This window comes from Oncorhynchus nerka, linkage group LG18, assembly GCF_034236695.1.
Source record: "Oncorhynchus nerka isolate Pitt River linkage group LG18, Oner_Uvic_2.0, whole genome shotgun sequence".
In the NCBI taxonomy this organism is placed as follows: Eukaryota; Metazoa; Chordata; class Actinopteri; order Salmoniformes; family Salmonidae; genus Oncorhynchus; species Oncorhynchus nerka.
Window position 1 is genome coordinate 31,987,904 of NC_088413.1, and position 51,909 is coordinate 32,039,812.

The 51,909-nt window shown below is 44.2% G+C and overlaps 2 protein-coding genes across 5 annotated transcripts; both read right to left on the bottom strand.

Moving 5' to 3' along the window:
- Window positions 1-2,193: 2,193 nt before the first annotated feature.
- LOC115145667 (uncharacterized) lies at window positions 2,194-10,070 on the bottom strand. The gene is made up of 7 exons (XM_029687193.2): window positions 9,487-10,070; window positions 9,297-9,412; window positions 8,958-9,116; window positions 6,809-6,976; window positions 6,578-6,689; window positions 6,175-6,296; window positions 2,194-4,790 (listed from the first exon to the last, which is right to left on the bottom strand). The coding sequence occupies exons 1-7, from the start codon at window positions 9,749-9,751 to the stop codon at window positions 3,855-3,857; spliced, it is 1,878 nt and encodes a 625-aa protein (XP_029543053.2). The 5' UTR covers window positions 9,752-10,070; the 3' UTR covers window positions 2,194-3,854.
- Window positions 10,071-20,701: 10,631 nt separating this feature from the next.
- Window positions 20,702-44,496, bottom strand: LOC135561867 (zinc finger protein 329-like). Of its 4 annotated transcripts, none has more exons than XM_065004004.1 (8): window positions 41,455-43,616; window positions 38,394-38,524; window positions 38,036-38,209; window positions 34,627-34,785; window positions 34,121-34,232; window positions 33,485-33,606; window positions 28,380-28,530; window positions 20,702-22,087 (listed from the first exon to the last, which is right to left on the bottom strand). In XM_065004004.1, the coding sequence occupies exons 1-8, from the start codon at window positions 41,747-41,749 to the stop codon at window positions 22,077-22,079; spliced, it is 1,155 nt and encodes a 384-aa protein (XP_064860076.1). In that variant the 5' UTR covers window positions 41,750-43,616; the 3' UTR covers window positions 20,702-22,076. The 4 variants fall into 4 exon arrangements, with proteins under 4 accessions (XP_064860076.1, XP_064860075.1, XP_064860077.1 ...); XM_065004003.1 differs by having other exon boundaries at window positions 28,375-28,530; window positions 41,455-42,074; XM_065004005.1 differs by lacking the exon at window positions 20,702-22,087 and having other exon boundaries at window positions 28,419-28,523; window positions 41,455-43,618.
- Between the last annotated feature and the right edge of the window lie 7,413 nt (window positions 44,497-51,909).

Genomic DNA, 51,909 nt, shown 5'->3' on the forward strand with positions numbered 1-51,909 from the left:
CTAGTCATTCAACTGAGACTGCTCTTCTCTGTATCACGGAGGCGCTCCGCACTGCTAAAGCTAACTCTCTCTCCTCTGCTCTCATCCTTCTAGACCTATCGGCTGCCTTCGATACTGTGAACCATCAGATCCTCCTCTCCGAGTTGGGCATCTCCGGCGCGGCCCACGCTTGGATTGCGTCCTACCTGACAGGTCGCTCCTACCAGGTGGCGTGGCGAGAATCTGTCTCCTCACCACGCGCTCTCACCACTGGCGTCCCCCAGGGCTCTGTTCTAGGCCCTCTCCTATTCTCGCTATACACCAAGTCACTTGGCTCTGTCATAACCTCACATGGTCTCTCCTATCATTGCTATGCAGACGACACACAATTAATCTTCTCCTTTCCCCCTTCTGATGACCAGGTGGCGAATCGCATCTCTGCATGTCTGGCAGACATATCAGTGTGGATGACGGATCACCACCTCAAGCTGAACCTCGGCAAGACGGAGCTGCTCTTCCTCCCGGGGAAGGACTGCCCGTTCCATGATCTCGCCATCACGGTTGACAACTCCATTGTGTCCTCCTCCCAGAGCGCTAAGAACCTTGGCGTGATCCTGGACAACACCCTGTCGTTCTCAACTAACATCAAGGCGGTGGCCCGTTCCTGTAGGTTCATGCTCTACAACATCCGCAGAGTACGACCCTGCCTCACACAGGAAGCGGCGCAGGTCCTAATCCAGGCACTTGTCATCTCCCGTCTGGATTACTGCAACTCGCTGTTGGCTGGGCTCCCTGCCTGTGCCATTAAACCCCTACAACTCATCCAGAACGCCGCAGCCCGTCTGGTGTTCAACCTTCCCAAGTTCTCTCACGTCACCCCGCTCCTCCGCTCCCTCCACTGGCTTCCAGTTGAAGCTCGCATCCGCTACAAGACCATGGTGCTTGCCTACGGAGCTGTGAGGGGAACGGCACCTCAGTACCTCCAGGCTCTGATCAGGCCCTACACCCAAACAAGGGCACTGCGTTCATCCACCTCTGGCCTGCTCGCCTCCCTACCACTGAGGAAGTACAGTTCCCGCTCAGCCCAGTCAAAACTGTTCGCTGCTCTGGCCCCCCAATGGTGGAACAAACTCCCTCACGACGCCAGGACAGCGGAGTCAATCACCACCTTCCGGAGACACCTGAAACCCCACCTCTTTAAGGAATACCTAGGATAGGATAAAGTAATCCTTCTCACCTCCCCCTTAAAAGATTTAGATGCACTATTGTAAAGTGGCTGTTCCACTGGGTGTCATAAGGTGAACGCACCAATTTGTAAGTCGCTCTGGATAAGAGCGTCTGCTAAATGACTTAAATGTAAATGTATGTAAATGACCGAACCACTGCAGCAGAGACTGGAGGGGGCCCCCAGGGAGAAGCAGGGAGACGTCTTTAGACAGCAGCAGGCTAGACATCGAAGGTGGGACTTAGCAGATCCCACCAGACAGGGACCGGAGAGATCTGAGTGGCACGGCCGGACTTGTTGCCTACATTAGCTGCAGGCAGGGCTCCCACAATCTGGACCAACTGACATTCTGAGGTGTCGGCTGGAGTAGTAGGGGTTCTCCCTCAGGGTGGGAGTTCTGGCAGCTCCTCCATCCCTGGAGAAGGCACTGGAACCACTATGAGGGATGCCACAGAGGGAGTCAGTTGGAGCACAGTGGTATGGTGCTCCCCTAGGGTGAGCTCAGGCAGCTCCTCTGGCCCTGGGGAAGGCTGAGGTTCCATGGTAGGAGCGGCTGTAGTAGGCCCCACTACTACCTTGAGCTCCAAGGTAGGAGCAGGCTGGATCTTAACAGCTGAGGGATCGAGACCCGGGCTGATGGCGACTCCGACGCTGATGGTGAGGGCGTCGTCGATGGCTCATGCTAATGGTGACGCTGAGGAGCAGTTTTATACATGGTGAGAGTGGAGTTGGGCTGCAGGGCGTAAATCTGCAGCATCCCCTTGACGGTGAGCCACAGCAGCTGGCAGTGAATGAGCTGCACTGCGGCAGAGGACCTCGGACCTGTCCCTTATAGCATGCAACCGATCCTTCTGCAACAAGTTGGGGGGAAGTGTCTTGCTGTGTCTTCAAATCCAATGAAATGTATTTATATAGCCCTTCTTACATCAGCTGATATCTCAAAGTGCTGTGCAGAAACCCAGCCTAAAAGTGAGTCCAAAATGACAATACATTATTCACAGTTTATTTCTATTGGGCACAAAATCATCTGACACAACCAAAACAAACAGAAAATGCATCCAACAAATTTGTAGTCACAAGCTTGGTGTAATCATTGCTTGCAAGGAATGTGGGACCAAATGCAAAACTTTTGACCACTTTAATACACATAAGTGAATTTGTCCCAATAATTTTCGGCCCCTAAAATGGGGGGACGATGTACAAAAAGTGCTAAACTGTTCACTCAATATGGATGAAAATACCCTCAAATTAGAGCTGACAGTCTGCTCTTTAACCTCATAGTCATTGTATAATTTCAAATCCCAAAATGCTAGAGTACAGAGCCAAAACAACAATAAAATCTGTCACTGTCCCAAAAATGAGAGGGCACTGTATTTCTAAGCAGTCTCACGAGCAAAACCCTTTATTGATAGGCTTGGCTACTTGGCAAACCCAATGGGCAGGACAAAAAAACAGCCTTGTTTATTAATACAAGGGTTACCAGCACAAAAAGCACATATCTTCTCTTGCTCCATTAGTAGAAGGGCAATTTGCGTCACAGCTGGATAGGTTGCACTTCCGCTCACAAAATCCATGCCAGTTACAACTATGACCTGCTTTTCCTTGGTTTTAAATGTCTCCATATGCGCTGCATGAAATTGTGACTTTTGCACTTGTTTTCAACGACACACCTTAAATATTACCACCCCTCCCACCTCAGAGCTAGTGAGCTGAGATTAGACAAAAATTGCTGAACCTGGCGCATGGGGTGGAAAACGCCAGTGTCAGTTTTTAACATAGTAAAATTTGAACTAACGTGAGCTTGCCCTGCCATATCGCCAGGCGAAAATAGAGCCCCAAAAACTCCTATGATCAGTATCTTTCAAGCTGAGAGCAGACTTGTTTAGAAAGAACAGTGTTAGCAAGAATAAAATAAAAAAAATAATGACTTTATTCCATCTACATCACCTCAGCAAGGTAAGTATTCAACTGTCCTTGTTCTAGCCTTGGTTTACTGTCTCTATAAAAACAGGTATTTACACAATCCTGTTTCAAATGACAAGTTAACAAAGGGCTAATGAGTGGTTAATTGTCTTCTTACCCAGTGGTGAAGTGGTGCAAAAAAAAAAATCCCGAATGCGAAGGCGCCCTGTGTAATTGTTTTAATGTGAAACAGTGACATACACTCTGAATGACCTAAAATGATAGAATCCATATTGGTCTTTCACAGTCAGGCCAAAACTTAGAGATGGAATCATTGTATCCGTGCCATTATGGCGTCTGTGGCAGCATCACTGAGTCGATCTCCATTTTGAAGTAGCCAAGTTTTTTTTCGCCACAAATTGCATTTTGGATCATTTGCCCGTAGGCCTACCACCGTGTGCACATTGCGAAGATGTGAATAAATAATAAATGATCAACATTGTAAGATAAACATTCTAGATCTGCTCCATCAGCTTTATTGACACAGTCTCTACCTCCACTGCACTACTTTGATAGGCATTGTGGGGATTAAGAAGCGACTATACTCATTGCCCACTGAAAAATAAGTGGGTATACGGCCACCTGCGTACACCCTCCAGAACACCACTGCTCTTACTCCAGGACACTTCACATGATAACTATAATATGTCAGCTAAAGAATCCCCTGCGTACATCTGAAGACACACTGCTATGATTTCTCCCCATTGTGGACACTCCTATGTCTGATAAGGCTACTCCGGAAGGAGAAGCTCTTATAACATAGTTTGCACTTGAAGGGCCTCTCCTTGGTGTGAACGGTCTGGTGCTCCTTCACATAGCTCGCCTCAGCGAAGCGCTTCCCACACGTGGAGCAGGAGAACAGCTTGTCGGCGTCCGTCCTATTGCTTGGCCTCTTACGTTGTGACCCAATGACACCAGAGGAGGTAGAAGCAGGAGCCACCGCCCTCAGGTGGTTAGTCTTTGAGCTCCCTCCTTGACCTTTAGCCATTGTTTGGGTGTTGTTGGGATTGTGTGCTGTGTTATAGGCTAGGTACCTCTTATGGTGAACACCCATCCTGACCCTGTCTGTATTGGTGGGGTAACCCTGAGGTAACTGAGGAAGGCTAGACCCAGGTCCAGTCCCAGGCCTTCTATGAACCCAGTCACAAGGCATTAGACGAGAACCTGAAGGAGAAGACAGACTTCCTGTTAGACTACCACCAGGGGGGTCTCCCATCACTCTCTGTGAAGGCTGAAGCCCAGGGTGACCTGCTCTGTTCATCATGGATACTGTGGTGTTTGTATCATAGGAACAGGAGGGTCTATCTCTATCAGCCTCAGGTCCTGCTTCATCCCTGCACTGAGACTGTGAAGAGAAGGGTCTGGATCCCTGACTGGAGCCTCTGTCTCTCTGACGACCACCAGGACTGAGGTTGTTCAGTCCCTCTGTCCACTGGTTGTGTTCTGTGTGTTGGTGGAGTCTCTGCCCCTCTAGGTTGGGTCCTGGCTCCGACTCGGGAAGGAAGAGCGATGGCTCCGGATCCAGGGTTCTGATCCGGGGCCAGGGTTTGTGACCAGCCACCTCAGAGGTCCAGTATTTCCAGCCAGCAACACCGGATATCAGCAGGTCCTCATGGACTGCAGACTTTAAACACAAATTGAATAGAAAAGTATAAAGTTTTATATAAGAAACTTTCCTGTACACACGGAAACATGACATTATATTATAAAATGTTAACCACAGTTAAGCCCATCTCTAACAATGGATTCAAAGTACCTAACAATATGGAGCCATTGGAGTTTATTATAAAAAGTATCCATATGTGTTGATAAAAAAATTATATATAATGTTTTGGTTCCACTGAGATAAGGGAAACTCAAGTCGCAGCAATTAAAAATAAAAAAAAGTTGTCAGTCAATTTTGTAATTCAGTTCAACTAAATGGTCACACATTCATAACGTGAAGTTAGCTTCACTGATAGAATGCATTTTTAAATACTTTGAAGGATAAATGTAACAAGACACAATCATTATTTCACTATAAACCACAGTGTCAAACAGGACAAGGTTGTCACTCTTCATCAGTGAAGCATTTTTACAGACACCATCACACCAACCATCACCATAATCTACTCTGCCTCATCATACTCATTCTTTCCTCAGTTCACCTCATCCAGTTCCCTACGACATCCTAAACCAACAGAATTAACTACAAACATACTAATTAGTACTACATTACAGTATACATGGGGTGTGTGCATTTTCTGCTGGTGTACCCTGAGGTAGCTCCTCTCTGAGAACCTCTTCCCAGTGTGTACAGGCGAACAGCCTCTCTTCTGTGTGGACCTTCAGATGGTGCTGGTGGGAGAACCTCTTCTCACACCGGGGGCAGCTGTAGGATTTCTCCCCTGTCTGGACTCTCTGGTGCCTCTTCAGGTTGGATGTGTCTGAGAAACTGGCCCAGGACAGGTGGCACCCCAACAATGTCTCTCCCGTGTGCATCTTCTGGTGGATCTCCACCTGTTTGGGGAAACCGAAGGTTCTCCCACAGAACGAACGCAGGAAACGCTTCTCCTTGCCAATACATCTGCTGATAGCATCACTACTACTGTAATTTGTCAATGGGCTTGTGTAGCTTGTTTGAGGTCTGGTTTAACATTAGGAGAGTGTGAGGAGGATGAAGGCCAGGGAGTGTCTGTGCTGTTGCAGGGTCCATGTTCCAGTTGATAGATCCTATAGAAGGCAGGCTGAAGGCAGCACCTGTTAGGTTAACCTGAGGCGCCATCAGTCTCTCTGAATCACAACTATAGAAGCAGGAAAGAGCATCGCTAGCCGAGTCCGTCTGTTCTCTCCCGCCGCATATGCACACCTCCCTGTCCCTGCAGACCAAATCTATGTCTCGCCCTGGTCTCATCCAGTCTGTTGTTATGGAGTTCAGTTGTTGTTTTGTGTTTGACTGTCTGTTTCTGGTTGTGGTTAACAGTATTGTTCCTCAGCCCAGAGTTGAAAACACTGTCCCATTCACTGACCTCAACTATGTTGCCTTTGGTCCTGGCCTGCTCTGTGATGTCGTCCCCTGGGCCCTTGGCTGCACCCGTCTGGTAATCCAAGATGGCCGCCCAGTCTCCACTATCAGTCTCCAGCCAACCACCTGCAGGAAGAGGTTAGAAAATATACTTTAAAACATGGCAGAGAACTCTACATATGGAGTTTTTTTTGTGTAAATTACCTGGTCAAGTTAATACATTATAATGTCTGTTTTTGTATGTAAACATAAGTTGTACTGATTTCAGTTTAGGAATAAGGAAAATTAGGAAAAAAACAATAGCCAGGCGCATTACTATTCCCATATTACTGTATGAAGGCTTTATGTATTACTATTCCCATTGAAGATCTATTACTGTATGTAGGATATATGTATTTCTCCCTTACCTTGCTCCCCCATCTTTAGTCCACTCAGCAGGTCAATGCTCTCTGGTTCGCCTTCTATTGTCTCCTCTTTGACCAGCAGCAGATCAGGCTTCCCATCCTCCATGTCTACTGGCTGTAAGAGATACAGAGTGAGAGGATGTTGGATCAAGACATCTGATATCAGCATCCTGCTATGGAGCATCTTCTGATTGGACAATGAGTGATTAATCGAGACCTGGCCTTTATCCGTACCTCAGTGAGACTGTGTGTGGTCCTGTGCTGCTCAGCTGGTTCCTCTGTGCGTTCAAGAGGAGGTGTAGTCGTCGGGTTGACCTCCATGATCATGGTCCCCTCAGGGTTCCCCAGACCCTCCTCACACCCCTCCTCCTTCACCAGCAGCACCTCTGGACCCTCCCCCTCCTGGAAGAGACAGGTGATACAGATTACACAGACATAAACACTTTCAACATGGAGTGTTTACCCACTACATGAGTCCTGTACTGTAGTTACAGAAGGACTTCATTATTGTTAAACTCATCATGGTGGACATGAATATGACGTGGGTAAATATGAGTCAGCTATAGAGTCAGAGAAACCTGACTAAACTATTTTGATGTGTACTGTAAGTGTTTGTTATTGTGTGTAGGTATATTTAGCAAGTGTATATTGGTTATAAAGTGCTGTCGTTTTATGCAGAATACGGTGAGATCAGATGTGATGTGTACTAAAGAGAGTCTAAATAAAAGTCTTAGGATGAAAAGTCCCATTTTGTGTTTATTAAACAAGTTTTAAATACATCATATGAAAACCACACATACGTCTTAACTAAAATGATGCATTCATTTTCTCATTAAAAGTGTCTTGGGAAAAAAATAGTAGTTGAATGGAAGTAATGAAACAGGCATTTCCTAACATCATATAGCCTACACAGTACCAACACAATATGTAATATACTTTTTAGGCTTATTATCACACAATGTCTGCAAGCAATATTTTACTCAGGAATATTCAACACTGACATCTGTTACTCTCGTTATTCCAAATGCATCTGTGGATCTTTTCTGCTGACAACAATGAAAATGAACCTTCATCTTTAAAGGAAGACTCAGCGCTATGAGGTTTCCAGGAACAGCACCGCAGATATTGCGATGAGTGCGATGCAAGACTTTCGTCTCACCTAGTCACAAAGAGTACCCCCGCATGCACACAGCTGTGGGACCAAAACCGCAGAGAAGTTTAGCCTCTCGCGTCAACGTTCTTAGTTCTTGAGGAAATTGACCCATTACTGCTGTTTTTACTTTGTGCGTTTCATCATCTCGCTGAGTCTACCTTTAATGCCGGGTTAAATCTAAACATCAGAAGCCATCGAGTGGAATGGTTACTTTCTATGTTATAGAGTGGAATGGTTTTTCTGCTGGTGTATCCTTAGGCATCTTCTCTCTGAGAACCTCTTCCCGCAGTGCATACAGGCAAATGGCCTTTCTCCCGTGTGGACCTTCAGGTGCGTCTTCAGCTGGTGCTGGCGAGAGAACCTCTTCTCACACTGGGGGCAGCTGTAGGGTTTCTCCCCTGTGTGGACCCTCTCATGCCTCTTCAGGCTGCAGGCCTGGGCGAAGCACATGTGACACTGGGGGCAGCTGAATGGTTTCTCCCCTGTGTGGACCCTCTGGTGGATCTCCACCTTCTGAGGGCAGCTGAAGCCTTTGTTACAGAACATGCAGAGGAACCGTTTCTCTTTACTATTGCCTGATGTGTCCCCCCCTCCCTGAGTCTGGGCTCTATCCCTGTCGTTTGAGTTTAATACCTGATCGAAAAGGACAAGGCCATGTGAATCGGAATGCCCCATCGATGTGGACTCTGTATCACAATCCCTGAACGTGTGTAAAAGGGAGTGGGTGGCGACATTTGGATTTGTCTCTAAGCTTTCCCTGTAATCTAAGAATTCTCTGCCCTGTGAGTGTCTGTCTCCTAGGTGACGATCTGCATTCCATGTGGGAGAAACGTCACCCTTCACTTTCTCCTCATCTACCACTATAACCTCCCCTTTCTTATCTAGGCACCCTTCAGAGTACACACTACTACTGTATCGGTTCCAGTCCCCTCTAGGCAGATCAGTCTGTGTCTCTAAACCCAAGGATATGTTGCCTGGTTCCATCTCTGTAGTGTAAGAACAAGACGGATCATCCCCGCCAGTGTCAAACGCATCACCATCCCCATCCCCACAGGAATAAACCGTCCTCTGGTGAAATACCGGTAAATACTTTGAGCTGGGAGCAGGACGACAGCCCAGTCTCCCCAGCCCAAGTCTCTCTGGGTCTGATCTGTGGTCAGATCCTGTATGTACAGTTAAGATCTTGGTGTCTGTCTCTGACTTGAGGACGGCGTTCGGCGTTCCACTGACCTCCGTGATGCTGGATCGGGTCCTGGGCTGCGCTGGGGTGGTGGTGGGGTTCTCTGTGGCTATAGGGGGCGCTCCAGTCTGGATGTTTCTGCTGTGCCGTGGCTCCTCCTCTCCTTCAGACCTCTCCTGCTTGATCTCTAGAACTGAAGCCTCTGCAGACTGACACAAGAAGAGAGATAATTACCAGTACTTTGCAGAGAAGTCTCACAAGCTCCCCTATGGCAGGTAAATGTGGATGTACTGTACATGTAAGCACGTGAATAGCTGAGGGGAGCCTTACTGAAATAAACAGGGACATTTGATTTACAAAGTAACTGTCATTCTTTATGCAACACTAACCTCTATCACAATCACATGCTGGGTTGAGGTTCCACTCCCCTCATCAACAGTGATTGGTTGGTCATCTCTCCATGTATTGTGTCCCGCTGGCTTCACAAAACTCCTGTGGCCTTCACCTGAGAGTGGGGAAAAAGTGGTGGTTAGATACTGTAAATGCTCAAGTCTCGGCCTTCTGCTAAATGTAAAGTACCTCTTGCCAGTGCTCTGTATCTGACACTACTGGGACGACTGGCGAGGACGCGCTCTCGCATTGTCCTCTCTGCGCGCTCCCGTGCCACCTTCAGTTCTAGTAGTTTCCTCCGCAATGCCCTGTTTTCTTTCTGGCTTTGAGTTATTTCCAAACGAAACACTGCATAGTCGTCGTCTACGAGTTTACAAATCTCTGCCACGGCTGCATTCGCTAGCACCTCCATAATGGAGGCTATTTGAGTGTGAAAAACCATACAGTTAGCCATTGTTAGCTAACGTTAGCAGCTAGCGTTACCTATATACCATGTATCAACCAAGTCCTGTCTCCAACGCGAATTAAACACTACGTGGGGTAAATATGTGACGCTGTGCAGTTAAATTAGTCATATTTTGAGTTCAATAGTGTTAATAAAGGTTTAAATAACAACAATAAAAACGCTAACTTGGAAATTGTTCTTGGTCACGTCTTTGTGTGATTTTCCGGCAGACTAGACGCTGTGATTCGTTTTGCTGCCTGTCACAGGTCGGAGTGTGAATAGCACATTTTGTCACAAAAAAATTGTTCAAGCAAAGTAAAAAAGTAAATCGCACCACCATCTAACCCTACATATACATATACCCCAAAAACCAACCACCCCTATCCCACGACCTACCAGATCCTACTCCAGGAGAACAGCCTAGGAGGATGGAACCTATACTCCAGAACCCCCCTGTAGATCTTCTGCACTAAAATCTTACACCCGTAAATGTCTCTGCTGCTGCCACTACCACATCTATTTTCTGGGTTTTATGCTCCATCAGTGCAGTACAATTAATAACCATAGCAATAAACGCAATAAATCCTACCTTAATAAAGCTAATACTCTGGATCTTTCTCTTCAGGCCTACTCACTGGGGGGCTCCCAGTCAAATCACTCACCCTTGGGCTATCCTCTATTTGCTTTACTGCGTCAGCGTAGGAAACTTTCTCCCCCACTCGAACTGTGGTAATCTCAACCTGTCTTTCTCTCACATGGCTCTTCTGATCCCCAGCTGCACAGTTGACACACAGTGCTTTCTCTATCCCAACTTGACACTTCCTCTGACTATGCCCTCCTGAACATTTCTCACATCGTGGGATCTCCTTTCTACACACTGCTGCAACATGTCCGTATCCTTGGCACCTAAAGCTCCGTAGCGGGTTTGGAAAATAGGACCTAACAGAATTGCATATCCAGTTGAAGTCGGAAGTTTACATACACCTTAGCAAAATACATTTAAACTCAGTTATTCATATTCCTGACATTTAATCCTAGTAAAAAATGATCTGTTTTAGGTCAGTTAGGATCACCACTTTATTTTAAGAATGTGAAATGTCAGAATAATAGTAGAGAGAATGATTTATTTCAGTTTTTATTTCTTTCACATTTGGAAATTGCTCCCAAGGATGAACTAGACATGAACTAGAGGTCTTCGCTGATTTCTTCAGATTTTCCAATGATGTCAATCAAAGAGGCCCTGAGTTTGAAGGTAGACCTTGAAATACATCCACAGGTACACCTCCAATTGACTCAAATGATGTCAGAAGCTTCTAAAGCCATTTTCTTCTGACGCATCTAAAGAATTTTCCAAGCTGTTTAAAGGCACGGTCAACTTGGTGTATGTAAACTTCTGACCCACTGGAATTGTGATACAGCAAATTATAAGTGAAATAATCTGCCTGTAAAGAATTGTTGGAAAATTACTATAGCTTGTTAACAAGAAATGTGTGGAGTGGTTGAAAAACAAGTTTTAATGACTCCAACCTAAGTGTATGTAAATTTCCGACTTCAACTGTACTCTTAATGTAACTTCATAACTACTGTTCCCTGAAGGAGGGAAACGAGGTATAACATACTATGGTTGAAGGATCTAAAATCCAATGAAGGCCAAAGAAATCCACGCCTTGCTGGAAGCCCTGCCTTCCACAGGTGAAAAGCGTGAAGCTCGATCCATTCCTTCAATTTAATACTGGTCTTCAACGAGCCCAGTAACGGGCGGTGCCTGGTGGAGTTGGGGCGTGCAGCGCTACAGTAGCTAACCCTTGCTGCGCTATGCCAGGGAGATCCAGTGGGAGAGAATCTGCTTAGAGAGCAAGTTAGGCACCTCTTGTGGTGAACACCCATCCTGACCCTGTCTGTATTGGTGGGGTAACCATGAGGTAACTGAGGAAGTCTAGACACAGACTTTTATAAACCCATTCACTAGGCATTAAACAAGATCCTGAAGGAGAAGACAGACTTGCTCATAGACTACCACCAGGGGGATCTCCCACCACTCTCTGTGAAGGCTGAAGCCCAGGGTGACCTACTCTGTTCATCATGGATCCTGTGACGTTTGTATCATAGGAACAGGAGGGTCTATCTCTATCAGCTCCAGGCCCTGCTTCATCCCTGCACTGAGACTGAAGAGAAGGGTCTGGGCTGCAGACTGGATCCCTGACTGGAGCCTCTGTCTCTCTGATGACCACCAGGACTGAGGTTGTTCAGTCCACCTGTCCACCGGTTGTGTTCTGTGTGGTGGTGGAGTCTCTTTCCTTCATGGTTGGGTCCTGGTTCCGACTTGGGAAGGAAGCGCGACGGCTCCTGATCCAGGGTTCTTACCCGGGGCCAGGGTTTGTGACCAGCCACCTCAGAGGTCAAGTCTCTCCCGTCAGCAACACCGGATATCGGTAGGTCCTCATGGACCGCAGACTATAAACACAAATTGAACAGAAAAGCATAGCGTTTTAAATAAGAAACTCTTTGCTGTACACACAGAAACATGACATTTTATTATAAAATATTAACCTCAGTCAAGCCCATCTCTAACACTGTGAACAATATGGAGCCATTGGAGGTTATTAAAAAAGCGTTCCATATGTATTGATTCAAGAATGAAGTATGTTTTGGTTCGACTGAGATAAGGGAAACTCAGTCCCTGCAGTGATACAAAAATAACCAAGTCAAACAACATAGAGTCAATTTTGTATTTCATTTTAACAAAATTGTCTACTTTTATTGCGATAAATGTGACAGGTCCAATAACTTTTCTCACTATGGTAACACTTGACCTTTTCTGTAAATCTGGTTCCCTCGCTTTGATAACATTTATTTTAGAATACTCTGGAAAAGGTTCAACATTACACACATCTTCATGTCAAGAAAACATAAATTAAGGCACTATCCTTACCTCACTATAAAACACCAGTATCAACCTAAAGGGACAAAGTTTGTCACTCTTCACTAGTGAAGCATTTTTACAGTGTGTTTGTCTATAAGACTTAAATCAAATCAAATCAAATTTATTTATATAGCCCTTCGTACATCAGCTGATATCTCAAAGTGCTGTACAGAAACCCAGCCTAAACCCCCAAACAGCAAGCAATGCAGGTGTAGAAGCACGGTGGCTAGGAAAAACTCCCTAGAAAGGCCAAAACCTAGGAAGAAACCTAGAGAGGAACCAGGCTATGTGGGGTGGCCAGTCCTCTTCTGGCTGTGCCGGGTGGAGATTATAACAGAACATGGCCAAGATGTTCAAATGTTCATAAATGACCAGCATGGTCGAATAATAATAAGGCAGAACAGTTGAAACTGGAGCAGCAGCACTGTCAGGTGGACTGGGGACAGCAAGGAGTCATCGTGTCAGGTAGTCCTGGGGCACGGTCCTAGGGCTCAGGTCCTCCGAGAGAGAGAAAGAAAGAGAGAATTAGAGAGAGCATATGTGGGGTGGCCAGTCCTCTTCTGGCTGTGCCGGGTGGAGATTATAACAGAACATGGCCAAGATGTTCAAATGTTCATAAATGACCAGCATGGTCGAATAATAGTAAGGCAGAACAGTTGAAACTGGAGCAGCAGCATGGCCAGGTGGACTGGGGACAGCAAGGAGTCATCATGTCAGGTAGTCCTGGGGCATGGTCCTAGGGCTCAGGTCAGTTGAAACTGGAACAGCAGCATGGCCAGGTGGACTGGGGACAGCAAGGAGTCATCATGTCAGGTAGTCCTGGGGCATGGTCCTAGGGCTCAGGTCCTCCGAGAGAGAGAAAGAAAGAGAGAAGGAGAGAATTAGAGAACGCACACTTAGATTCACACACGACACCGAATAGGACAGGAGTACTCCAGATATAACAAACTGACCCCAGCCCCCCGACACATAAACTACTGCAGCATAAATACTGGAGGCTGAAGCAAGGGCTGATTTCAAGGTTTTACTGCTAACCTACAAAGCATTACATGGGCTTGCTCCTACCTATCTCTCTGATTTGTTCCTGCCGTACATACCTACACGTACGCTACGGTCACAAGACGCAGGCCTCCTTATTGTCCCTAGAATTTCTAAGCAAACAGCTGGAGGCAGGGCTTTCTCCTATAGAGCTCCATTTTTATGGAATGGTCTGCCTATCCATGTGAGAGACGCAAACTCGGTCTCAACCTTTAAGTCTTTACTGAAGACTCATCTCTCCAGTGGGTCATATGATTGAGTGTAGTCTGGCCCAGGAGTGTGAAGGTGAACGGAAAGGCTCTGGAGCGACGAACCGCCCTTGCTGTCTAGGCCTGACCGGTTCCCCTCTTTCCACTGGGATTCTCTGCCTCTAACCCTATTACAGGGGCTGAGTCACTGGCTTACTGGTGCTCTTTCATGCCGCCCCGAGGAGGGGTGCGTCACTTGAGTGGGTTGAGTCACGGATGTGATCTTCCTGTCTGGGTTGGCGCCCACCCTTGGGTTGTGCCGTGGCGGAGATCTTTGTGGGCTCTCCTCGGCCTTGTCTCAGGATGGTAAGTTGGTGGTTGAAGATATCCCTCTAGTGGTGTGGGGGCTGTGCTTTGGCAAAGTGGGTGGGGTTATATCCTTCCTGTTTGGCCCTGTCCGGCGGTATCGTCAGATGGGGCCACAGTGCCTCCCGACCCCTCCTGTCTCAGCCGCCAGTATTTATGCTGCAGTAGTTTATGTGTCGGGGGGGCTAGGGTCAGTCTGTTATATCTTGTGTCTTTCTCCTGTCTTTTCCGGTGTCCTGTGTGAATTTAAGTATACTCTCTCTAATTCTCTTTCTCTCATTCTTTCTTTCTTTCTCTCGGAGGACCTGAGCCCTAGGACCATGCCTCAGGACTACCTGGCGTGATGACTCCTTGCTGTCCCCAGTCCACCTGGCCGTGCTGCTGCTCCAGTTTCAACTGTTCTGCCTGCGGCTATGGAACCCTGACCTGTTCACCGGACATGCTACCTGTCCCAGACCTGCTCTTTTCAACTCTCTAGAGACAGCAGGAGCGGTAGAGATACTATGAATGATCGGCTATGAAAAGCCAACTGACATTTACTCCTGAGGTGCTGACCTGTTTCACCCTCGACAACCACTGTGATTATTATTATTTGACCCTGCTGGTCATCTATGAACATTTGAACATCTTGGCCATGTTCTGTTATAATCTACACCTGTTTGGGATTTTAGGCTGGGTTTCTGTACAGCACTTTGAGATATCAGCTGATGTAAGAAAAGCTTTATAAATAGATTTGATTTGATTTGTTCTCTCTGCTACTTTGATTTGACAGATACTTTTGCAAAACTAGATGATTACTTCGAGGTTTACTTTTAAATTCAGAAAGGAGGCTGGCGAAAACAAATCTTTGACACTCCTCTGTTCTCAAAGACATTTGAATCAGCATTTAAAAAATGCGTAAGTTTAAGCATGTTCCACCTGAGCGAGTCTGACCAGAAGTCAGAGACCACTATGATGACACACCAAATGTGTGTCATCATTTGGTGAAGAACAAGAAGCCCAAGAAGTCCAAGCTATGTCTTCCAATGGTACGACTGCTGTTGTCATCCAAAGATTATCCAACTTGAATAAATACTTGGAGGTAAGGATGACAGCAGTGGTGTAGTCTACGGCAATACGGATATCACTTGTTATTGATATCTACACAGCGCATTGATGTGAATCACACTGCTGCACTCTCTTTTAGCTATTTGCGCCTTACGGATTGTGGTTCGCAAATCTAAATGTGTATTTGAACCCAATAATGGTTGAATTCAAGAAGTTTACACTGCCTATCAATCATTGTGTTTGAAACCAGTGGACAGCCAGTGAAAAATGTGCTCTTGCAACAGCAGCACAGTGCGGATTCCAGCCTATGGAATAAAAGAGGGGCTTTTAATTCATGCTGATACATTTTTTTAAATCCATAGGCCTAATGGACACATGTTCAAACTTGCACACTTTTCATAGACTTATAAGGGACAATCTGTAATTGCTACGTCCATTTTGGGACTTATATATCCATTGGTTCTTGAAGAATATAAGTTATAAAATGTCTCAAACTTAGTTCAACTGTCACACTTTATTAGAACCCAAAATATAAGCTTGTTTTTCTCCAATGTTTGTAAACAAACACTGTATAGCCTCATAACATGGTTAAAACAATCATTTTGATATCATGGATGGTCGGTCCTTGCATCCATAGCTCTGTCTATTAATTTGACAGTGGTTACATTTCTCCAGCCCCATCCCTCAGCTTTTTACCAAAACAGAGGCGGGGTGTCCATTTTGTTATTATTTCATCTGTGGATTTGCCCTTTAAACATCTGCATATTATAAAGATATCAAAGTGTCACCAACAAAAAGGTAAACAATAGGCCTATAGCAAATGCAGCATATGGCGTTAATTTTTCACATGTAAATAGCACTTTTCAGTAGTGCTCAAAGCATGCCATTCCATGAGCGCAGCTTTTCATTTTTCAACTAGAATCAATGAGCCCAATCAGTCCTCCATGACAACAAAATCATAAACAACAGAGTAGGCTGGCTAATAAGCCCTTAGTTTTGGGGTTATGCTAAGGTGAAACAATTTGGCTTAATCTATACTTCCATATTTCCAAGTCCTATTCCTGGACATCAAGGGGTATAACATCTATTGTAGTGACTGGAATTTTAATATATCTTTACATTAAAAACCAAAGTCTCATTTAATTGTATTATTATATGTAGTAGAAAGTGATGGGTTAGAAGAAGCCTACATAACCAACCCATGAAGTAAAATTTAACATCAATATATGGCCAGCTATGTAAACTTTAACATTGATTTATCCTGCAATAGATGTGCTTCAATTGGTAACATACATTTTTGTCGTATTCTAAAGCCTCTTAATTGGAAAGTAGTATAAAAGTAACTGAATGTAATCAGATTACGATACTGAGTTTAGGTAATCCAAAAGTTACGTTACAGATAACTAGTAACTGTAATTGATTACACTTAGAAAGTAAACTGCTTACTGGGTACATAATTTAAAAGCATGTCTGACATGTATTGGGGTGCACAATCATGGATTGATTTAAAAACCAAGAGAAGAATCTTAAAATTAATTATAAAACTCACAGGCAGCCAGTGCAGAGACCTTAAAACCAGTGTAATGTGTGCTCTCCGTCTGGTCTTGGCCAGTACTCGTGCTGCAGCATTCTGTATGTTTTGCAGTTGACCAATGGCTTTCTTGGGTAGACCAGACAGGAGAGCATTACAGTTGTCAAGCCTGTTTATAATAAAAGTGTAAATGAGTCTCTCTGTATCAGCCTGAGAGAGAAACAGCCCCACCATGGCAATGTTCCTCAGGTGGTAAAAAGTTATTTTGGTCACATTCCTAATGTGTGATTCAAAATTGAGTTCAGAATCTAAAATAACACCTATGTTTTTTACCTGGTGTTTTATCTTTATTGAATTAAAAAGTGTGACCAGGTTCTCTCTGTGCTTTAGCTCCAACAATAAGTACCTCGTCTTGTCTTGATTTAGCTGGAGGAAGTTGTGAGTCATCCAAGTATTTAAATCACTAACACAGTATAATCATTTATCCGTGGAGCTAAAATCCTCTGGTGTCACAAAAAAAAAAAAGTTGTTTATTGTTGTTGTGTTTCATGTGCTTTCTGATAACATACAGTATATAAACTGAACAGTACCCGACCCAAAATCGAACCTTGTGGTATGTCACTAAATTATGTTCACTAAGGGTGACAAAAAAAATGTTGACTGATTAAATAGGTCCTAAACCAATATAGAACTGGACCGGAGAGGCTAACCCACCTCTCCAGTCTGTTCAGAAAGACATCATTGTCAACAGTGTCGAATGTACCACTTGGGTTTAGCTGATTTGGCTATTTCAGCTAAACCCATTTCTGACAGATGTATAAAATTGAGCATACAGCCATGGAATCATGGACAAGAAAACATTCACTGTAGATTGGCCTTACTGAAGAGATCAGTGACTTTCAACGGGGCACCGTCATAAGATGCCACCTTTCCAACAAGTCAGTTTGTCAAATTTCTGCCCTGCTAGAGCTTCCCCGGTCAACTGTAAGTGCTGTTACTGTGAAGTGGAAACGTTTAGGAGCAACAACAACTCAGCCGCGAAGCGGTAGGCCACACAAGCTCACAGAACGGGACGCCGATGATCTGTCCTTGGTTGCAACACTCACTACTGAGTTCCAAACTGCTTCTGGAAGCAACGTCAGCACAATAACTGTTCGTCGAGAGCTTCATGAAATGGGTTTCCATCGCCAAACAGCTGCACACAAGCCTAAGATCACCATGCGCAATGCCAAGTGTCGGCTGGAGAGGTGCAAAGCTTGCCACCTGCCCCAATGCATAGTGCCAACTGTAAAATTTGGTGGAGGAGGAATAATGGTCTGCGGCCCCCTAGTTCCAGTGAAGTGAAATCTTAACGCTACAGCATACAATGACATTCTAGACGATTCTGTGCTTCCAAGTTTGTGGCAACAGTTTGAGGAAGGCCCTTTCCTGTTTCAGCATGACAACGCCCCTGTGCACAAAGCAAAGTCCATACAGAAATTGTTTGTCGAGATCAGTGTGGAAGAACTTGACTGGCCTGCACAGAGCTCTGACCTCAACCACCTTTGGGATGAATTGAAATGGTACAGTACTCAGTAATATATTGTATTTCCCCAAACATATGATTTTGTATTCAGGACAAAAAGTAAATTGCTTTGCAAAATGTTTTGCAGTATTACTTCAGCGCCGTGTTAAAATCAAATCAAATTTATTTGTCACATACACATGTTAGCAGATGTTAATGCGAGTGTAACGAAATGCTTGTGCTTCTAGTTCCGACCATGCAGTAATATCTAACAAGTATTCTAACCGAACAATTTCACAACAACCACCAACCATGATACATGTATTACCTCAATTTGTCCATTATTAAAGAGGCTAGAGTTGAGTCAGTATGTTGGCAGCAGCCACTCAATGTTAGTGATGGCTGTTTAACAGTCTGATGGCCTTGAGATAGAAGCTGTTTTTCAGTCTCTCGGTCCCCGCTTTGATGCACCTGTACTGACCTCGCCTTCTGGGTGATAGCGGGGTGAACAGGCAGTGGCTCGGGTGGTTGATGTCCTTGATGATCTTTTTGGCCTTCCTGTGACATCGGGTGGTGTAGGTGTCCTGGGGGGCAGGTAGTTTTCCCCCTGGTGATGCGTTGTGCAGACCTCACTACCCTCTGGAGAGCCTTACGGTTATGGGCGGAGCAGTTGCCGTACCAGGTGGTGATACAGCCTGACAGGATGCTCTCGATTGTGCATCTGTAAAAGTTTGTGAGTGTTTTTGGTGACAAGCCAAATTTCTTCAGCCTCCTGAGGTTTAAGAGGAGCTGCTTCGCCTTCTTCACCACGCTGTCTGTGTGGGTGGACCATTTCAGTTTGTCCTTGATGTGTACACCAAGGAACTTAAAACTTTCCACCCTCTCTACTACTGTCCCGTCAATGTGGATAGGGAGCTGCTCCCTCTTGTTTCCTGAAGTCCACAATCATCTCCTTTGTTTTGTTGACATTTAGTGTGAGGTTATTTTCCTGACACCACACTCCGTGGGCCCTCACCTCCTCCCTGTAGGCCTTCTCATCATTATTGGTAATCAAGCCTACCACTGTAGTGTCGTCTGCAAACTTGATTGAGTTGGAGGCGTGCATGGCCACGCAGTCGTGGGTTAACAGGGAGTACAGGAGAGGGCTGAGAACGCACCCTTGTGGGGCCCCAGTGTTGTGGATCAGCGGGGTGGAGATGTTGTTACCTACCCTCACCACCTGTGTGCGGCCCATCAGGAAGTCCAGGACCCAGTTGCACAGGGCAGGGTCGAGACCCAGAGCTTGATGACGAGTTTGGAGGGTACTATGATGTTAAATGCTGAGCTGTAGTCGATTAACAGCATTCTTACATAGGAATTCCTCTTGTCCAGATGGGTTAGGGCAGTGTGCAGTGTGATTGCGACGTCTGTGGACCTATTGGGGCGGTAAGCAAATTGGAGTGGGTCTAGGGTGTCAGGTAGGGTGGAGGTGATATGGTCCTTGACTAGTCTCTCAAAGCACTTCATGATTACGGAAGTGAGTGCTACGGGGCAATAGTCATTTAGCTCAGTTACCTTAGCTTTCTTTGGAACAGGAACAATGGTGGCCCTCTTGAAGCATGTGAGAACAGCAGACTGGGATAAGGATTGATTGAATATGTCCGTAAACACACCAGCCCACTGGTCTGCGCATGCTCTGAGGACGCGGCTGGGGATGCCGTCTGGGCCTGCAGCCTTGCGAGGGTTAACACGTTTAAGTGTTTTACTGACGTTGGCTGCAGTGAAGGAGAGCCCGCAGGTTTTGGTAGTAGGCCGTGTTGCAAACAGGGTGCATATTGTGGAATATTTTCTATTCTGTACAGTCTTCCTTCTTTTCACTCTGTCAATTAGATTAGTATTGTGGAGTAACTACAATGTTATTGAGCCATCCTCAATTTTCTCCTATCACAGCTATTAAACTCTGTTTAAAAGTCACCATTGGCCTCATAGTGAAATCCCTGAGCAGTTTCCTTCCTCTCCGGCAACTGAGTAAGGAAGGACACCTGTCTCTTTGTATTGATACAACATCCAAAGTGTAATTAATAACTTCACCATGCTCAAAGGGATATCCAATGTCTTCTAAATTTTTAACCAATCTTTGCAAGGCATTGAAAATCATTCCTGGTCTTTGTGGTTGAATCTGTGTTTGAAATTCACTGCTCAATCTGAGGGACCTTACAGATAATTACATGTGTGGCGTACAGAGATAAGATAGTCATTCAAAAATCATGTTAAACACTATTATTGTACAGAGTGAGTCCATGCAACTTATGTGACTTGTTAAGCACATTTTTACTCCCAAAAGTATATAGGCTTGCCATAACAAAGGGGTTGAATACTTGACTCAAGACATTTCAGCTTTTCATTTATTTATTATTTGTAAAATAAAATCTAAAAACATAATTCACTTTAACATTATGGGGTATTGCGTGTAGGCCAGTGAAAAACAATATATTTAATATATTTTAAATTCAGGCTGTAACACAACAAAACGTGGAAAAGGTCAAGGGGTGTGAATACTTTCTGAAGGCACTGTATGTCTTATATATCAGTGTCTGGATGCAATATTTTACTCAGGAATATTGAACATTGAAATCTTTTACTCTCGTAATTCCAACTGCATCTGTGGATGTTTTCTGCTGACAACAATCACAATTCATCTTTGTCTTTAATGCAGGGTTTGACTTCAACATCAGAAGCTATTGAGTGGAATGGTTTCTTTCTATGTTCTAGAGTGGGATTGTTTTCTGCTGGTGTGTCCTTAGGTAGCTCTTCTCTAAGAACCTCTTCCTGCAGTGTGTACAGGCTTCTCTCCCCTGTGGACCTTCAGGCTCATGTTCAGCTGGTGATGTCGGGAGAATCCACCCTCTGGTGCCTCTTCAAGTGGTCCTGGCGGGAGAATCTCTTATCACACTGGGTACAGCTGAAGGGATTCTCCCCTGTCTGGACCCTCTGGTGGATCTCCACCTTCTGGAGGCAGCTAAAGCCTTTGTTACAGAACATGCAGAGGAACCATTTCTCTTTACTATTGCCTGATGTGGCTCCCCCTCCCCGTGATTTGGCCCTTAAGTTCAATACCTGATTGAAAAGGACGTTTGAATCGGAAGGCCCCATCGATGAGGAAACTGGGTCGCAGTCCCTGAACACGTGGAAAGGGGAGTGGGTTGTGAATATTTGGATTTGTCTCTAAACTTTCCCTGTAATCTAAGAAATCTCTGCATTCCATGTCGGAGGAATGTCACCTTCCCTGCCCTTTCCTTTCTAGGCACCCTTCAGAGTATACACTACTACTGTACAGGTTCCAATTCCCTCCAGACAGATCAGTCTGTGTCTAAACCCAAGGATATGTTGCCAGGGTCCATCTCTGTAGCGTAAGAACAAGACGGATAATGGCTGCCAATGTCTAATGCATCACTATCCCCACAGGAATTAACTGTCCTCTGGCTCTGCTGAAATACCTGTAAATACTCTGAGCCAGGATCAGACCCAGCCTCTCTGGGTCTGATTTGTGGGAAGATCCGGGTGTGTAAGAGCCTTTGTGTTACAGTTAAAGTCTTGGTGTACGTCTCTGACATGAGGACGGTGTTCGCCGTTCCACTGACGTTGTGCTGGGTCCTGGTCTGGGTCCTGGTGACGGTGGGGAGGTCCTCCATGGCTACAGGGGGTTGCTCCAGCCGCTGCTCTAGTCAATGTCTCTGTTGTGTCTTAGGTCCTCACCTTCAGTCCTCTCCTGCTTGACACGAGAGGTTATTATCTGTACATGATTTGAATTGGATAACAATGTCACTGGGAAGTCTCACAAGTACCCCTATGCCAGATAAATAAGGATGAACATGTAAGAAAATTAATAGCCGAGGGGAGCCTTTCTGAAATAAACGAGCCACATTTGATGTACAGTAATGTTCTGTTTACACTATGAAGCCAACCTCTATCACGATAACATGCTAGGTTGAGGTTCCACAACCCTCATCTATAGATATGGGGTGGTCATCTCTCCACATGCTGTGTCGCGCTGGCTTCACAAAGCTCATGTAGCCTCAAGTGAGATGTCCTTCACCTAAAAGGGTTATTGGGGGGAAAGGAGGTGGTTCAATAATGTACTGTCCACGTAGCGTCGATTTTGACTAGGTAGGTTGCAGCTAATGTCAGAAGTCACTTTTCTTATCAGGTTAGCGGACTTTAAGCAGCATTGGATACTTAACGTAGCAGGTTACTATAATTAGGTTAATGTTAGGAAAAGTATTAGCTGAAATCTCAAAAGTCTCACCGACGAAACTTTTGACATTAGCGGCATGACATGCCTTCTAGACATGACCCACGGCATCTGAAAAATGTACCTCTTGTCATACATCTGTATCGGTCGACGATCTTGACTCTACTGGGACGACTCGCTCTCGTGCCACCTTCATTTTCCAGTAGCTGTAGTTTCCTCCGCAATGCCCTGTTTTCTTTCTGGCTTTGAGTTATTTCCAAACTAAACACTGCATAGTCGTCGTCTACGAATTTACAGATCTCAGCCACGGCTGAATTCGCTAGCAGCTCCCATGATGGAGGCTATTTGAGTGTGAAAATCCATAGTTAGCTAACGTTACCTAGATAACATCTATCAAGTAAGTTCGGACTCCAACGCGATTTAAATTCTACATGGAGTGATGTTGTGCAGTTTTGAGTTCCAGGATGTTAATAAAAGTCTAAATATCAACAAAAATGCAACGTGGAAATTGTTATTGGTCATTGTTTACACAAATGTTATTGGTTGGCGGATAAATAAAAAGTCTATGCGCGCTGTTCTTTGAAATACAGTATTGTTTATTACGTTACACATCAAACCTATTCATGGCCCTTTCCGCATTTGAGGGAGAGAAAAAAAGTACGTCGTCCGTGAACCGGAAACCGATAAGTGGTCTTCTTCTTCGAGGTTTAACCGCGGTTGGCATCAAATAAATGTTGCATTGCCGCCACCTACTAGACTGGAGGACAACTCACTTATACTTTGCAACTCACTTATACAGTTCGACAAAAACAACAACACTGAGTTACACATGGGATAAACAAACGTACAGTCAATAACACAATAGAAAAATGAAAGGATGGGACACCACCACTTAACACACCCTGTAACTCTTCTGATGTCAAATCTCGCACACACAACTACCTCTCTGCAGCTGCCACCACAACCTGAATTTTCTGAGACTTACGTTCCATCCCTGCAGTACAGCTGATAATCATTGCTATAAATGCAAAAAAAAACATATTACTGAAACATATCACTTGTTGGTTTATCCTTCTGTAATGGTACAGATCTACTATTCACACCACTGCTCACAGGACCCCTCCCCCTTGACTCATCTTCCCCTACTTTCTTCACTGCCTCAGCATATGACAACTTCTACACTACTCTAACCTTGGAAACCTCAACCTGCCTCTCTCGCACGGGACATTTCTGATCTGATTTTAGCCTACTTTGTAAATATTTTCTTATTTTTCTTCTTCCGTGCTTTTACACCTGCATTGCTTGCTGTTTGGGGTTTTAGGCTGGGTTTCTGTACAGCACTTTGAGATATCAGCTGATGTACGAAGGGCTATATAAATACATTTGATTTGATTTGATTCTTGAACTGCACTGTTGCTTAAGGGCTTGTTAGCAAGCATTTCACGGTAAAGTCTACCTTTGTTGTATTTGGCGCATGTGGCAAATAAAGTTTGATTTGATGGGCACCGCTACAATTAACACATACCACTACTTTCCCCAATGCTACACATTCCTTTGTCTCATGCCCTTCTGCACACTTCTCACACTTAGGATCCTCCCTCCTACACACTGCTGCCACATGCCCATAAGCTTGACACCTGTAACAACGTAACGTATTCGGCACAAAAGCTTGTACAGGATAACTTATATATCCTAACATCACTTTGTCGGCCAAAGACAACATAAAAACTCAAAAGAACAGACAATGACTGTTTCATCACTCAAGCCACCCTGTCTGTGCGACGAGCATCACAACCACTGGGCATCTTCCCCTTCAGTTGGTCAACTTTTACATTTACTGCTACCCCGGTGATCACTCCTTTCAATGGTGCCCTTTTCTTGAGAGCAAAACAATTCCTTTCATTTCTTGCCCCCATTTGTTTAACTTGGGAGCACCTTCTCCCTCTGACCAGCAGAAACACAAACAATTATCACAAGACCACTTCTGGTTACCCTCATCGATTCCACAGCACCCAACTCTGTTTTCACCCACCCTGAAACCACAAATGGATCAGCCAAAAGGGTCCACTTTTCCCAAAAACTTCACTCCTACTGCCACAGACTCATCTTTATCCTGACCCTAAGTGCAAGCCTCGGGCTCAGAGTACTTCACCACACCTACAACCTCTGATACTTTGACCTTATTCACTTCTATTTCTCCTCCTGTCTTCAGCTCCCTGCTTACACTTTCTACAATTCTTCTTTAACAAACCATCTCATTTTTCTGCCATTTTGAACCGACTCAAGCTCACTGTATTCCTCCCTCTCTCTCTTAGACCTCCTCTGCCTCTCTTTTTCCCTCCATTCCTCCTCTGTATTCCAAGTATACGTCTCCTTATGATAATACTGCACTTCTTCTGACATAGATGTTGTTCTTGCCTTGTGCCTTGTCAAGGGACGCCATTTAACCGTCTGTCACAATCTCCGGACAATCAGCACGAACCCCTCGGGATGTAGCGCTCAACAGTGCATCCCACTTATAAAGCAGCTGCTTCGTCTTGATGTTATTCTTTATCAAAGCTACCGCAACGCTTTTCTATTTCAAACAAGCGCGCTCTTCCAACCACCATCCACCCGGGTGCGCCTTCCGTCCTAGGATAAGTGGTCGAGGACATATGAATTCGTTAGTAGTCGAAAGGAAGTGTCCTCCCCTCCTTGATAGTCTTTTTGAAATCTACCATGCAACTTTTGAATCAGCTTTTGTTTTGTTGGTGGAGAAAAGCATGCAGATGTTTAAAAACAAATATGCTACTTATGTTTTATCTTGCACAACTAACTTAATTATCACTTTACACATTTATTTTGGGATCCAGCCCTAAACATTATTTGCCTCATGATCCGCGAATACGGAGAAGCAGTCATTTCATTCAAGCGCATTTTCGTCCACATTACCTCTCCGCGATTACCTTTGACCTTATTCAAAAGGAGGCCGGAGGAGAGAGGACGCAGGATTTGCTCAAAACCAATTGAGAAAAGGCCATGATCAGTATCTTTCAAGCTCAGAGCAGACTTGTATAGAAAAATTACCGTAAATGACCTAAAGAGAATGGTTGGCTAGATCCAATCGGTGGCAAGGATAGACACTTATAGGTTCGAAGGATGCCAAGGAGACTAAGTTGAATTTTAATTCTAAATGATAAACAAGCAAATACAAAATCAATACATGAAAGGATAACATGAAAAAGTATTTAGTCAGCCACCAATTGTGCAAGTTCTCCCACTTAAAAAGATGAGAGGCCTGTAATTTTCATCATAGGTACACTTCCACTATGACAGACAAAATGAGGAAAAAAAATCACGAAAATCACATTGTAGGATTTTTAATGAATTTATTTGCAAATTATGGTGGAAAATAAGTATTTGGTCAATAACAAAAGTTTATCTCAATACTTTGTTATATACCCTTTGTTGGCAATGACAGAGGTCAAACGTTTTCTGTAATTCTTCACAAGGTTGTCACACACTGTTGCTGGTATTTTGGCCCATTCCGCCATGCAGATCTCCTCTAGAGCAGTGATGTTTTGGGGCTGTTGCTGGGCAACACGGACTTTCAACTTCCTCCAAAGATCTTTTATGGGGTTGAGATCTGGAGACTGGCTAGGCCACTCCAGGACCTTGAAATGCTTCTTACGAAGTCACTTCTTCGTTGCCCGGGTGGTGTGTTTGGGATCATTGTCATGCTGAAAGACCCAGCCAAGTTTCATCTTCAATGCCCTTGCTGATGTAAGGAGGTTTTCACTCAAAATCTCACGATACATGGCCCCATTCATTCTTTCCTTTACACGGATCAGTCGTCCTGGTCCCTTTGCATGAAAACAGCCCCAAAGCATGACGTTTCCACCCCCATGCTTCACAGTAGTTATGGTGTTCTTTGGATGCAACTCAGCATTCTTTGTCCTCCAAACACGACGAGTTGAGTTTTTACCAAAAAGTTATATTTTGGTTTCATCTGACCATATGACATTCTCCCAATCTTCTTCTGGATCATCCAAATGCTCTCTAGCAAACTTCAGACGGGCCTGGACATGTACTGGCTTAAGCAGGGGGACACGTCTGGCACTGCAGGATTTGAGTCCCTGGCGACGTAGTGTGTTACTGTTGGTAGGCTTTGTTACTTTGGTCCCAGCTCTCTGCAGGTCATTCACTAGGTCCCCCCGTGTGGTTCTGGGATTTTTGTTCTTGTGATCGTTTTGACCCCACGGGGTGAGATCTTGCGTGGAGCCCCAGATCGAGGGAGATTATCAGTGGTCTTGTATGTCTTCCATTTCCTAATAATTGCTCCCACAGTTGATTTCTTCAAACCAAGCTGTTTACCTATTGCAGATTCAGTCTTCCCAGCCTGGTACAGGTCTACAATTTTGTTTCTGGTGTCCTTTGACAGCTCTTTGGTCTTGGCCATAGTGGAGTTTGGAGTGTGACTGTTTGAGGTTGTGGACAGGTGTCTTTTATACTGATAACAAGTTCAAACAGGTGCCATTAATACAGGTAATGAGTGGAGGACAGAGGAGCCTCTTAAAGAAGGTCTGTGAGAGCCAGAAATCTTGCTTGTTTGTAGGTGACCAAATATTTATTTTCCACCATAATTTGCAAATAAATTCATAAAAAATCCAACAATGTGATTTTATGGATTTTTTTTCTCATTTTGTCTGTCATAGTTGAAGTGTACCTATGATGAAAATTACAGGCCTCATCTTTTTACGTGGGAGAACTTGCACAATTGGTGGCTGACTAAATACTTTTTTGCCCCACTTTATTTCTTTGTAGAAAACTAACTATTGTTCAATCCTGGTAGTTAATTGCACTCACCTGGTGTCCTAGGTCTGAATTAGTCCCTTATTAGGAGAAGATGAAGACCAGAAGGGTTTTGGCCCTCCAGGACTGACATTGAACAGCGCTGAAGGACTTAGTAATCCAAAAAACCCTCTAACCCCAAGACACTTCACATGATCACCATGTCAGCTAAAGGATGGTTCCCAGATATCCTGTGTACATCTCAAGCCACACTACTATGATTTCTCCCCATTGTGGACACTTCTATGTTTGATAAGGTTACTCTGGAAGGAGAAGCTCTTGTAACACAGCTTGCACATAAACGGCCTCTCCTTGGTGTGAACAGTCTGGTGCTGCTTCACATAGTTTGCATGAGCGAAGCGCTTCCCACATGTGGGGCAGGCGTACGGCTTGTCTGCGTCCGTCTTAATGCTCGGCCTACCACGTTGTGACCCAATGACACCAGATGAGGTGGAAGCAGGAGCCAATTTAGAGCTACCTCCTTGACCTCTAGCCATTGTTTGGGTGTTGTTGTGTGCTGTGTTATAGGCTAGGTACCTCTCATGGTGACCGCTCATCCTCACCCTGTCTGCATTCGTGGGGTTACCACGAGGCAGCTGAGGAAGGCTAGACCCAGGTCCAGGCCTTCTATGAACCCAGTCACCAGGCATTAGACGAGAACCTGAAGGAGACAGACATCCTGATAGACTACTGCCAGGGGGGTCTACCACCACTCTCTGTGAAAGCTGAAGCCCAGTGTGACCTGCTCTGTTCACCATGGATACTGTGGTGGTTGTATCATAGACCCTCCTGTTCCTATCTCTATCAGCCCCAGGCCCTACTCCATCCCTGCACTGAGACTGTGAAGAGAAGGGTCTGGGCTGCAGACTGGATCCCTGACTGGAGCCTCTGTCTCTCTGATGACCACCAGGACTGAGGTTGTTCAGTCCACCTGTCCACTGGTTGTGTTCTGTGTGGTGGTGGAGTCTCTTAACCTCACGTTTGGGTCCTGGTTCCGACTCAGAAAGGAAGAGTGAAGGCTCCTGGTCCAGGATCCTGATCCGGGGCCAGGGTTTGTGATCAGCCTCTTCAGAGGTCCACTCTCTCCCACCAGTAACACTGGATATCAGCAGGTCTTCCTCGACTGTAGACTGCAAAAAAAGATTGTGCAGAAAAGCGTAAAGGTTTATATAATAAACTCTGCTGAACACACAGAAACATTACATGATATTATAAACTGTTAACCACAGTCAAGCCCATCTCTAATACTGTGATATAAGTACTTTTATCAAGAAATAAAGGGAACACTAAAATAACACATCCTAGATCTGAATGAATGAAATTTTCTTATTAAATACTTTTTTCTTTACATAGTTGAATGTGCTGACAACAAAATCACACAAAAATCATCAATGGAAATCAAATTTATCAACCCATGGAGGTCTGGATTTGGAGTCACACTCAAAATGAAAGTGGAAAACCACACTACAGGCTGATCCAACTTTGATGTAATGTCCTTAAAACAAGTCAAAATGAGGCTCAGTAGTGTGTGTGGCCTCCACGTGCCTGTATGACCTCCCTACAACGCCTGGGCATGCTCCTGATGGGGTGGTGGATGGTCTCCCGAGGGATCTCCTCCCAGACCTGGACTAAAAGCATCCGCCAACTCCTGGACAGTCTGTGGTGCAACGTGGCGTTGGTGGATAGAGCGAGACATGATGTCCCAGATGTGCTCAATTGGATTCAGGTCTGGGGAACGGGCGGGCCAGTCCATAGCATCAATGCCTTCCTCTTGCAGGAACTGCTGACACACTCCAGCCACATGAGGTCTAGCATGGTCTTGCATTAGGAGGAACCCAGGGCCAACCGCACCAGTATATGGTCTCACAAGGGGTCTGAGGATCTCATCTCGGTACCTAATGGCAATCAGGCTACCTCTGGCAAGCACATGGAGGGCTGTGCGGCCCCCCACACCATGACTGACCCACCGCCAAACCGGTCATGCTGGAGGATGTTGCAGGCAGCAGAACGTTCTCCACGGCGTCTCCAGACTGTCACGTCTGTCACATGTGCTCAGTGTGAACCTGCTTTCATCTGTGAAGAGCACAGGGCGCCAGTGGTGAATTTGCCAATCTTGGTGTTCTCTGGCAAATGCCAAACGTCCTGCACGGTGTTGGGCTGTAAGCACAACCCCCACCTGTGGACGTCGGGCCCTCATACCACCCTCATGGAGTCTGTTTCTGACCGTTTGAGCAGACACATGCACATTTGTGGCCTGCTGGAGGTCATTTTGCAGGGCTCTGGCAGTGCTCCTCCTTGAACAAAGGCGGAGGTAGCGGTCCTGCTGCTGGGTTGTTGCCCCCCTACGGCCTCCTCCACGTCTCCTGATGTACTGGCCTGTCTCCTGGTAGCGCCTCCATGCTCTGGACACTACGCTGACAGAGACAGCAAAACTTCTTGCCACAGCTCGCATTGATGTGCCATCTTGGATGAGCTGCACTACCTGAGCCACTACCTGAGGGTTGTAGACTCCGTCTCATGCTACCACTAGAAGGAAATCACCGCCAGCATTCAAAAGTGACCAAAACATCAGCCAGGAAGCATAGGAACTAAGATGGGGTCTGTGGTCACCACCTGCAGAACCACTCCTTTATTGGGGGTGTCTTGCTAATTGCCTATAATTTCTACCTGTTGTCTACTCCATTTGCACAACAGCACGTGAAATTGATTGTCAATCAGTGTTGCTTCCTAAGTGGACAGTTTGATTTCACAGAAGTGTGATTGACTTGGAGTTACATTGTTTTTGTTTAAGTGTTCCTTGTATTTTTTTGAGCAGTGTATTTTCTCACTATGTTAATGTGACCAGGTAGAAGTTTGGGGTCAGACCCTGCCCTAGCTACTCCGGGAAGGTTAAAGGTAAACAGTATAGCACACGGCAGTCTCTCTTACTTGGTCAACACTGTCCACGCTTTGATAACAGCGGGTTATTCAAGCAGTGTTGCGTGCAGTTAGACAAGAGCTACAACCGAGAGACGGGGATATAGTGTTTGTGTGAGAACCTGCGTTGCTGTGTTGAAGAACTGTTTTGGACATTACATTGACTATTGTAATGTAAATGAAATAAATGGCATGCACCATTTCTCTCAAAAGGGAAGACTGATAGCAAGTGTGTGTAACCAGCCCTTTTGAGTCCTTCCGTGTGGGTTACAGATGAGAAACGTTATGTTACTTCTGCTGATTGTATTGATTTTTGTAAAAGCTCACTGGTAGGGATTGTCAACCGTTTGTCTGCCGACAGTGCCTCTGAACAGTGTCGACAGTCAATTATATTTTGTATTCACACAGCAAAGACCTTGATGTCGTCTGCCACTCAGCCTTATTACAATTCTCCAAATCAGAAGGTGGCAGTAGCATTGCTTGGTAACGGATGTCCCGTCTGTGTTAAGTTATGGTCTAGATTCCAATGTTTGCTAACTAGCTGTGCTAATGTTGATGTTTGTTGTTTGTTGTAGAAAGCCCTTGTTGATACTAGCCAGACGGCCACAAATAGATAACTACCTCGTAATCACTCTCCATAATCCCATACTACCAGTACCAGCCCATGGCCAAATGTTTAAATATCTAGTTAACGTTAGCATATTCGCAAGCTAGCACAACATGGCTAGCTAAGGACACTGCACTAACACAGGCAGCTGTTTCATGGAAACTAATCCATTGTGATTGAATTATGTCAATACTAGCTACATCACGCAAAGCTGCCACAACTGTCAGTGAGAGTGTCCATGGATTGAGTCTTTGAATGAAGAGATCGAGATACAACTGTCCCGTTTGAGTGTTTTTCTGCAGCGAACTGATAAGACGAGCGACCCAGGGATGCGTGTGCTTTGGGGGACCTTTAACATACTGTGACTGGCAGAACGGGCGTTGTATGTGGAGAATGAGACCTGCAGTAGATATCTCAGATAGGGGGGGAGTGAGGCCTAAGAGGGTTTTATAAATAAGCATAAACCGCATTGCGTCTGTGCACTTAGCCAGCAACCATCCTATAGCTTACATTGCATATGAAGTCTGGCTCATGACATTTAACAATGGATGTACAGAGAATGTGCCACATTTTCTTCCCCCTTTTGTTGTCACACATTTTAGCTCCCCCAGTTCGTGCTCTCGGATTGGCTCAAAGTCAAGTTGTTGGCCAATGACGAGCATCACAATTCTACAAGTAGAAACCGCAGGTTCGTCGCTACCGGGTCGGCATACAGCAGGTAACGCTTTTGTTCTAGCAAGAGGAGGAACGGCCTCCCACTGTGATAAGTACCTATCGGAAGTGTTCTCAGTGCGTTTCATGTTTAACCAATTGCATTTCCATCTTTAAATCATGCATTGTAGCCATGCTGTATTTCTTACATTGTGTTCTGTTCTGGTTTCAGATTTGGCCTTTCTCAGTTTCTTAGACCTGAATAACTAACTATATGAGCTATAATAGTGACTAGAACTCTATATGAATTAAGCATTTTACCTAAATCATGTGAACCTGATCTGCTCCTATACTGACCTATTGATACACTTTGCTCTTCTGTCGTAATAAACTATTTTTATAAAAAGGGAAACTGGTCCCTGCCTCTAAACGAGGGACAACCTGAGTACATTCTTGATATTACGTAAAATGTTCTGTACCTTCGTTTTAATAAAATACAATTTAGAATCCTTTGGAAAAGATTTAACATTTCACACATATTTATGTCATCTTTACTTTATGTCAAGTAAAAATGACACTTAATAAGTGAAGCATTCTTACAGACACAATCACACCAGCTCTACCTCATCATACACATTCTTTCCTCAGTTCACCTCATCCAGTTCCCTATACATCCACAAGCAACAGAATTAACTACAAAGTAACTGTCACGACTTCTGCCGAAGTTGCCTCCCCTGCCTGTTCGGGCGGTGCTCGGCGGTCGTCGTCACCGTCCTACTAGCCACTACCGATCCCTTTTTCGTTTGTCTGTTGGTTTTGTCTTATTAGTTTCACCTGTGTGTATTTTAGTTTAATTAGCGTCCTTATATTTAGTAGGTTGTCCCGCCCTTGTTTTGTGCGGGATTGTTTTTTGTATTCCTGTTATTTGGTGGTGTTCATGTGTTTTATTCTCCGGACTATTTTGGTCCTGTGTTTGGGCTAGAATATTTATTCACCCTGTGTGTTGGGTTGACCGTCGTTTTGTGCGCCGGAGAATAAACTGTCTAAAAACTGAAACCTGCTCTCTGCGCCTGATTCCACCCACCTTAGTAATTCGTGACAGTAACTAGTACTACATTACTATAGATGGGCCGTGTGCATTTTCTGCTGGTGTATCCTGAGGTAGCTCCTCTCTGAGAACCTCTTCCCGCAGTGTGAACAGCCTCTCTCCCGTGTGGACCTTCGGGTGCTTCTTCAGCTGGTGCTGGCAGGAGAACCTCTTCGCACACTGGGGTGCAGCTGTAGGATTTCTCCGCTGCCACATCAGGACAAGTGTGAAACACTGGCAGCTGAAAGGTTTAGCCCCCGTGTGCATCCCCTGGTGGATCTCCACCTGTTTGGGGAAACCGAAGGCTTTCCCACAGAATGAACACGCTTCTCTTTGCCACCGGATCTACTGATAGAGTTACTACTACTGTCATTTGTCAATGAGCTTGTGTAGCCTTTTAGTGTTGAGGCACTGCCATTGTCTGAGGTCTGGTTTAACATTAGGAGAGTGTGAGGAGGACGAAGGCCAGGGAATGTCTGTGTTGTCACAGGATCCATATTCCAGTTGATAGATCCTATAGAAGGCAGGCTGAAGGCAGCACCTGTTAGGGGGTTAACCTGAGGCCCAATCTGTCTCTCTGAATCACAACTATAGGAGCAGGACGGAGCATCGCCAGCAGAGTCTGTATCTGTTCTCTCCTGCCGCATAAGGACACCTCCCCGTCCCTGCAGACCAAATCTACCCCTTGTCCTGGTCACAGCCAGTCTGTTGTCATGGATTCTAAGATCGGTTGTGGTTTTGTGTTTGACTGTCTGTTTTTCTGGTTGTGGTTAACAGTGTTGTTCCCCAGCCCAGTGTTGAGGACACTGTCCCATCCACTGACCTCCACTATGTCGCCTCTGGTCCTGATCTGCTCAGTGATGTTGTCCCCTGGGCTCTTGGCTGCACCGGTCTGGGAATCCAAGCTGGCCGCCCAGTCTCCTCTACTAGCCTCCAACCAACCACCTGCAGGAAGAGGTTAGAAAATACACTTTACAAACATGACAGGGAAAACTCACTTTATTTTGGTCAATTAACTGGTCAAGTTCAGACATTATAATGTGTGTTTTTGTATGTAAAAATACGTTATATCGATTTCATTTTATGAATGAGGAGAGCCAGGCGCATCACTATTCCTTTTGAAAATCTATTACTGTATGTAGACTATATGCATTGTTTTATATCAGTTCTTTAAATTGAACCTTTATTTAACTAGGCAAGTCAGTTAAGAACAAATTCTTATTTACAATGACGGCCTAGGAACAGTGGGTTAACTGCCTTGTTCAGGGGCAGAACGACAGATTGTCAGCTCAGGGATTCGATCCACCAACCTTTCGGTTACTGGCCCAACGCTCTAACCACTAGGCTACCTGCCGCCCAGATAGTGAGAAGGTCCCTCCAGCAGTGATGAGGGATGAGCCTTGCATAGAAGCGATGCCACCTGTCGGAAAGCAATGTGCTATATGTATTTCTCCCTTACCTTGCTCCCCCATATTTCGTCCACTCAGCAGGTCAATGCTCTCTGGTCCATCCTCTATTGTCTCCTCTTTGACCAGCAGGAGATCAAGCTTCCCATCCTCCATGTCTACTGACTGTTAGAGATACAGAATGAGAGGATGTTGGATCAAGAAATCAGATATGAGCATCCTGCTTTGGAGCATCTTCTGATTGGGCAATGAGGGATTGATATGAGTACTATGCAACATGTAAGTTAATTTGATACGATGCAAACGTATTAATTGATTTGATTAATTTACTCTTAAATGGTTTGATAATTCAAAGGCATAGTTGCACATTTAACACATAATTCATAAAGACCCGGCCCCGTACCCACAAAGAGTGCTGATCTAGGATCTTTCCATATAGTCTTATTCATTATGATCTACAAGGCAAAACTGATCGTAGACCAGTCCTCCTACACTAAGAGTCTTTGTGGATTCGGCCCTGACCTAATATAATTCAGACAGTAGTTTACAGTGGGCTCACCTCAGGAAGACTGTGTGTGGTCCTGTGCTGCTCAGCTGGTTCTTCTGTGGGTTCAGGAGGAGGTGTAGTCTGGTTGTCCTCCATGACCATGGTCCCCTCAGTGTTCCCCAGACCCTCCTCCTCCTTCACCAGCAGCACCTCTGGAGCTTCTTCCTCCTCCTGGAAGAGACAGGTGATACAGATCACACAGACATACACTCCCTCAGGTACATACACACAGATAAACACACTTTCAACATGGAGTGTTTATCCTTCCCCACTACGTTTGAGTCCTATACTGTAGTTAGTGACTTCATTGTTCTTAAACCCATCATGGTGGACATAAATATGATGTGGGCAAAAATAAGTCAGCTATGATAAGTTAAAAGTCATCAGACAAATCTGACTAAACTATTTTGACGTGTACAGTAGGTGTTTGTTAGTGTGTGGGTGTGTGTAGCTATATTTAGTGTATATTGGTTATAAAGCCCTATCAGTGTATGCAGAATAGGGTGAGATCAGATGTGATGTATACTAAAGAGTCTCAAGGAAAGTCTTGGAATTAAAAGTCCCATTTTGTGTTTATTAAACAAACAGGTTTTAAATACACCATCTGAAAACCACACATATGCGTTTGAACAAAAAAATTTGCATGAAGTTGATGAACTGCATTCTTTTTCTCATTAAAGGTATTCTGGGATAAAAAGTAGTTGAATGGAAGTAATGAAATAGGCATTTGTGAACATCATATAGCCTACACCGTACAAACACAATATGTAACATACTTTTTATGCTTATAAATCTGTTTGTCATTTTACCTTTACATGTTTATGCCATTTAGCAGACACTCTTATCCAGAGCGACTTACAGGAGAAATTAGAAATTGCTCAAGGGCAGAGACAGATTTCACACCTAGTCTACTCAGGGAATCGAACCAGCCACCTTTCGGTTACTGGCCCAAAGCGTTTAACCGCCAGGCTACCTGCTGCCCTCTAAATATGACTTATATATTCCACAATGTCTGGGCCTTGCATTTCAACACACTTAGTTGTTGTGGAAATTGACCCACTACTGCGGTTTACTTTGTACATCTACAGTGCCTTCGGAAACTATTCAGACCTCTTGATCTTTTCCACATTTTGTTAAGTCACAGCCTTATTCTAAAATGGATTAAATAAATACAAATTATCAGCAATCTACACATAATACCCCCTAATGACAATGTTATTAAATAATACCTTATTTACATTAGTATTCAGACTATTTGCTATGAGACTCAAAATTGAGCTCAGGTGCATCCTGTTTCCATTGATCATCTTTGAGATGTTTCTACAACTTGATTGGAGTCCACCTGTAGTAAATGCAATTGATTGGACATGATTTGGAAAGGCACAGACCTGTCTATATAAGGTTCCACAGTTGACAGTGCATATCAGAACAAAAAAACAAGCCATAGAGCTCCGAGACAGGCACAGATCGGGGGAAGAGTACCAAAAAATGTCTACAGCATTGAAGGTCCCCAAGAACACAGTGGCCTCCATCATTATTAAATGGAAGGAGTTTGGAACCATCAAGACTCTTCCTAGACCTGGATGCCCAGGCAAACTGAACAATCGGTGGGGGAGGGCCTTGGTCAGGGAGGTGACCAAGAACCCGATGGTCACTCTGACAGAGCTCCAGAGTTTCTCTGTGGAGATGGTTGTCCATCTGGAAGGTTCTCCCATCTCTGCAGCACTCCACCAATCAGTCCTTTATGATAGAGTGGCCAGACGGAAGCCACTCCTTAGTAAAAGGCACATGACAGCCCGCTTGGAGTTTGCCAAAAGGCACCTAAAGACTCTCAGACCATGAGAAACAAAGATTCTCTGGTCTGATGAAACCAAGATTCAACTCTTTGGCCTGAATGCCAAGTGTCATGTCTGGAGGAGACTTGGCACCATCCCTACGGTGAAGCATGGTGGTGGCAGCATCGTATTGTGTTGTTCTTTTTTCAGCGGCTGGGACTGGGAGCCTAGTCAGGATCAAGGCAAAGAGGAATGGAGCAAAGTACAGAGAGGTTCTTGATGAAAACCTGCTCCAGAGTGGAAGGTTCACCTTCCAACAGTACAAGTCTCTGAATGTCTGAGTGGCCCAGCCAGAGCCCGGACTTGAACCCGATCGAACATCTCTGTAGAGAACTGAAAATAGCTGTGCGCAACACTCCCCATCCAACCTGACAGAGCTTGAGGGGATCTGCAGAGAAGAATGGGAGAACTCCCAAAATACAGGTGTGGCAAGCTTGTAGGGTCATACCCAAGAAGACTTGACGCTGTAATTGCTGCAATCAATTTCAGAATAAGGCTGTAACCTAAAAAAATGTGGAAAAAGTCAAGGGGTCTGAATACTTTCCGAAGGTACTGTACATCATCTTGCTGAGTCTACCTTTAATACAGGGTTTGATCTAAACGTCAGAAGCTATCGAGTGGAATGAATACTTTCTATGTTATAGAGTGGAATGGTTTTTCTGCAGGTGTATCTTGAGGTAGCTCCTCTCTGAAAACCTCTTCCCGCAGTGCGTACAGGCAAACGGCCTCTCTCCCGTGTGGATCTTCAGGTGCATCTTCAGATGGTCCTGGCGGGAGAACCTCTTCTCACACTGGGGACAGTTGTAGGGTTTCTCCCCTGTGTGGACCCTCTGGTGCCTCTTCAGGGTGCCAGCTTCGGTGAAGCGCATGTGACACTGGGTACAGCTGAACCGTTTCTCTTTACTATTGCCTGATGTGGCTCCCCCTCCCTGAGCCTGGGCTCTATCCCTGTCATTTGAGTTCAAAACCTGATGGAAAAGGACGTGGCTGTGTAAATCGGAAGGGCCCATCGATGTGGACACTGGGTCGTGATCCCTGAACAAGTGTAAAGGAGAGTGGGTCGTGACATTTGGATTTGTCTCTAAGCTTTCCCTGTAATCTAAGAAATCTCTGCCCTGTGAGTGTCCATCTCCTAGGTTACTATCTGCATTCCATGTGGGAGGAACATCACCCTCCAGTTTCATAGTCACTTCATCTACGACTAGACCCTCCCCTTTCTTATCAAGGCACCCTTCAGAGTATACACTACTACTGTAACGGTTCCAGTCCCCTCTAGACAGATCAGTCTGTATCTCTAAACCCAAGGGCATGTTGCCAGGGTCTAGCTCTGTAGAGTAAGAACACGACGGATCATCACTTCCAGTGTCTAAAGATTCACCAAGCCCACTTGAATGAACCGTCCTCTGGCTTTGATGAAATACCGGTAAATAGTCTGAGCTGGGGGCAGGAGGAACGCCCAGTCTCCGCACACCCAGTATCTCTGGTTCTGATCTGTGGTCAGATCCTGTGTGTAAGAGCCTGTGTGTTACAGTTAATGTCTTGGTGTCTGTCGCTGACTTGAGAACGGCGTTCTGCGTTCCACTGACCTCCGTGATGCTGTGTCGGGTCCTGGGCTGTGCTGGGGCAATGGTGGGGTTCTCCGTGGCTACAGGGGGCGCACCAGACTCTCCAGTCTGGATGTCTCTGCTGTGCCGTGGGTCCTTCTCTCCTTCAGTCCTCTCCTGCTTGACTCCAGAACCTGCAGCCTCTGCAGCTGCAGACTGACAAGAAAAGAGGAGGTTATTATCGGTACAACGGTTGAATTGGATAAGAATGTCGTAAGGAAGTCTCACAAACTCCCATATGGCAGATAAATGAGGACGTACATGTAAGCAAGTGAATAGCTGGGGACACATTTGATTTACAAAGTAACTGTCATTTTTAATGCAACACTATTCCACTGACCTCTATCACGATAATGTGCTGGGTTGAGGTTCCACTCCCCTCATCAACAGTGATTGGTTGGTCATCTCTCCATGTGCTGTGTCCTGCTGGCTTCACAAAGCTCCTGTGGCCTTCAGTGAGATGTCCTTCACCTGAGAGAGTGATTGGGGGAAAATAGGTGGTTAGGTTAGCTACTATCTGCTCCAAGGTATAGACCCCTTTCTGTGTTTGCAATTTGGTTGCAGAACTCGCGGGAGTTAGATGAAAGACCTTTTCATTTTGGGGAGATTTCTATTCTTCAGTAGCTCTTCAACAAAGTGTGCCAAGCCTGCCCCAAAAAGTGGATTTGTCTCCATCCTCCCAACATTCATGACAGACTTTGTTTAGGAGCTAGTCTGGGTACCAATCTTCGTAGCTAACATTCCACTCCTGTCATTTTCCAAAGCTTTTGGGCAATCTCAACATTTATTATGCAGCCGGACAGCGGCTGTCCTCCACCGAGCAAAACTATTGTACCACACGGAGGGAGCTACTGGCAGTAGTGGAGTTCACTACACACTTTCGTCAATTCCTGCTCGGAAGACCCTTCATCGTGCGAACCGACCACAGCAGTCTTCGGTGGCTCATAAGGATGAAGGAACCAGAAGGTCAACTGGCGAGGTGGCTCGAGAAGCATAACTTCAAGGTCATACATCCAGGACGCCACCACATATGCTGACGTCCTGTCCAGGAGGCCCTGCTGCCAGACTTGCCCCTGCACTTACAGGACCCTACCTAGAACAATGGCCGTTTCAGGTACCAGGAAGTGCAGTCTGAGCACGGCCCCGGTATAGCAGATTTATGCTGTGGAAGATACTTCTGTGGAGCGCCGCTCAGTGGGGGTAGGATAAGACCCCAGCCTACACTCCCTGGAGATTCTGGAGCTGCCTTCGATGTGGAGTCGGGTCATCGGGACAGTGAAGATGAAACGTTGCGCAAGTCGTGCATATCCACTGGCCTCGCGCTCTTCCAACCTCTCTCTATTCCTCTTATAGCTCCTGAACTAGTTGCCTATCCCAAATGTGTCCCAGAGGTAGATGTATAGTTTGGTCACTTATTGAGCAACTCAAAAATATATCTTTCTATATCTATGTTAAGGGATTTTTATCAATAATGACTAAATTATGTATACATTTCAATCAGAACTATACTAAACAGAATACTATTATGTTACTGTATGGATGTATGAATCTTATAATCATAGTACTGAATATAATGTGTGTAATTATAATCAAGAATTAGAACAAAGACGTTCTGTTCCTTGTTAGAAACTAATGGAGCTATCGTCAGACTGGCTGGAATGCTGTGTTCCTTACGAGACATCCTGTCTCTACACAGGGAGGGGAGAGACCTTGGGCTGGTAGTAAATGATCTAACAGGTGGTGGATGATGTGGGAAGGCTTGTGAACTATACTGCCATTGTATCAGAGTGGAGGAGGGACAGATTAAAACCTATGACGTCATTTTTTGTTTATAACCTGTTGTAAACTGTACCATGATCAGTACTCTCGAGAATAAACGCTATTGATTGATTTTGAGACTGGCCTCTGTCCATTTTATGCAAATAAGTATCTTACAAATTCTTAGGAATGGGCAGAGTGTTTAATTGAATTGTTTAATAATGATATAGGAATCTAATTCCTTTAACAATCTACAGTACCAGTCAAACGTTTGGACACACCTACACATTCCAGGGTTTTTATTTATTGAGACTATTTTCTACATTGTAGAATAATAGTGAAAACAAACTATGAAATAACACACATGTAACCAAAAAAATACGAGTTTCTTCAAAGTAGCCATCCTTTGTCTTAATATCTTTGCACACTCTTGGCAACTTTTGACTGGTACTGTATATTTGAGGAAAGAAGCACCTTGCTCTTGCTTGCTGGATATAAAATAGGCTACAGCATTCACACAGTGAACTGGCAGGGAGATTTGAATGGTGAGAGCTTCTCTGGTGTGATGTGATCACATTGGCTTGTTATAAAGATGCAACAATGGGGAATCCTCTCTTCTCCAGGCACCCAATGTTTATGTTTACAATAAAATGTATTACATTAGAATGCCCAATGTTTCTAATGAAATGTATTGAAAATGAAATACAGAAATCTCATTTACATAAGTTCACACCCCTGAGTCAATACATATTATCACCTTTGGCAGTGATTACAGCTGTGAGTGTTTCTGGGTAAGTCTCTAAGATCATTGCACACCTGGATTGTACAATATTTGCATTGGAAAACATCCCTGGTCTTTGTGGTTGAATCTGTGTTTGAAATTCACTGCTCAACTGAGGGACCTTACAATTATCAGTATGTATGGGGTACAGAGATGAGGTAGTCATTCAAAAACCATGTTGAACACTTATTGCACACAGAGTGAGTCCATGCAACTTATGTGACTTGATAAGAACATTTTTACTCCTGAACTTATTTAGGCTTGCAAAGGGGTTGAATGCTTCTTGAGTCAAGAAATTTCAGCTTTTCATTTTTAATGAATTTCAACGAAACAAAATCATCTTTGACGGTATGGGGTATTGTGTGTGTTTGCCAGTGACACAATCTCTATATAATACATTTTAAATTCAGGCTGTAACAAAACCACATGTGGAAATAGTCAAGGGATGTGAATACTTTCTGAAGGCACTAAAAAAAAATGTAAATGTAATAGCTGAACAGAGAATGCTATTGAAGAGCTATTGAAGACTGAAATCCGAAAATAATAAATAATAATAATTCAACAACGAAAAAAGGGGTGGATTTTTCTCCATCCTCTGATTCAGAATATAGTCATTTCTTAGTTAGCTTTGTTTAATCCGAAATCGTATTATCTCATGCTTGGTAGCTATTGACGAGAGAGAACCAAATATACACCGAATACCCAATATAAAACAAATTTGACCTGGTCAGTTTGACAGACTAGAATTGACAAGGATATAAACTAACACTTGACTTCTTGCAAGACATCCAAGTAATCACAAAAGAGGAATTATTGCATACTATCCAAACACATGCGCAGAGGGGAACGGGGCAAAATGTACCTCTTGTCATTCCTCTGTATCGGTCGAGGATCTTGACACTTCTGGGACGACTGCCGAGGACGCGCTCTCGCATTGTCCTCTCTGCGCGCTCCCGTGCCACCTTCAGTTCCAGTAGCTGTAGTTTCCTTCGCAATCCCCTGTTTTCTTTCTGGCTTTGAGTTATTTCCAAACGACACACTGCATAGTCGTCGTCTACGAGTTTACAGATCTCTGCTACGGCTGCATTCGCTAACACCTCCATGATGGAGGCGATTTGCGTGTGAAAAACCATAACGTTGCCATTACAGTTAGCCATTGTTAGATAACCTTAGCAGCTAGTTAGCGTTACCTAAATAACACATATCAACCAAGTCCTGTCTCTAACGCGAATTAAAGACTGCCTTTTGTAAGTATGTTTTGCTATGAAAGTTAATTTGTCTTTAAGTTAATAAATGTCGAAATAAGAACTAAAAAATCGCTAAGGCGTTCTTGGTCACTGTTCACTTCCGTTTACTTATTTTTCTTCGTGTGGTTTTACGGCAGACTAGACGTGTTGTTGTGTATTGCCGCCTGACACAGGTCGGAGAGTGAATTGCACATTTCGTTTACAAAACAGTATTGCATAACCACCCAACAAATACAGTGTCTTCAGAAAGTATTCACACCCCTTGACTTTTTCCATAATTTGTGTTTTAATTAATACACACACAATACCCCATAATGTCAAAATAGAATTAGGTTTATATATATATATATTTTACAAATGAATTAAATTAAAAGCTGAAATGTCTGAAGTCAATAAGTATTCAACCTCTTATGTCAAGCCTAAATACTTTCAGGAGTTAAAATGTGCATAACAAATCACATAGTTGCATGGACTCACTCTGTGTGCAAGCATGTTCGACATGATTTTTGAATAACTACCTCATCTCTGTACCCCATACATATTTAGGCTTGCCATAAGAGGTTGAATACTTATTGTAAGGTCCCTCACTTATGTAAGGTCCCTCGGTCGAGCAGTGAATTTCAAACACAAATTCAACCACAAAGACCAGGGATGTTTTCCAATGCCTTGCAACGAAGATAACTTATAGATTGGGGGGGGGGGGGACATTGAATATCCCTTTGAGCATGGGGGAGTTATTCATTACACGTTAAATTGTGTATCAATACACCCAGTCACTACAAAAATACATGCGTCCTTCCTAACTCAGTTGCCGGAGAGGAAGGAAACCACCCAGGGATTTCACCATGAGGCCAATGGTGACTTAAAACAGTTACTGAGTTTAATGGCTGGAAGAGGAATAACTGAGGGTGAATCAACAACATTGTAGTTACTCCACAATACTAACCTAAATGACAGAGTGAAAAGAAGGAAGCCTGTACGGAATACAAATGTTTGGAATAAGGCACCAAAGTAAAACTGCTAACAACTTTGTCCTGAATACAAAGCGTTATGTTTGGGGCATATCTAACACAACACATCATTCAGTCCCACGCTTCATATTTTCAAGCATGGTGGTGGCTGCATTGTGATATGGATATGCTTGTCATGGGCAAGGACTAGGGATAACAAAACAATTAACGGAATAGAGCTAAGCACAGGCAAAATCCGAGAGGAAAAACCTGGCGGTCTGCTTTCCAACAAACAGCAGGACAATAACCTAAAACAAGGCCAAATATACACAAACATAATTTATAATGGAGTTGCTTACCAAGATGACATTGAATGTTCCTGAGTGGCCTAGATAGTTTTACTAAAATAGGCTTGAACATCTATGGCAAGACTTGAAAATGGCTGTCTAGCAATGATCAACAACCAACTTGATAGAGCTTGAAGAATTTAAAAAAGAATGTGCAAATATTGTACAGTCTAGGTGTGTCAAGCTCTTAAAGACATACCCAGAAAGATTCACAGTTGTAATTGCTGCCAAAGGTGATTATAACATGTATTGACTCGAGTGTAAATTTGATAGTTATATACACTGCTCAAAAAAATAAAGGGACCACTTAAACAACACAATGTAACTCCAAGTCAATCACACTTCTGTGAAATCAAACTGTCCACTTAGGAAGCAACACTGATTGACAAATTTCACATGCTGTTGTGCAAATGGAATAGACAACAGGTGGAAATTATAGGCAATTAGCAAGACACCCCCAATAAAGGAGTGGTTCTGCAGGTGGGGACCACAGACCACTTCTCAGTTCCTGTGCTTCCTGGCTGATGTTTTGGTCACTTTTGAATGCTGGCGGTGCTTTCACTCTAGTGGTAGCATGAGACGGAGTCCACAACCCACACAAGTGGCTCAGGTAGTGCAGCTCATCCAGGATGATACATCAATGCGAGCTGTGGCAAGAAGGTTAGCTGTGTCTGTCAGCGTAGTGTCCAGAGCATGGAGGCGCTACCAGGAGACAGGCCAGTACATCAAGAGACGTGGAGGAGGCCGTAGGAGGGCAACAAGCCAGCAGCAGGACCGCTACCTCCGCATTTGTGCAAGGAGGAGCAGGAGGAGCACTGCCAGAGCCCTGCAAAATGGGGGTTGTGCTTACAGCCCAACACCGTGTAGGACGTTTGGCATTTGCCAGAGAACACAAAGATTGGCAAATTCGCCACTGGCGCCCTGTGCTCTTCACAGATGAAAGCGGGTTCACACTGAGCACATGTGACAGACGTGACAAGAGTCTGGAGATGCCGTGGAGAACGTTCTGCTGCCTGCAACATCCTCCAGCATGACCGGTTTGGCGGTGGGTCAATCATGATGTGGGGTGGCATTTCTTTGGGGGGGCCGCACAGCCCTCCATGTGCTCGCCAGCGGTAGCCTGACTGCCATTAGGTACTGAGATGAGATCCTCAGACCCCTTGTGAGACCATATGCTGTTGCGGTTGGCCCTGGATTCCTCCTAATGCAAGACAATGCTAGACCTCATGTGGCTGGAGTGTGTCAGCAGTTCCTGCAAGAGGAAGGCATTGATGCTATGGACTGGCCCGCCCGTTCCCCAGACCTGAATCCAATTGAGCACATCTGGGACATCATGTATCGCTCCATCCACCAACGCCACGTTGCACCACAGACTGTCCAGGAGTTGGCGGATGCTTTAGTCCAGGTCTGGGAGGAGATCCCTCAGGAGACCATCCGTCACCTCATCAGGAGCATGCCCAGGCGTTGTAGGGAGGTCATATAGGCACGTGGAGGCCACACACTACTGAGCCTAATTTTGACTTGTTTTAAGGACATTACATCAAAGTTGGATCAGCCTGTAGTGTGGTTTTCCACTTTAATTTTGAGTGTGACTCCAAATCCAGACCTCCATGGGTTGATAAAATTGATTTCCATTGATAATTTTTGTGTGATTTTGTTGTCAGCACATTCAACTATGTAAAATAAAAATAATAAGAATATTTCATTCATTCAGATCTAGGATGTGTTATTTTAGTGTTCCCTTATTTTTTTGAGCAGTGTATTTAATTTAATACATTTGCAAACATTTCTAAAAACATGTTCACTTTGTCATTATGGGGTATTTTGTGGGTGAGATTTGAGATTTTGTATTAAAAATATTTAATACATTTTGAATTCAGGCTGTACAAAACAAAATGTGGAATAAGTCAAGGGGTATGACTACTTTCTGAAGGCACTGTATGTGCCTTATACCGTGTATATCAAAAAAATGTCTGGATGCAATATTCAACACTGAAATCTGTTACTCTCAGGGTTTGATCTAAACATCAGAAGCTATTGAGTAGAATGGTTACTTTCTATGTTAGAGTGGAATGGTTTTTCTGCTGGTGTATCCTGAGGTAGCTCCTCTCTGAGAACCTCTTCCCACAGTGTGTACAGTCTCTCCCGTGTGGATCTTCAGGAGCACATTCAACTGGTACTGACGGGAGAACCTCTTCTCGCACTGGGGGCAGCTGTAGGGTTTCTCCCCTGTGTGGACCCTCGGGTGCCTCTTTAGGTTGAACGAGTGGGAGAAACTGGCCCGGCACAGATGGCAGCTGAACAATTTCTCCACCATGTGCATCCTCTGGTGGATCTCCACCTCTATGGGGAAACTGAAGGACTTTTCACAGAATGAACACGGGAAGCGCATCTCTTAGGCGCTGCCACCTTTACTGATGCCTTCTCGACTACTCTCATTTGTCAATGGGCTTGTGTAGCCATTTGGTATTGATGCACTGGCATTGTCTGAGGACTGGTTTAACGTTACGAGAGTGTGAGGAGGATGAAGGCCAGGGAGTGTATGTGTTGTCGCAGGGTCCATGTTCCAATTGATAGATCCTTTAGAAGGCAGGCTGAAGGCAGAACCTTTTAGGTTGGTAACCTTCGGCACCATCCGTTTCTCTCAATCACAACTATAAGAGCAGGACAAAGCATCGCTAGCCGAGTCTGTGTCTGTTCTCTCCCACCACATATGGACACCTCCCTGTCCCCGCAGACCAAATCTACGCCTCGGGCCTGGTCTCAGACAGTTTGCTGTCATGGAGACTAAGATTGGATGTTGTTTTGTGTTTGACAGTCTGGTTCTGGTTAACAGTATTGTTCCGCAGCTCAGAGTTGAGGATGCTGTCCCATCCACTGACCTCCACTATGTCGCCTATGATCCTGGCCTGCCCAGTGATGTCATCCCCAGAGCCCTGTCTGGGAATCCAAATTGGCCACCCAGTCTCCACTATTGGCCTCCAGCCAAAGACCTGCAGGAAGACGTTAGAAAATAGACTTTACACACATTGCAGAGAGAACTCTTGTTTAAAGTTTATACATTATAACATGTGTTCTTGGATGTAATTATAGGTTGTATTGATTTCATTTTATGAATGCTGAAAATTCAGACAGAAATTCACAGGTCCATCACTATTCCCATTTTAGATCTATTACTGTATGTAGGCTATATGCATTTCTCCCTTACCTTATCCCCTATCTTCAGTCCACTTAGCAGATTAATGCTCTCTGGTCCATCTTCTATTGTCTCCTCTTTAATCAGCAACAGATCAGGCTTCCCATCCTCCATGTCTACTGACTGTAAGAGATACAGAGTGAGAGGATGTTGGATCCAGAAATCTGATATGAGCATCCTGCTATGGAGCATCTTCTGATTGGGCAATGAGGGATTGCTATGAGTACTATGCAAACATTTACTTGATTTGATTACTTGATACTCTTTTCAATGGTTTGATAATTCAAGGCATGGTCCCACACTTAAGACAAATTGAATCAATACCTGGGCCTGTATCCACAAAGCGTCTGAGTAGAATTGCTGATCTAGCATCTTTCCATTTAATTATATTCATTATGATCTAAAAGGCTAAACTGAACATAGATTAGCATTCCTGCTCTGAGAGGCTTTGTGGATACGGGCCCAGACCTAATACCATTCAGACAGTAGTTCGCAGTGAGCTCACCTCGGTGAGACTGTGTGGTCCTGTGCTGCTCAACTGGTTCCTCTGTGGTTTCGGGAGGATGTGTAGTCCTGTTGTCATCCATGACCATGGTCCCCTCAGGCTTCCACAGACCCACTTCACACCCCTCCTTCACCAGCAGCACCTCTGGACCTTCCTCCTCCTGGAAGGAAGAGGTGATACAGATTACACCGACATACACTCAGGTAATAAATACACTTTCAACTTGTAAGGGGCCATACTCGTGAACATTGATTATTTCCTGTAACAATTTCCGTATCAGCCTAATAAAAGATCTTAAAGAGCGACTGCCCATAAAATCAACTAATCCAATTAAAAATGGCCTATGTGGCATTGATAAGAGTCACAAACATTTATTATAGTGTGAAAATAGGGCAATCAGTCTTGTCAAAAACGGAGTTTGGAACCAAGTGCGTCACAACGAGTAAATGAAGGTTGGTTTTGGATTACAATTATGTCAACAAATCATCCCCAATTTTGCCAAGCTCCATGTGCAACTCGACCCATCCGCTTCGCTTTTCAGAATGGGGCTTCTTTTTTTTCACCGCGTTCAAAGAATCATCGCCGTTTATGACTAAAAAGCCCTGTGTGAATTGACCATGACTCCACACCCAAAGTTATATAGTTTGCATGTCCTGCAGAAGGACCCTAGTATGCGGAAAGGCGGTTGGAGTTCGCCAGTCCCCTCTGCACCACCAGTATAGGAACGCTAGCTTGGTGTGCAACGTTCGGTGGTAGTGAGTATAACCAGAAATACTGTTATATGACCTCTGGCATAATTTAGCTACCGTTATTGCTGGTTAAGTAGCTATCTAGTCATTTTTGGCGTCATCACCGCAAGCGATCATCATTCTCAAAGCTGCGGTTTACTTCTGAAGATCACTTTAGTATTGCCCTAAAAACACGATTCAAATTCGACACAAACCTTCAAATAGGTATGTAATGACACATTATATAAACTCGTTATATAGTGTTTTATTTATATTTTATTGGCGATAAGGTGATAAGTTGGACAGATCGAGTGAAAAAAAAGCCATTTCCCCACACAACATCTCACTATCACGCATTAGTTTCGCTTCCCCACCCGCCATTTAAAAAAATACATGACGGGGCTCATTACCTGCTTGAATCATGCAGAAACGGGCAGCGTGGGGGTCATGTAATTGATTATGTTGGAAAGGGGAGAAATTGTGCTTTACAATGGTATTCACATTACAGTTGATCTGGAAGTATTACGTTTTTGGGCCGCTAAAATAAGGTCAATTGTACGGACCAAGGCGATGTTTAAAAGTGAGTGAGTTTACGTTACATCTATAAAACATATCATTAGGGTTTCCACAGCCACAATCGGTTATGGTAAAAATGAATGTATAAAATCTAAAAATGTATGTTGGTCTTAATTTAAGGTTACGTTTAAAATCACATTTTAATGAGATAAATTGTAAAAATGGGCGAGGTGTATGGCTTTGTGGCTGTGGTAACTAGTGACGACCTAGAATTAGTTATAATTTGAGGAACGTTTCAACAGGAATCCCGTTCCAAAAACTTCGTAAATATCAAGGTTGCCAACAAACAACGCATACAGAGTCGTATAACAGTAGAATGAGATACCGGGTAGGGAGTGAGCTATGTAAATTACGTTTTTCACTCACCACGTTTATTCGGAAAATGTCTATTTTCATTCTGGTAGCCTCCACCATTTCTCGTTCGTTGGTTTAGTTATTATTTCCGGTGTTTCTGCATTTGCCGGTGAACTCTGTTGCGCCTCAATTAGGGAATCGCTATCGTTGAAATGTAGGTAATGACCGCTAGCCCCAGTATTTTATTAGCTAGGTGGCTTGTACACAATTGTTACCGATGATACTGTATATACCGATACCGACTCGTACTAAACATGCATTGTATTTTGCCAAGTTCTCTCTGTGTTAACCCTGTTTCCCAAATATAGCAGGTAACTTGTGTCGATGTTGTTGAGTTCATATTAGTTTAAATAAATATGAAATAAATTAGAACATTTAAAATATATACTTTGACCTATTTCAGGTAACCCCAAGATGCTTGATTCACTACACCTGCTTTTGAATAACTTTCCAGTCGTTTTTGCTTTACATTCCGACTTTTGAATGTCTGTTTATTGTACATATATATTAGTGTCTAATAAAAAAGAGCAACTTATGTAAAGCATCCTATCTGTTTTAGGGTTATAGTGTGTGTGGATATATATATATATATGTGTGTGTAGTGTAGGTCCTCTCGATGTCCACTAGGTGTCAGCACAGATTCAATAATGTCACACCAGGTTCACAACATGTTTTCATGTGTAACAAATCAAATTGTATTTGTCACATGCGCCGAATACTACATGTGTAGACCTTACAGTGAAATGCTGAAATGAAGCCCTTAACACATTTTTCTTACAACTAAATTGTTGGTTAAGTAAAAAATAACAAATAAAAATAACAAATAATTAAAGATCAGCAGTAAAATAAAAACAGCGAGCCAATATACATGGGGTACCGGTACAGAGTCAATGTGTGGGGGCACCTGTTAGTCGAGGTAATTGAGGTGTTCCTTTCAAGTCCAGAGGTGTAAATTACTTAACAAAAATGTATTTAAACTACTCCACTACATTCCGGGGGGTTGTATCTGTACTTTTACTCTTTCTGTTTCTTTACAACATTACATTTTACTTCACCACATTTCTAAAGAAAATAATATACTCCATACAGTTTCCCTGGCACCCAAAAGTACTTTTTGCATTTTGAATGCTAAGCAGGACAGGAAAATGGTCCAATTCACACACTTATCAAGAGAACATCCCTGGTCATCCCTACTGCCTCTGATCTAGCAGACTCACTAAACACATGCTTCGTTTGTAAATTATGTCTGAGTGTTCCCATGGCTATTTCTTAAATAAAAATACAAGATAATTGTGCTGTCTGGTTTGCTTAATATATGGAAGGTCAAATAATTTATACTTTTACCACTGATACTTAAGTATCTTTTAGCAATGACGTTTACTTAGTATTTTACTGGGTGACTTTCACTTTTACTTGAGACATTTTCTATTAACATATCTTTACTTTTACTCAAGTATGACTATTGGGTACTTTTTCAACCACTGTTCAAGACGTTTAGCAGCCAATACCCAACATTCACTTGGTGGCTTGAAGTAGGAGGGCTGAACTAGGATCTGTTTAGCATTTGTGAGGAGAATGAATAACATTACTTTGATGGGGGATGGGGGGTACTGATTCCAGTTCAGCATTCTTAGCCTGAGACATTTCATAAATGCGTACAGAGGAGCACTTTTCTACGATCAGCTTTGCCTAGATCATTGTGAACCAGTTGTCTCTGGAATAAGATAATATGGACAGGGGTGGGTTTGATCGTAGATCAGGACTCCTACTCAACACCAGTTGCTGTACCCTAACATTTTATAATCCAATTTCCCTTGCTGTCTATGTCCTTCCGGAACCCCACCTCAACATTGTTCTGTCAAGGCAACAAAAGCAAGTTGACATGCTCTTGAAAGGAATTTAACTCACAACCTCTCCTTTGGGAATTCACCACCATAACTACTACTACAACTATTTTTAAACTATCTTAACATGTGGCTTTCTTCAGGGGGACCAAGACTAGGAACACCTTTGAATGGTCTACAAAGAATGGCCCCAGGTAAAAGTTGGCTTTTGCAGTGTATGGTTGAATTGGTACTCCATGTTATCACAACTCTATTGAAATGACATTTGAAACAAGGTGTCACTTCATTCTTGCTATTTGATGGGAACTAGCCCCTTTTCCCCCACATACCTCCTGTTTGCTCTTTCAGGCCCACAAAGGCAACAAGAAAGAAGTTGCTACATTAACTGTTTCTCTGGGCTTTGAACTCTCAAACTCTGGTTTGGAGAGCAAACACCATAACCACTACTCTACCAGACAGACAGAGACTAAATGTTAAGGGGTACTTCAATGCACACATCAAAGACAACATTTCAGAGGAGAATGGTGTGGGGGCTTGTACTTCTTGGGTCCACCAACCGTTCCTCAATCTTCTTCTGATGACTACAAGCATAGATTATGAATCTTCAAAACCTACACTATAGAATGGATGTGTTTAGGAACGGGGGACAAAATCCGAAAGGGGCTGTTTCCAATTACCAGCAAATAGACCCTAGAAATGTTATTCCATCATCTTAATATTGGAACTTTGTCCCTTCATTTGCCTACTACTGTCTATAAGCTATCATACATGTGGGGGTTTTCTTGGGGACAAGATATCGGAACGCTTTTGAATGGTCTACAAAGCATGCCCCCAGGTCAAAGTTGGCTTTTTGCAGACAAGGATTATATTGTTACTCCACGACATAGTATGTTATCACAACTCTATTAACAGGACATTCTATACAAGGTGTCACTTCAGTCCTTCTATTTGATGGGAACTAGCCCCTACCCCCCTCAAGTTAGCTCTTTCAGGTCAACAAAAGGCAACATAAAAAATGGCTCTCTAAAAAATGCTCTCCTCAGATTTGAACTCTCAAACTCTGGTTTGGGGAACAAACACCATAACCACAACTCTACCAGACAGACAGACACTAAATGTTAAGGGGTACTTCACAATTGAAATGTAAATAATTCAACAATTTCATTTTCTCTCCACCGTCAAGAGGGGGGAGGGCACTACAATGTTTTGCCAGCGAAGTGGGCAGCCCCCAAACCAAATATTGGTTAGGGCCCCCAAAAGCCATGTTAAGATCCAAATGAACAACATAACATGGACAGAGGGGGACCTGGGACTTCATCCACAAATCGTCTCACAGTAATTGCTGATCTAGGATGTGTCTATAATCTTGTTCTTGTTGTAAACTGCAAAACTGATCCGAGAGGAACACTCCTACTCTGAGACACTTGATACGTAAGGCCCCAGGTTAGATTGAATGTTAACACTTGGCCCCTGGGGTTGAGTGGGGTCATATGGGTATCAAACTTCATGCTAATGAATTTACCTGGAGTAGGAGTGATGAGTTATTGCTGATGTGGATGAGGCAGAGGCT

Bases quoted from the DNA above. Each gene is read 5' to 3' on its own strand.
- LOC115145667 (XM_029687193.2), bottom strand. From the start codon at position 9,751: ATGGCTAACTGTATGGTTTTTCACACTCAAATAGCCTCCATTATGGAG. The intron at 6,297-6,577 runs GTAAGGGAGAAA...CTCTTCCTGCAG, and splicing joins ACTAAAGATGGGGGAGCAAG to GTGGTTGGCTGGAGACTGAT. The intron at 4,791-6,174 runs GTCAGTGAATGG...TTGTGTTTAAAG, and splicing joins CCAAAGGCAACATAGTTGAG to TCTGCAGTCCATGAGGACCT.
- LOC135561867 (XM_065004002.1), bottom strand. From the start codon at position 41,749: ATGGCTAACTGTAATGGCAACGTTATGGTTTTTCACACGCAAATCGCC. The intron at 38,525-41,454 runs GTACATTTTGCC...TCACTCTCTCAG, and splicing joins ATACAGAGGAATGACAAGAG to GTGAAGGACATCTCACTGAA. The intron at 38,210-38,393 runs GTCAGTGGAATA...TTTTCTTGTCAG, and splicing joins AGCACATTATCGTGATAGAG to TCTGCAGCTGCAGAGGCTGC.